Below are 60809 nucleotides of genomic sequence, written 5' to 3'. Positions count from 1 at the left end.
TAGCCCAATCCGCCGCTCGCTTTTGTTTTCCTGGGTCACACGCGATCGGCGCTTGTCAGCGGGACCCAGGCCCCCCCGAACCCCCTTGACCTTCATTCTTCATCTGGAATCCCAGCGGGCAATCAGGATGGCCGATGGCCGAGCGGCGGTGGACCCCAATGTGGACTCCAACTATTGAACGGGCAGAAGGAAAAAGAGCTCTGGATCTGTATATTTGTATATATATATATATATATATATATATATATATATATATATATATATATATATATATATATAGTGACATGGCTGTCCCCAGTACAGCGCTGCAGTAGATCGCAGTGCTGTACAATGTAAATTGACGGCGGTTTCGCCATCTAACAGTCTGCTGGTGGCGATTGCCGCTGGTAGACCGATGACGGAGCGGAGCACGATCCCCTGTAAAACCCTACCCCAGGACTTGACGTCTTTCGGTGTTAGGCAGTCCTGGGGCTGCCACCTTCCCCATGTCTATCAGCGTTAGGCGGTCGGGAAGGGGTTAAAAACTTTTGAAGGACAAGACATTTTAAAAAGATATTCATTACAAATGTTATTCTTAAGCAATGTCCAGTCCAATGAAATCCTATGGACATCTTTATTGAATGAATTCTGAAGTGAGAAGAATATGGGGGTTGCTTTTAAACAATACCAGTTGCCTGGCCTCCTGCTGAACTCTTTGGCTGCAGTTGTGCCTGAATCACACACCCGAAACAAGCATGTGGCTAATATGGCACCTGATCTGTATGCTTGTTCAGGGTCTATGACTAAAAGTATTAGAGGATCAGAGGACAGCCAGGTAATGTGCATTGATTAAAAGGAAATAAACATGGTAGCCTCCATTCAGGTTCCCAAAAAAGCTGTTTGAATGGAATGCTGATGGACCAGTTCATGATGAGACTGAGATGAAGCAACTGTAACATCACAATATGTCATACTGAGCAATTCATGTTTAGCATGCATTTTTTTCCTATCAATATTCAGTGGTATGTTATACATTATACAGGTATAAATACACCGAATTTTATAGACAGAAGACTACAATACCAGGATTGGTACAGTGTTGGGCACCACACTATATAGAAAGGACATTGACCTTCTAGAAAGGGTACAAAGACTGGCAGCTAAACTGATTAGAGGGATGGAAGATCTCACCAAGAAAGGTTGGACAGACATCACAGGCAATGCAAAAGCTTGATGAGCTTTTTGTCCCTAGGGTTGCACAATGGACAAGAGGATATTATCTGCATATTTAGCGAAAAATGTTTTGCCATCGATTTAGAAAGGAGCCCTTCACAGCGAGAGAGGTTAAAATCTGGAATATCTTACTTTAGGAAGTTTATGGCAAATTCTGTATCTGCATTTAAAGAGGGATTGGATGCTTTCCTTGCATTGAAGGAAGGGCATCCATGGCTATAATTACTAGGTAATTCCTAGAGAGTTGATCCAGGGATTTATCTGACTGCCATCTGGAGTCAGGAAGGATTTTTTTTTTGTTTTAAAGGCTAATTGGCCCAGGCCTTGTAAGGTTTTTCAACTTCCCCTGGATCAACTGGGATATGTGCAGGATATGTTTCTCTTTGTTTTTTATTCTGGTTGAACTTGATGGACAGATGTGTTTTTTCAACCAAACTAACTATGTTACTATGTAAGGTTTGGTGTTATTTGCCTTCTTAAAACAGAAGGAAACTTGCGATAATTCAGCTTTTAGTGAGACTATGTAAGGAAGAGCTAGATCTGATACCCACAAGAAACAAGCTCATTTCTGAGAAAGTGAAAGGAAAGAATGTATTTGCTGTGACAAAGTAAAGGACGGCTTGGAGGAAATGAACAGCCTTGTAAATGTAATTTCCACCCATCTTGTTGGCAGCTGGACAAATCTGTACTGCAGTCGTTCTTAACGTTTTCACCCTGGAGGAACCCTTCAAATAATTTTTGGATGTCAGGGAGCCCCTGTATTAGCAGAGGAGAAGAGATTTATTTTGCAGGTAGCACAGTCTTTAAAAGAAAGTGTGGCAAAATGTTTTTAAAAATTGTAACAGCCTCCATGTTTAGCCCACACTCTATGTTCCTGCTCTATAGTGCTCCCTGTTTTAGTACCCTGTGTCAGTGTTTCTTATTATAGTTCCCACAATTATAATTCACTCCAGGGGCATAACTAGAAATCATACAAACGTTGGATGCCCCCCCTCTACTCCCCCTCTCCCCTAAAAATAGAAATTGGTAGGCAGGTAGCCTGGTATACGTGCCCCCATTATAGTTATCCTGGTATAGGTGTATATTATAGTTATCCTGGTATAGGTGCCCCCAATATAGGTAGCCTGGTATAGGTGCCACCAGTATAAGTAGCCTTGTATAGGTGCCCCAGTATAGGTAGCCTGTTATAGGTGCCCGATTATAGCTTGCCTGGTATAGGTGCCCCAAATATAGGTAGCCTGGTATAGGTACCCTGGTATAGGTGCCCGCAGTATAGGTAGCCAGCTATAGGTGTCCGTAGTATAGATAGCCAGGTAAAGGTGCCCCCAGTATAGGTAGCCTGGTATAGGTGCTTCCTGTATAGATGGCCTGGTATAGGTGCCCCCAATATAGGTAGCCTGGTATAGGTGCCCCAGTATAGGTAGCAGCTATAGGTGCCCACAGTATAGGTAGCCTGCTATAGGCTGCCCAAACTTTCGCATCCCATTGTAGGTGCCCCCAGTATAGGTAGCCTGCTATAGGTGCCCCCAGTATAGGTAGCCAGCCAAAGGAGTGTTCATTTCTCAAGAGTTAGAAATTTCCCTTTAAGGGATCAAAATGGAGCTATGCCAATTTTTGTATATACTTGAATAGAAACCAAGACCTGGTGGGTCCTTTCACACTAACTGCTTTCCGTCACTTTGCACAAATAGGCTGCATCCCATTGCAGAAGCAGTGATAGTGGCGGGTCCCATCGTGACAACGCAAGAGAATCTGTGCATCGTGTGCGTTTCACCTGGAAGTGAGGCATACTTTCAACTGCAGCCGTAACGTGCGGTGCAACATTTTGGGACAGTTGCAATGTGATTGCAGTACAAACGTACCATCATGTAATATTTGAAATGTGGAAGGAGCCTTAGGCCAAAAATGGGCTCTTATATGATATATTCTATGCAACTCCCCTCCAAATTTCTATTGGGTGGTACAATTCCCTATTGTGTGGTAGGAGGTTACACCTGATGAAGGGCGGAGCCCGAAACATGTAGTGTGTATAGACATGCAATCAAAATTGAATGCAAGTTCCTGCCTGTGGAGTGCCTCCTTTTACTGTATCTAGGTACAATTCCCTCCCCAGCTTCTGGATCAGTCCATCATTATTGTGTGAATCAGGGGAGCCTGTCTATATAGCCATGATGATATGACATTCTATTGGGGGTTTTTTTGTTTGTGAATAATGATGTACTTTACTGTACAGCACTAGGCACTTACGCACCTGTATACTTACCCCTGACAAAGCCCCTGTTATTATGGGGTGAAACATGTTGGGGTGTGGTATGGCAATGGCCTCAATTCACTAAGCAGTTTAGACTAGTCTACTGATGGTTTTTAGTCTACTGATGATTTGGTCAGTTTCAAAGGGGAATTCACTATTACCAAATGTTTTAGACCTGTTTTTAGGTCTAAACTAAACCATTTAGTAATTAGGTGGGTAAAGCAGGGGAAATGATCAAAAGATGCAATTTACAAACCAGAAGCTATGACTGACATCCTTCTCCTCTGATGAGCTCTCCTCTGCATACAATTAAACTCCTGCATAATTAATCAAAAGGTTCCATCCTCACATCTAAAATACCTCACAGAATTACTTTACCGACAGTAATCAGCTGGTCTAATCTCTGTCAGAAAAAGTGGGCGTGGTTACTCCTTGTTTACCTTTGTGAATTGTGTAATTACTGAGTGTTAGACCAGGTCTAAAAACAGGTCTAAAACATTACACCAAACCATCAGTAGACTAAAAACCATCTGTAGACAAGTCTAAACTGCTTAGTGAATTGAGGCCAAGGTTGTAGCACATGTGACCATTATTCCTTTCTCAGTTACAAGGTCTATTTTAGTGTCAGAATCTGAATAGAAATGTATGTAGGCCAGAGCCGGATCATCCACAAAGCAAACCTAGGCAGTTGCCTAGGACCTGGAGAGAGTCTAGGGGTCTGGTGAATTATTATGCCTAAACCTTTTTCCCAGTCAGCTATATAAGCAATTGTCAAAACAGGCCAATCGTTTTTAACAACTGAAATATTAAAAGTTACGTTTTAGTCTCTTTTTTTCAGACAGTATACCGTAGTAATGTGTGGTATTGCAAATCAGATCGTGTGATTAATAAAGATAACAGGCAGCAAGCCCTTCTTTCTTTACAGGAATTAGCACAGTCAGACACCAGGCGATGTCACAGTGAATTCTGCTGACCCGCTCAGCCAGATGCAATAGAATGAGTAGCTGGGGTCAGAGACCATAACACAGATCTGTAGTTTTCAGAAAATAGATATAGCATCTCCTGGAAACAATCACACTTTGTCTATTTAACTTCAGCCTGGCATTTTTATACTTTTAAACTTTACTGAACCATTTCTTTACATTTAAATGACTGTATATTCCGGTGTATAAGACGACTGGGGGTATAAGATGATCCTTCAACTTTTCCAGTTAAAATATAGAGTTTGGGATATACTCGCCGGATAACATTACCCCTCTTCCAACGCACACCAAATAAAAATTTTAAAAAATCATACTGGCTCTGTGGATGGACAGATACTGGTGCTGTACTGTATGTGGTACCCAGTATATAACAGTATATAGGTGATTGAATATTTGGATTGGTTAACTCTCCCTCTCCCTAAGCGGATTGGTCAGCTCTCCCTGTCTCCCTGTTTATCAGAGCAGTATGGAAGAATAGATTGCGCTGTGCCCATAAAACACGCCTCTTTCCCCCGCTTGGCCCGCCCTTGTATCCTATTTACCTCCTTCTCTGCCTCTCAGAACTCGCACATGTGCACCACTTCAATACAGTCCTCAGCAGCGATATCTGAGAGGCGGTAACAGGATAGGGCATATTACCCGGCATCAATGACACCTGGCATATAAAACGACCCCTGACTTTTCAGAAGATTTTCAAGGGTTAAAAAGTAGTCTTATACGCCAGAATATACAGTAAATACCGGTAAACAGAAGTTGATATAACAACTTTATGAGTCCTTTGTCTGTGGAAACTACAATTTCCGCTGTTTGCAGTAAATACGGTAACTCATGCAGGAAGATGGGGATTTGGAGGTGATCTGTGCACCAAACAGAGTACTATTACTGTAGCTGCAAAGAAACTAGCTTACTTCCTGGCAATTCTGCAAACCTGCCATTGACTGCAAATCAAAATGGATAGTTATGTATTAAATTTCACCAGAACTTATAGTTATATGAAGACTACCATATATTTTTTTTTCTTTTAAACAATACCAGTTGCCTGACTTTACTGCTGATCCTCTGTCTCTAATACTTTTTGGCCAAGCATACAGATCAGTAGGAATGGCAATGCTTTGGAGAACTCATGGGAAAACGTTTGGCCAACTGATAGATTTGTAAGGTTCTGATTTGCTGTGATGACTTCCTGGTTTAACACATGATCATGACCAGCAAATCAGAACCTTACAAATCTATCAGCTGATCACATGCTTCTCCGTGAGTTCTACTATGCACTGCCATCCCTACATATCAGATGTTTCTGACTGAAGTCTAACTGGATTAGCCACCTGCTTATTTCGGTTGTATCGTCCAGACACTACTGCAGCCAAAGATCAGCAGGGCTGTCAGGCAACTGGTATTGCACAAAAGGAAATAAATATGGCAGCCTCCATATACCTCTCAGATCAGGTGTCCATTAATAACATTACATCAAAAATAACCTGTTTAGCTTGATATGTTGTACCACATTTTTAAAACTCTTAGAGAGAATGATACCACAAAAGGTAAAGTAAAACCAAACAGATACAGTACAATAATTGGTTATTTTATTTACAATATATAAAGATGTACAGTGAAAAACACACCCAAATCATTATGCATTTCCACAGAATGAACAGAATATTGTCATTGCTGCCTAAAGATCAGCTTTAACATTTCAGTAGTGAGTTGCCTTCAGGTGGTTTTCCCCCAAAAAATGTTGGCACCAAATCAGTCAGAGTGTGTGCGTGTGTCATAGTGTGTCAGTATTTGCATGTGTGTGTTCTAGTGTGTGTCAGTGTGTGTGTGTGTATGTTTGTCATAGCGTGTGTGTGTGTGTTCTAGTGTGTGTGTATGTTTGTCATAACGTGTGTGTGTGTGTATGTGTGCGTAGTGTGTGTGTTTGTCATAGCGTGTGTGTGTGTGTATGTGTGCGGTGTGTGTGTGTGTGTGTATGTTTGTCATAGCGTGTGTGTGTGTGTGTGTTGTGTGTGTGTGTGTTGTGTGTTGTGTGTGTGTGTGTGTATGTGTTGTGTGTGTGTGTTGTGTGTGTCAGTGTGTGTGTATGTTTGTCATAGCGTGTGTGTGTGTGTTCTAGTGTGTGTCAGTGTGTGTGTGTGTTTGTCATAGCGTGTGTGTTGTGTGTTGTTGTGTTGTGTGTGTTGTGTGTGTGTGGTGTGTGTAGTGTGTGTAGTGTGTGTGTGTGTGTGTGTGTGTGTGTGTGTTGTGTGTTGTGTGTTGTGTGTGTGTGTGTGTGTGTGTGTGTGCATGCTACATCGTTTTTGGTGGGATTGAAAGACTGTCCTGAATAGGCATTTACAGTAAAGTCCCCATCAGGGGTGTTGCTAGTCGCAAAGATCGGTGGCACATGCCCCTGATCTATTCTGGGGTGCCCCGTATGTCCCCCAGGCAGTCAGCTGTGGTTCTTCCAATGGCGGGCATGCTGGGAGCTGTGGTGCATCAATCCGGGGTATGCTAGATGCTGTGGTGCCATGCTCAGTGCTGTGATGCCTTTATGGGGGCATGCAGTGAGCTGGGGTTTTTCTATGGGGGCATGCTGATGAGAGGCCCGTAGGAGCATGGGAAGGTCAGATATTGCTATGGGGGAACTGCTAGATAACCTGGCCAGCAGAAAGCCAGACCAGCCAGCACAGAAACCAGGTAACTCTGTCTATGTTTAAATGGCACTGCCTATTTATGTAATTTGCTGCATTTTAGTTTTTTTTTTGTATTAAGGGAGAGGGGGGCTTCATCCAACATTTTGCTGGGCAGGCCTACTTAGACCACTGTTAAGTTCATGTAAATTTGGTTCCACCCATGACCCCACCCACATTCTGATGCGTGGCCACACCCATTTTCCAGCTGGAGTGCCCAAAAGTGCCCCGGATCTCTAAGGATCCTAGCAACGCGCCTGGTCCCCATTATCCAAAACTTAGGCATCTGGAAGTCTCAGCTAACCGGCATGACTGAGGGGGATAACAGGGGCAGAACTGGCTGCAGGGCATTGCAGGGCAAAAACTACTTAAGAACAGCTGCGCTCCACATGTATGACCCTAGACCAGTGATCTGCAAACTTGGCTCTCCAGCTGTTAAGGAACTACAAGTCCCACAATGCATTTGCCTTTATGAATCATGACTGTAGCTGTAAGACTCCCACAATGCATTGTAGGACTTGTAGTTCCTTAACAACTGGAGGGCCATGTTTGCAGATCCCTGGCCTAGATGTACTGTGCATGTGCGAGTACGGCCATGCCTGAACAGAAGCAGGAAGTGGCTTGTGGATGGGCAGCTTGGTGCACAAGCATGGCCGTACTTGCGCATGCTCAGTACAGCAGTGCTCAAACATGGAGGGGAGCCCGGTCATGAAAATGTATCATACAAAGCTCTTGTCATAATCCTGCATGGAAGCCTAGCATGGATCAGAGAGACTCGACTATACACAGGCTTCCCTCAAGTATCTAACTTTTTTGTGGTGTTGCAGATTTGCTTTAAAGAGGAGCTGTTAGGTATAAGGTCTCAGAGAAAATAAACACATATATCAGTAGCTAAATATTGGCTGTACTTACATTACATATGCATTTCACTGTCCACATTTGTACTTCACAGAATTTGTATATAGTATATGCAGAGATTGATGCTCCTGACAGCTCATGGCAGGTTCCATGTTTGTCTGTCTCCTATGAAGCCAAATGTGTCGTCATGTCCTCCCTGCTTCCTGATTACAGAAAAGCTTGTACTGAATAACACTACTGTGCAGTGAATATTAATTAGCCATGTGGCTAGGAACAATAGCAGACTCCTGCAGTGTACTCTGCCCGGAGATTTATCAGTGCTGTGCACTGGACTGAGTTACATGCTATTGTAACTTGACCCTGTAACTTCTCATTAGCAGCCGACGGGAGGGCACCAGAATGCTTTGCAGTATGGTATGCGGCTTTCAGCTTCTTAAGAGCTTGGGTCTAACAGCTTTGCTGATAAGCACACATCAAATGAAAGAGAGATTTTTATCTTCAGTATTGCCTTTTTGGCTTCCTTCTAAACTGTTTAACACAGGAGAATAGAGGTTTAAATTAGCTTTTGCAGCCTGACAGTTACTCTTTAAAACAGTTGCTTGCTAATTGAAAGTTGGCCAACAGATTTGATTTGCTCACCGCAGCTTCCTCTTCCCTAATGACAGAGATTTGCATGTGTACCACATTTTCTGCTCGACCCCGATTATGACTAAACAATGGAGAATGTATTGTCTGCATTCCTGGTTTTCATCTATACCATGGCAAAAAAATCAGTGCTGAAATGCATTGACTTTAGAGAAGATACATTTGAACAACTATCTAATTATTATTGTTTTTTTTTATGGTAACTGCACTGGCATACTGCATCTTGGTTTATGGTTGGTTTATGGTGTTAATGGTCCATAGCGTCTTCAGGGCCATCTACTTTACCGATTCTGGGCACCATTCATGCTTTTAAGGTTTTTGTGGCCCCAAGCAGCACATCATTTGTGCTCTCCTTCCCCTCTCGCCAGAGGCTCCTTTCCCCATTATAATAGGAAGCCAAAGGTGCTCAATCCCCCAAAAATAGGTAGTCCTCTAGTATAGGTAGGTAGCCAAAGGTGTACCTCCCCCCAGCATAGGTAGCCAAGGTGTCCCCCCAGTATAGATAGTCACCAACAGGATAGGTAGCTCCCCCCATATAGGGCACTGGAGTTGGTGGGGAGGGGGGGTGGTGTAGCATCCTTCTATTTCCCCATCCCCAACACTCACACACCTGCAGAACAGCAGTGACTCGTAAAGAGGAGAGGAGTGCTGTGGGTGAGGCCCCAAGCTTGGTTTGCCTGGACCTAGCTGCACCCCTGCTGGGCACTAGAACTATGGTAAAGGTAAGATGGTAAAAGTTTGGTCAATCAAAGCTGCTCCACTGGTAATTATTGGAAGGGTTGGGACATGATGGTCATCTTGAAAAATATGATTGTCAGAGTGGTGACAGGGGAGAAGGCAATTGAAAAAGAGAGGCGAGTTTGGGCTTAGTGGGAGCTTTTTTAGAGAGGTAAGTATCGTGTTTTAAACCTAATAATTCTCAGGGTCTTTCTTTCTAAAACCCAATCATATCATAAAAGGTTGTTTCACAAGCATTGAGCTTTTATGGTAGGTAATAAGTTTCCTTCTTCTTTCTTGGCTCCCGGGCAGTTCAGCTGCTGCTGAGTCAAATGGCAGAATGCTTTGTGCTTTTTCCTCCATAGCGTCACAGTTCATGAATGTAGACATTTCATTTATATTTACAGCTATATACAGATATTTTCCTGAGAAAAGTCCAGATAGTGACAACTATCCACAGAGAGGCCTTCATGGAGTGTGGTGAGCTGTTTACTCATTTTGGAGAGCTGAAAAATAATAAAACAATAAAAGTAAGCTTAAATTGGGAAAGCAAAAAGTCATTTAAGTTCCCTGGTGTCTAGTGCCCCCCCTTATACAGTTCCCTGGTGTCTAGTGGGCCCCTCCCTCCAATATACAATTCCCTTGGGTCTGGTTGTTCTCCCTTCCTCCCCTTTAAAGTTCTTTAGTGTTTAGTGCCTCCTCCCCTATATAGCTCCCTGGTGTCTAGTGGTTTTCCCTCCCCTATACAGTTCCCTGGTGTTTAGTGCTTCTCCCTCCTTCCCTTTACAGTTCCTTGGTGTCTAGTAGTTCTCCGTCCCTCCCCTTAACAGTTCCCTGGTGTCTAGTGGCCCTCTACCTTCCCCTATATACAGGAGTTCCTTAATATCTAGTGCCCAACCACCCTCCCCTATATAATTCCCTAGTATCTAGTGCCCCATAGACTTAGTGCTAAGGTGCTCACAGGCCAAATATAATGCAAAGTATGGAAACCACTTGCGGGTTAAATTTGCTGGCACTGCGGGGCAGATTTGGCCCGTGGGCCAGAGTTTGATATATATGGCTGCAGTGCTCATTTACCATGTAGCAAACACACGGCTTTTACAGAGATGTATTCAAAGTGGGATTGAAAACCCCACAGTAAAATTTCTGTACTCATACATGGTGCACACAAGATAATTTTAAAACATACCCCATGTTTACATTTTTTTAATTTTTAACCTGAAAGCTGTCCAACTATTCATTGCAGCCAGCAATACAAATACAATTTGTGCAATGTTGTATAACCATGTCGGTCACCCCTTGCTTACATTGTATGTGTCCCTATGTATTGTCCAGCGCTGCGTAATATGTTGACGCTTTATAAATACAATAAATGATAATAATAGTAAAGTAGTGGGATGCAGTGAATATAGACTGTGGGAGGAGGGCTGCAATCAAGATAAAAGAAGAATAAAATAAAATAAAATAGAAGAAGACATAAGAATTGCAAAAGAGGAAGAAAGACAAGCAAAGAAGAATGAAGAAAAACAAAGTACAGAAAAGAAGAAAAAAGTACACAGCTAAAAACAGCACACAGAAGAATACTGATGAAAAATAAGGGTGTTTTTTAAAAAAATACATTTTACTAATGCTTTATATTGTGTTTTTACTTAATTAGAATGTAACATTTCACAATGAAGATGTTTTCCCACCCTTTTTGAATTCCTGCTGATGTCATGGACCACGCTGGCTGGTATTGTTGATAAGGTGGAGCCACACACCTACAGGCTCAAAGTTGATTAGGGAATAGTATGTTTGGGATATGGGCCATGCGTTTTTATTTTTTTAAATATATTAAAAGAAAATAAATAAAGCAACTTTTTAAGGCCTTGTACCAGAAAAGGATTAAGGTGCAATGGGACCCTAGGCAAGATAGCACTATTTGCTCACTGCTGATGGTCATCTGGCTTTTTCAGTTAGATTTGGTGAGGGCTAGCATCCACCAGGTCCCTAGACTCCCTCCAGGCCCTAGGCAACTGCCTAGAATTGCCTTCTGGATGATCCGCCTCTGCCTAATGCCCACTATATGGGTTTCTGTGTGCAATTTAAAGGGCAACTGAAGGGATATGGAAGCTGCCACATTTATTTCCTTTTAAACAATACTAGTTGCCTGGTAGCCCTGCTGATCTATTTTGCTGCAGTAGTGTCTGAATCACACCAGAACCAAGCATGCAGCTAATCTTGACAGATCTGACAATAGTGTCAGAAATACCTGATCTGCTGCATGCTAGTTCAGGGGCTGTGGCTAAAAGTATTAGTGGCAGAGGATCAGCAAGACAGCCAGGCAACTGGTATCATTTAAAAAAAAAAATAACTATGGCAGCCTCCATATCCCATTGCTTCAGTTGTCCTTTAAAGAACTTCAGCAGTGCATAGCTAGCCTTGTCTGACATTTTCCCTTATCCTTATGGTGCCCAAACATGGTACCAATTTTTTCATCCAATCTTACCATTTCTATGTAGAATAAGGGTAAATTAAGTGAATATACTGAAAGGATAATTTAGGAAGTTCCCTTATATTACATAGAAATGGTAGGATTGGATGAAAAAAATTGTACCATGTATAGGCACCATTAGTGCAGCAGCCCATTCTTGGAAGGTAATGCTGCACAGATATTTGCAGGAGTGCAACTTCTGGTACACAACTCAATGCAGCAGTTCCCTGGTCTGCACTGTTTCTCATCTGCACCTTGGGCAAGCTGCATATGAATTGCATGGAATGTGCATGCGAGCTGAGATTATTTGCATCTCATTGACCATATTTTATTGGTAATGGGAACAGATAGGGGTTTCTTTTAGCACTTAATATTTAAAGGATACCCGAACTGACATGTGACATGATGAGATAGACATGGGTATGTACAGTGCATAGCACACAAATAACTATGCTGTGTTCCTTTTTTTCTTTCTCTGCCTGAAATAGTTAAATATCAGGTATGTAAGTGGCTGATTCAGTCCTGACTCAAACAGGAAGTGACTACAGTGTGACCCTTACTGATACTTTCAGGCAGAGAAAGAAAAAAAGGAACACAGCATAGTTATTTGTGTACTAGGCACTGTACATACACATGTCTATCTCATTATGTCACATTTCAGTTCGGGTATCCTTTAATACCATGTATTAAAGCAGACCTGAAGTGAAAATAAACTTATGATGAGCTCTACCTGTCTCTCACTGTTTCTTGGTTGTTTAAGGTTTTACTGCAGGAATGTTCAAAGGGTCATTAGCTTTGCTCCGTTTTATAGCTTAAAGCGGAAATGAATGTAGTTTTAAAACAAACAGTTTCACTTACCTGTGGCCTCTGCAGGCCCCAGCAGCTGTCCTGTGCCCAGGCCGGTCCTCCAGGATCCTTTGTTCCCTGCCGCCATTTAGTTTCTCGACTTGTTGTAAGTCGAGGGGCCACTGCACCTGAGCAGCCCTTTCAAGCATATCCTTTTTACGCGTTGTCGTTGCAATAGTGCGGACCGAAATGCAAAGAAGGATATGCGTGGCCAGAGCCGCGAAGGCACAGTGGCCCGGCGGCAAAACTGATAGTAGCTGGCGGCGGGAGAACGGAGGATCGTGGAGGACCTGGGCGGGACAGCACGGCTGCTGGGGGCTTGCAGAAGCCCCAGGTAAGTGAAACTGTTTGTTTTAAAACTATATTAAGTTCCACTTTAAATACAGAGTATTGTTTGTAAACAGCAAATATGATATCATGATGCAACGTTACAAAAAATAATGCTATATAACTGCAAATAAAAATATGTGACCTTTTTCTGCGCTACTAATGTTCTATAAATTATCTGTACTACACATACAATTCATTATATCAGTTATTTTTCAGTTCATTGTCACTTTAAACTAAAGAAGAAAAAAAAATACATTAATAATAAAAACAATAAAAGCAGGAGTATTGAAAAAAAACCCATCATTTTGTCATTTGAGCTATTTAAAAGGACACCCATGATGTTATTATCATTATTAGTATGATTATTTTGGTCTCAAATTTATTATTATTATTATCATTATTATTGTCATACTAATTTACTATTAATTTATTTTATAATATTTATCATTAAATGATTTTATTATTTGTACAATTGTTTTAGATACTAAATGAATCATTATTATTTATTTTATAATAAATGGATAATTAAGGATTTTTTATCTATTAATTTTTTCTACATAGCAAGAAGTTTTAAATCAGGATGATACCATTTATTGGCTAACTAAAAATGAATAAAAATAAGCAAGCTTTCGGCCTTGCAGCCTTCGTCGGGCTTATATCCTGTTAGTTTGCAAGCTGGTGGTACAGACAGCTTTATACATGCAACATCAAAAGGGAAAACAGATATTTTTCCAGCATAAATACATGTCATTAAGATGCCTTAATTCAAACAGACCATCTACATGGGTTTAAGAGGTTGTTAGCTAAGATAAGGATCCTTGTTTACTCCCTGCTCACAGACCTGGGATTAGGATTGACCCAGAGGTATTGTAAATTCTTAGTTCACAAGTTCAGCTATAATGGCTGAGAAAGTTCAAATATCATCAGTCTCATACCAATATAGAAAGTTGTTGTCCTTATTAAAACCGTTCTGCACAGCTTTGAACCAATTTATAAATTTTGTTTCTGCTATTAATCGATCATTTGACGTTTTGAAGCCACCCTTCAGGGCAGTGACACGAAGATCATCCATGCTGTGTCCGTTGGACCGAAAGTGTGTAGCAACTGGGAGTCCAGATTTGGTATCATTAATAGTGTGCCTGTGTCCATTCATTCGTTTGCGCAGAGTTTAGTTAGCAAATAAATGGTATCATCCTGATTTAAAACTTCTTGCTTTTACTGATGGCTAACACGGTACAATACCCTACTGCTACTACTTTTTTTACATAGAATCACAGAATCAACAGATATTTCTGCAGCCTGCAGAGTTCTGAGGAGAGAACAGAATTGCAGCAGTGACTTTTCCCGCCCTACATGTTAAAAACGTGGCATTGGGCGGAAAATCACAGAGGTCACATGACTGTCTCCTACGGGAACATAGCTGTAAAGAGGAGGGGTAAACCTTTAGCCTGCAGTTACTATGTACCATTTTTATGATGGGGTTTTGGCTGAGATGAGAATAGACATTTGTGCACTGATCTAAAATAAACTTGTGAGATAATGAATTGTACATGTAGTACTACTAAGAAATTGAATATTAGTAGCAAAGAAAAGAGTCTCAAATTGTTTTCCAGTACAGGAAGAGTTAAGAAACTTCAGGTGTTATCTATGGAAAAAGAGCTTCTCTGATCTCTGTGACTCAACATGGGTCCGCTACAGTGTTTTCTGAAGCACTTAAAGTGTACCAGAGATGACATGTGACATGATGAAATAGACATGTGTATATACAGTGGGAAGCATACAGGCTGTTACATGCTGTGCTCCTTTTCTTTTTTTCCTGCCTGAAAGAGTTTATAATGAGCCATGGAACTGACAATTTTTCTTCAGTCAGGACTCAGTCGGCTCACTGATATAAAGCTATAAAACACTTTCCTAAGCAGATACAGTGGCTTGCAAAAGTATTAGGCCCCCTTGAAGTTTTCCACATTTTGTCACATTACTGCCACAAACATGAATCAATTTTATTGGAATTCCACATGAAACACCAATACAAAGTGGTGTACATGTGAGAATTGGAATGAAAATCATACATCATTCCAAACATTTTTTACAAATAAATAACTGCAAAGTGGGGTGTGCGTAATTATTCAGCCCCCTGAGTCAATACTTTGTAGAACCACCTTTTGTTGCAATTACAGCTGCCAGTCTTTTAGGGTATGTCTCTACCAGCTTTGCACATCTAGAGACTGAATTCCTTGCCCATTCTTCTTTGCAAAACAGCTCCAGCTCAGTCAGATTAGATGGACAGTGTTTGTGAACAGCAGTTTTCAGATCTTGCCACAGATTCTCGATTGGATTTAGATCTGGACTTTGACTGGGCCATTCTAACACATGGATATGTTTTGTTTTAAACCATTCCATTGTTGCCCTGGCTTTATGTTTAGAGTCGTTGTCCTGCTGGAAGGTGAACCTCCGCCCCAGTCTCAAGTCTTTTGCAGACTCCAAGAGGTTTTCTTCCAAGATTGCCCTGTATTTGGCTCCATCCAACTCTGACCAGCTTCCCTGTCCCTGCTGAAGAGAAGCACCCCCAGTGCATGATGCTGCCACCACCATATTTGGCAGTGGGGATGGTGTGTTCAGAGTGATGTGCAGTGTTAGTTTTCTGCCACACATAACGTTTTGCATTTTGGCCAAAAAGTTCCATTTTGGTCTCATCTGACCAGAGAGCCTTCTTCCACATGTTTGCTGTGTCCCCCACATGGCTTGTGACAAACTGTAAACGGGACTTCTTATGCTTTTCTGTTAACAATGGCTTTCATCTTGCCACTCTTCCATAAAGGCCAACTTTGTGCAGTGTACAACTAATAGTTGTCCTATGGACAGAGTCTCCCACCTGAGCTGTAGATCTCTGCAGCTCGTCCAGAGTCACCATGGGCCTCTTGATTGCATTTCTGATCAGCGCTCTCCTTGTTTGGCCTGTGAGTTTAGGTGGACGGCCTTGTCTTGGTAGGTTTACAGTTGTGCCATACTCCTTCCATTTCTGAATGATCGCTTGAACAGTGCTCCGTGGGATGTTCAAGGCTTTGGAAATCTTTTTGTAGCCTAAGCCTGCTTTAAATTTATCAAGAACGTTATCCCTGACCTGTCTGGTGTGTTGTTTGGACTTCACAGTGTTGTTGCTACCAATATTCTCTTAGACAACCTCTGAGCCCATCAAACAGCAGCTGTATTTGTACTGACATTAGATTACACACATGTGCACTCTATTTAGTCATTAGCACTCATCAGGCAATATCTATGGGCAACTGACTGCACTCATACCAAAAGGGGCTGAATAATTATGCACACACCACATTGCAGTTATTTATTTGTAAAAAATGTTTGGAATCATGTATGATTTTCATTCCACTCCTCACGTGTACACCACTTTGTATTGGTCTTTCATGTGAAATTCCAATAAAATTGATTCATGTTTGTGGCAGTAATATGACAAAATGTGGAAAACTTCAAGGGGGCCGAATACTTTTGCAAGCCACTGTATCTGGGCTTTTTACTGTGAGAGGAAAAGATAAAAAGGTCAATAGTTCTCACTCTGGGACTCTTGAGACACTGCAATTGAGCAGAGACTATAGAACATTAAATCTGCTTTACAAATGTTTATACATAAAATAAAACCCTGAGATATCTAAAACAACCTTTTTTGAGGAGTAGAAGGACAAATCCAATTGATTATCTCATTCGTTTATTTTTAACTCTGGTTCACTTTAAACAGCCAAGAAACAGTGAAATACAGCTTGAGATAAGGTTTTACAGTTGGAACGTTCAAATGATCATTATTTCTGCTTTGTTTTATAGCTTAAAGTACAGAGCGTGGTTTGTAAACTGAAAATATGACAGCATGATGCAATGTTATTAAAAAAAAGAGTTATATAACTGAAAATAAAATAAGAGACTTTTTTTTGCTACTAATGTTCTATTCATCATCCATACTACACATCCAGTTCCTTATATCGTAATTTTGTTTAGTGTATCTACACAGACACTCACAATCTGTGAGTCTGGGAAACACCATATAATTTATCTGAATCTAAATGAAACACAAGAAGCAGATCTAATCAGGATTCTCGCCTCCCGCAGCATATTGATGATAAGTCATGTTGCTGCCATGCAGCTTGATGTGGTTACACCGAACACTATCACACCGATCTCACAACACGTTACTACCACAAACAAATAAACACACTTACATCTTTCTGAAGTACATGTGCGTCCGCCTGTACACACCTACAAAGGAGGATAAAAAATAATCAGTACATCATAACAGAAAGGACACTTAAAGAGAAACTCCGACCAAGAATTGAACTTTATCCCAATCAGTAGCTGATACCCCCTTTTACATGAGAAATCTATTCCTTTTCACAAACAGACCATCAGGGGGCGCTGTATGGCTGATATTGTGGTGAACCCCCTCCCACAAAGAAATTCTGAGTACTACTCTTGGCAGTTTCTTGTCTGTGAACCTTGCTGCATTGTGGGAAATAGCTGTTTACAGCTGTTTCCAACTGCCAAAAAAGCATGCAGCAGCGACATCACCTGCCAACAGTAAAGATGTCACCATGTAATGAATGTCAGAATGTAAATCAGGGATTTTAAAGATTTTACAATGAGCAAACACTGACTAAATCATTTATACATAATTATTGTAAAAATGAAGCACTTTTTTATTACATTATTTTCAATGGAGTTCCTCTTTAATGGCAATTTCTGGGGCCCTTCAAATAAATCTTTTAGGAGGTCCCATACATTCAGCCTACTTCACACCGTACTCTTGTGGAGTCCCAGCAGTAGTTACACCACTGGGGGCACTGTTGTGTTTGCAGTAAAGGCATAAAGTGTTTTTTTTTTTTTTTTTTAAATCCAATGGATAGAAAAAAAATGATTTCACAGTGGTCAGTTGCATAACACACATGTTATAACGAGTGTGAACTGCAATGGAGATTGGACATAGACTATAATACAAAGCCTGCATGCAGCAAGTGAGGATAACATAAGCAGCTATTGTTATCAGTACTGTGAGGAGCCCCATAGAACTGTATGGGCTGTGAGTTGACATACAGAATTATTCTGCAACGCAACTGCCCACAGTGAACAGGGCCTAAAAAAATAAATTAAAACAACTGATCTTATTACAAGCTGGAAGTTAATGATGTGATCACAGATGCTAACTGAAGATCCTCGGGGTTGATTCACTATCACTATACAGTAGCTCCCCTTACTGCACGCTTAGCGTGCCTTATCAGAGCTAACATGCCTTATCAGAGTTATTGTGCCTTTTCAGATTTAACGTGCCATATCAGAGTAGCATAGCGAGTGCTACAAAATTATGTCTGCTAATTGGCAATGACGAGAGCTCCACTCGTCCTGCCCTGAGCCCCTGTGGGTCCAATCACTTTAAAGGACATTATCGCTGCACTTTGATTGGCCCAATAGGCTGCCTGTCGCTTGACAGGAAACTTGACAGGCAGCCTATTGGGCCAATCAAAGTGCAGCGATAATGTCCTTTAAAGTGATTGGACCCACAGGGGCTCAGGGCAGGACGAGTGGAGCTCTCCTCATTGCCAATTAGCAGGCATAAGTCCGTAGCACATGCTGTGTTACTCTGATAAGGTATGTTGACTCTGATAAGGCATGTTAATTTTGATAAGGTGTGCTAACTCTGATAAGGCATGTTAACTCTGATAAGGCACACTATTTGTATAGTGAATCAATCCCATTGTGTTGAGTTGTGACATGTTGCATTGCAGCAGCTTTTTTTAATGGGACACAACACAAAGCAACTCAACGTAACTCAACACAACGCATCTAAGGCTGGATTCACAGTGGTCAGTTGCATAACGTATGTATTAAAATGTGTGTGAACTGCAATTGAGACGGGACATAGACTTTAATGTAAAGCCTGCATGCAGCGAGTTAGAATAAAGTGATCTATTACTGTGAACAGGCCCATAGATTTGTATGGGCAGTAAGTTGACAAGCAGAATTTTTCTGCAACGCAACTGAGCATTGTGAACCTAGCCTAAGTTTGAATCCAGTCTCAGGCCAGGTTCACAGTGCTCAGTTCCATGGCAGACTAATTCTGCGAGACAACTCACTGCCCATACAAATCTATGGGGTTGTTCATATTGCAGCGTTGTAACCCATCGCATTATTCTAACTTGCTGCATGCAGGCTTTGTAGTAAAGTCTAAGCCCAGTAAAGTTCACGCACATGTTAAGGCAAGCATTATGCAACTGACCACTGTACACCATTATGCAACTGACCACTGTACACCATTATGCAACTGACCACTGTACACCATTATGCAACTGACCACTGTACACCTAGCCTCAAATTCTATGAACAGCTCACACTTACGCTGCGATGCAAATTCTGTTGTCACACCGCAGAACATGCAGTGCATGCTGAAAGTGCAGTGACGCACACAATGTTAAGTGAGTGAGTGTGCACATTGGTTACTCATGCTATGCCAATGCAAATTATATTTTTGGTTGCATTATATTGAAGTCTTAGGGCCCTTGCGTTACAGCAGCGGTAAAAATAAATAAATCACACTGCAACAAAGTCCCAAAAAGTAGCATGCGGCACAACACATGGCTGATCAATTTTGGATGGCAATGTCCCCTCTATATATACTCACTTGCCCCTTAAAAGGTGCAAGCTCCACAAAGGGCCAATGGGCACAGTGATAAAAAAATCACATTATTTTCAGGCAAACTAGTTGCACTGCCATTGGTTGATATTAGTGCGTTATGACGCACGCTGATGCATAACGCACGGCAACTGTGCATTGGGTCACAATGCACCATTTTGTCGCCTCCCAATGCAGTAGATGAGGGCTGCAAATAGAGAAAAATATGCATTGCTATGGAAAAAAGTTGGATTGTGTTAGTGCATCAGTTTCAATGTGATTTAATGCAACATGATGCATTTTGGTGTGTAAAGGCCCTTAGTGCACTTACTTAGCTTTTCTCTACCAAACTGGAATGTTCCATTTATGTTGTGTATGGTCGCACTGCCGGTGAGCTGGACACAGGGTGAGCCGAATGACTGCTCACCCTGCTGCCACTCAAATCCATGGCGGCGTTAAACACTATTCCTCCTCCTAGTGATGTAATTCAGGGTCTGGTGATCGCCGCGGCGAAAAGTGGGAAGGAGTGAGGAGCACGCAGCGGCGAAGACTGGGGGAGGGCGGCTGCGGCGCGCGCAGCGCGCCGCGCCGAAAAATGGGCGTGGCCATGACATTGTATGGGCGGAGCTAACGTAATGATGTAACAGCGAGGCATAAGAAAGCAGTGTTTACGCCATGATGTGGACAAACGAGACTTTGTATCATGGGTGTGCAGAAACTGTGTGATGCTAATAGTATACCGTAACCACAAAGCAGCAAACATAGCCATCTATGACCATTAAATAATAAATGCAGTAACAGTTACCCCGGACACCAGAAAATAAACGCAATAGGCAACATGTCAGTATAAAATAAATGCAATGCGGGCAAACATGTCAGTACAAAATAAACGCAATGCGGGCAACATGTCAGTACAAAATAAACGCACTGCGGGCAAACATTTCACCAGAAAAGAAACGCACTGCGGCCAAACATTTCACCAGAAAAGAAACGCACTGCGGCCAAACATTTCACCAGAAAAGAAACGCACTGCGGGCAAACATTTCACCAGAAAAGAAACGCACTGCGGCCAAACATTTCACCAGAAAAGAAACGCAATGCGGGCAAACATTTCGCCAGAAAAGAAACGCACTGCGGGCAAACATTTCGCCAGAAAAGAAACAATGCGGGCAAACATTTCACCTGGAAAAGAAACAATGCGGGCAAACATTTCACCTGGAAAAGAAACAATGCGGGCAAACATTTCACCAGAAAAGAAACAATGCGGGCAAACATTTCACCTGGAAAAGAAACAATGCGGGCAAACATTTCACCTGGAAAAGAAACAATGCGGGCAAACATTTCACCTGGAAAAGAAACAATGCGGGCAAACATTTAACCTGGAAAAGAAACAATGCGGGCAAACATTTCACCTGGAAAAGAAAGCATTTACTCACCTGGCAGAAGTGTCCGGCCTCTGGCGCGCTGCTCCGTCCCAGGACCGTCTTCCTCCTCCTGCTCTTCTCTCCCGCGCTGACAGGGCTACGGCAAGATGGCGCCCGAAGCCCTGTACTAGTGACACAAATAGGTCTCCAGTACAGGGCTTCGGCAGCCATCTTGCCGTAGCCCTGCTCGCCTGCCGGTGTCGGAAACAGACACCGGAAGACGAGGCTGGAGCGGGGCTGCGGGCAATGAACTGGCACGGCGTCTATAGACGCCGCTGCCAGTTCATTGAGGAGAGAGTGGCCAGAGTCCCGAGGCCGGGACGTCCCGCTGCTGAAAGCGGGACGTTTCCCGGGACCTCATTAAGCCTGGGACAGCGGACCCCGAATCCGGGACGTGTCCCGGGCAATCCGGGACGTCTGGTCACTCTAGCTCTGACTGAAGTCAGACTGGATTAGCTGCATGCTTGTTTCAGGTGTGTCATTCAGCCACTTCTGCAGCCATAGAGAGCAACAAGGCTGCCAGGCAACTGGTATTGTTTAAAAGAAAAATCCATACCCCTCTCAGTTTAGGTTCCCTTTAAACAGCGGGGGGCGGGGCAGACTGCGACAGGAATCCAGTTGTTAGCCAATTCAATGCAGGCAGAAGACAGGGAGGGAGGAGAGCAGTAGCAGCAGGGCAGAGCAGGGCGGCGGTGGGCCGAGGACGGAACACTGATGTCACATACTCCCGCAGCTGGGACGTCCTGCATCTAAAAGTGGGACTTTTCCTGGGACCCAAGCCAGCCTGGGACAGGGGACCCCGAATCTGGGACCCGTCCCAGGTAATCTGGGACGTATGGTCACTCTAGTTTATTGCAACTCCAGGCAAAGTTTTGACTCAAGTTCTAGATGAAACAGAGGTGGAATGAAGATATATACAAACAACAGTTTTACAAACAATGAAGGGAAGTTAGGAACAAAGAGAGGGGAAGGAAGGGCAATTTAAAAGCTAATGGGAACCTGAATAACAAACAAACAGATACTTACCTAAGGAGAGGGAAGGCACTGGGCCTTCTCGTTTCTCTCACGGATCGCTCGTTCCAGCACGGTCACCCCCGGCCCCCGTAGCAGTACGGTACTGCTCTTTGCCACCGAAGTAGGATTCGGAAGTCTTTGGGAGCCCAGGTGATCCCGAAGACTGGCGGCTCTGCACACCACCTGCGCTAGCATGCTCTCTCGCACATTCACACATGTGCATGTACAGAGCCGCCTGTTTTACCAGTACATGTTTTTTTCTGTCCTATGCCTTGACAAAGGGGCCCCGAAACGATTGTCGGCCATTTGGTCAGATCTTTATTGCATGTGTGTGTAATGGGACAATAAACTTGCTGCTTTGTTCCTGAAGACTGTTGTGCGGATTCCTCCTTTCTGATACTGTTTTTGGGAGCACTCAGGCCCCTGAAGACTTCTGAAGCCTCCTCCGGTGGGGGATTCAAACAAGGTGACATCGCTGGAACGCGGGGACTGTGATAGGAGCGGCAAGGCTCTATAGGACCCAGAGCCTTCCTTCTTCTTAGGTAAGTATCTGTTTGGTTGTTTTTTTTTCATGTTCCCATTAGCTCCCTTCCTCTCTCTTTGACAGTTATTATCTCACTATCTGTACATTGTACTAAGCATGCTGTTTAGTTTCTAACTACTCATATACCCTTCATTGTTTGTAAAACTGTTGTTTGTATTAACAGTACATCTTCCACCTCTGTTTCCCCCTTGGTCCTGCTGTATGCACTGGCCCTATAGAAACCCATCATAATAATATTTCCATACACACATACCATGTTTTATATATGTAATGTATATTACATATTTACTTACGATAGGTTTGGGATACGAGGAAATACAGCCCTATTAGGAGGATAACAGCGAATCCCGATATGGGAGCCCAGATTACAGGGCTACAGGCCGGACCTGTAAAAAAATAAAAATATTTAGCATATCTGGAGCATCGCCTGGGGATCTAAAACATAATTATGGTTCTGTATATGGAAAGACAACTGTAAGTCCAAGCCACAGGGTCCACCACTTACCTGGTTGTGGCCGCTTGGACGTTTTCGGTTTCTTGCATGTGCATGGTGGTTTTGTTGTTGGTGGCGGGACAGTTGTAGGAAGAGTTTCAACTGCATAGAAGTAAAATATATAAATTATATCGAAGTGATAAAAACATAATTGTGACGAACAATGATATTGAATTAATATACTGTTTGCAGCTTCAACTTATTTCAGTGGTGTACAGTCGCAGGGCTGGATTTACCATAAGGCACTGTAGGCACGTGCCTACAGGCATCTGATGATGGAAAGGCGGCTCACTCCACTCCCCAAACGCCTCCTCCCTCCTCCCCTATGCAGAGTCCTGAACAGTGTGTAAATGAGAGGTTACACACCCTGCTCTTGGCACTCCACTGATGAGATCTCCCTGCGGTCAGGGGCACCCCTAACTACTTAATAGTGAAGGTACTTCTGGCTACCTAATGCTAAACGCCACCTGTAGCTATTTATGACAGGCAGGGAAAGTAGGGGGAGGTAAAAACTGGTTCATGGAGGGCAAAGTCTAGTGTGCCAGGACATCTGTGCCTATAGGCTCCTGTAATGTAAATCCGGGTACAGTGGGTAGGTCTCTTACTTTGCACTGCTTAACTCCCAGGTTCGATTCTCAACCAGGAGCAAGTCTACATGGGGTTTGTATGGTATGTTCTCCCCATGTTTGCACAGATTTACTCCAGCTCCCTTCTCCCACAAAAACATACTGGTAGGTTGTTTGTCTTCCCCTAAATTGCCTCTAGACTGAGGTAGGGACATTAGACTGTGATTATGGTAGGGACATTACACTGTGAACGGAAATGCATACCTGCAAATGTGCTGTAAGTGGAAAAAATCATTAATAATACTTAAAAGAGGAACTTTAACCAAGGATTGATGAAGACCAGCTACTGAAGGGGGGGGGGGGCAGTCTGCATGGCTGATATTTTGGTGAAACCCCTCCCACAGTGTGATGTCATGACCAAGGTCCTGACAGTTTTCTGTCTGTGACCCTTGTTGCATTTTAGGAAATGACGGTTTTTGCCACTGCTAAGCAAGCAGTATCTCCCTCTATGTGTAGACCTCTCAGTAAACAAATATTCTATACAGATCACCTGGCAGGACTAAAGATGTCACCACCAGTGATACATTTCAGAATGTAAATCAGGGAAAGGAAAGATCTTAGAATGGCCAAACATTGACTAAAGAATCTTAAAATGAATATTGTAAAAAGTTAAGCATTTTTCTTCATTATGTTGTTTTCACTACAGTTCCTCTTTAAAGGCCTCCTTAAGCCAGCAGTGATGATCAAAACATTCTCCTAACTAGCAAAACTCTTTTTTTTTTTTTTAATTATCACTAAAAGCCAACACTGCTTTCAGAACTTCATCTGCTCTGAATCTGGACAGCTGGTGGTGATTAAACCGTACACAATTGCAGCTTAGGTTGCCTGAAATGATCACTTGAGATCATTTCAAGAGTATTTGTGGTCAGGAACAAATCCATGCCTAAGTTTCCAGATCTACTTACATAGTACATTTATTTTTAGGGGCTTTACTAACGTATCAGAGCATGACTCCCCCTTTTTTTAAATAAATGGTGTAAGTGGCAGAGTTGTTGCTAAACTATTAGATGCATGGTGTGCTTGTTCCATTTCATCAAAAGCAGGGACGGATCTAGACCAATTTTCGCCTGGGGCAAGGTCATGTTTTGCCTAAAGGTCAGGTTTTGGCGCCTAAACTGCGACCTTTAGGCGCCAAAAGGTCAGGTTTTGGTGCCTAAAGGTCAGGTTTTGGTGCCTAAACTGCCATTCCCCATCCAAATTTTGCTGCCTTTTTAACAATTCAACAAACTGCGCCTGGGGCAAGAGACCCGTCTGCCCCCCCCCCCCCCTAGATCCGTCCCTGATCAAAAGTAATGTGCAATACTGAACTATGTTCTTGCGTTCTATGTGGCACATGGGTTAGATTAGGGATCTGTTCTAACGGCATAGGTTAGACTAGGGTCCAGTTTTAAGAAGGAAACCATAATGTACTTTAGACACGTTCGTTTTTCCTTGTCTGAAACAGTCATTCTTGATCATTTCAGCGGGAAGTCTATAGTTTGTGCAGTGCCTCAATGTCATGAGAGACCTGCCTGTACAGATCATTTTACCCAAGGTCACTTGTTTCCCAGGAGAGCAAGGAAGGATCAAAGGAAGTTCCAGCTGTGCTACGCCACTGGAACATACCCCCTCTTCTCTCCATAGAGCAGAACACACAGCTCAGCTGGGAGCCAAGTAGTGTGTCTGTACACCAATCATTGCAAAATTGCTGATCAGCCATATATGGAGTTGGTCGCCTTATCTGCTAGATTACAGTGTTCAGCTCAAAATTAGAACTAGCGGTACTTATCCGTTAGCCGGGCGCATCCTCTAGGTGGCGACAAAACTCCACCAGAGTTACATCTTTCCCTACTATCCATGGCGGCCTGGAGGGGGAATAGTAATTATCGCCACCTAGAGGATGCGCCCGGCTAACGGATAAGTACCGAACTAGCTTTAGAAATCTGCCCCTTTCAGAGTATTGAGAGCAGTTTGCTGTTCTGTACCAAGAGCATTATTGCTACTCCAGATTTTTTTAACTGATGAAGATGAGTAACCACCAGGAGACAACTCACAGACATTTGTTAAAGAGGAGCTGTCAGGCATACTATCTCAGAAAAAAACAACAACACATATATAAGTAGATAAATACTTGCTCTACTTACATAACATATGTATTGCACTGCCCACGTTTTGATTTTAGTGATTTTTCTACAGTAAAAAAAGAGAAAAGCACTCTTAACATTTCCCATTTTAACTGTGGCTATTTTGAAGCCAATCCTGATGTAATTTCCTCCCTTAGTCTCCTCTGCCTGATTTGCCTGCCCTTCACCATAGAAAGTGCATTGTCTCAGCATGAGAAATATTGGCCAATCAGAGAGGAACAGAGGTGTGGGAGGGGAAAATAGGAGGGAAAGAGGCTTCAGCCAATCAGGCTGCATTAGTTAAGTCTGGGGGAAGTAGAGCACTGCCCATGCCCTACAACTTCCTTTGTGTGTACCAAATAAGAGTCAGGCAAACTGGGGAATGATCATTTAACAAGAAAAGTAATAGTGATTTTAACTTTTGGATTGCCTGGTTAGCATCCTTATTACTTGTTTACCAGATAAAAATAAAGAATTGATTTTTGATTTTATGCCCGACAGTTACACTTTAAAAGCAGACTAGGGATAATTCTAGTGACTCCACTTGTAACCCAGCCGGAGTTGACAATAACTATAACTTACCAACTCTTAGCTTTGTTCCATTTCCATATATGTACATCGGGGTCTTCTCCACTATGCAGAAATAGGTTCCACTGTCCGAAAACTGAAGATCTTTTATCATCAGGGTAATAGAAGCTGGGAAAGTGTTTGTCTTCATTGAGAATTTACTCTGGTTGTCATCATAAAACTTTAAGTCACCCTTGGCCCCTGTAGTACACACAATGAATTCCAGCTTCCCATCTTCCTCCTTCCGCTTGCACCAGCAGGGCCGTAGCCTGTCTAAGGTCTCTCCCTTCACATTGCAAGTTATGTTCATTTCTTTTGACACCAGCTGAGTTACAGAACCCGGAGTCTGGGTTAAGATCACATTATATGAAGGGTTACCTGTAAGAAAGAGAAAGGAATGCTATAACAGGATTACCTATAGAAAGAAGCAGTGGTGTATCTACACAACATAGAGCCCCCTAGAAAAACATTATATGGGCTCCCCAATGTTCACACCTTTTCCCTTGTCTACCCTGGTGACCCTCACAGCCTGGAGGACCATCTTCAAAAAGGGACATAAAATAAGTGTGGCCATCATAATCTTCACACCCATAACAAGTGTAGCCACAAGAAAATAGGGATGCTCATTCGGATTCTGCGGAAATGCAATTTCCGCATTTCCGATCGGAAATTGCGGAAATTTCTGCCGACTTTAACATCGATTTCCTCAAAAACTATAAGGTCTTTTTGAAAACTTTATTTTTCATCTTGTTCACAAGATTCTGTTTAATAAACCCTGACAATTTGGTGTTTCTAGGTCTTATGGAGGCTTTGCTATTAACCGCTAAAGTCGGCAGATTTTTACTGTAGTGTAAAATGCAGAAAATCTGCTTTATCCGATATGCGGTAATTTTAAGCCAATCGGAAGACTCGGAATAAATAAATCAAAGAATGGGGATTAAGGTGGAAATTTCCGCATTCTCTGATTGGCTTATTCATTCTGAGTCTTCTGATTGGCTTAAAATTACCGCATATCGGATAATGCGGATTTTCTGCTTTTTACATTACAGTAAAAATCAACCAACTTTAGCGGTTAATAGCAAAGCCTCCATAAGTCCTAGAAACACCAAATATTCAGGGTTTGTTAAACACAATCTTGTGAACAAGATGGAAAAAAAGTATTAAAAAATACCTTATAGTTTTTGAGAAAATTGATGTTAAAGTCGGCGGAAATTTCCACGATTTTCGGCGGAAATCCACATCGGAATGCGGAAATTGGTAGCGGAAAGTGGAATCGGTAGCAGTAGCGATAATTGGCAATGGCAGAATGCGGATTTTCCGCGAAATCGGAAATTGGCATTTCCGACCATCCCTACAAGAAAACCTGATCTGAAAGAAGGACTCCTTTATTGGATGAAGGGAAGGTTAGTAGTTGGAGCTCCCTCACAGCTTTGGCCCCCCCTGTGGTTGCAGGCTCTGTTCCCCTGTAGTTATGCCCCTGGAGAGAAGGTAATATACATGTTTTTTTCTGTTTTCTACTTTCTTTTTATAAAAGTTTTTCAGTTTTCCACAGAATATAAAACAAAACACAACATTGCTTTACTTCGATAGCATGATGACACAATTAGGGATGCTCGTTCGGATTCTGCAGAGATGAAAGCAATCGGATTTATGCAGAAAAACCGAATAACTGCAACTACGTCATTTTAGCCCAATTACAGAAGCATTGGACCAATCAGAGACTGCAGAGTAAACTCGGAAGTATTTGGCCAATCAGGGAATGAAAAAAAAATGACCAAAAAGAGACTCATCGGAAATCGCATTTCTGCAGAAATACTGCATCACACAACTTGGCTATTATAGCTCAACCACAGAACTCAGATGCATTGGACTAGTCACAGAATGCAGAGTCAACTTGGAAGTATTTGGACAAATAGAGAAAATATATAGAGTACAGGCACTACAGTCTTCCCCAACGGCACAGGTCTTGAGTATGTGGATCACAAGACTAAAAAAACGGGTTTATGTGTGGCTCAGATTGCATGCTCTAACTATCCTCACACAAGCAAGTATTGTTCCATGAAGAGAGAAAGCAACAGCAGTTGGCACATGCAATCTATAGAAAACTTTATTGTTCCGGCCACATATCAAAAATAGGTTTAAAAACAGATACATAGATCTTTTCCTACCCGTTTCCTGCGCAGAGCCTCAGAAGACGCTTAGGAGAGCGAAACAGCTGTCAGGCAGCTCACCGCTCCCACCTCACCCCACAGCTCAGCAGGAAACGGGTAGGAAAAGATCTATGTACCTCTGTTATTAAACCTATTTTTGATATGTGGCCGGAACAATAAAGTTTTCTATAGATTGCATGTGCCAACTGCTGTTGCTTTCTCTCTTCCTTGAAAGTATTTGGCCAATCAGTGAACACACAAAATGACTACAAAAAGACTCATCGGAAATCGGAGATGGAAAGCGGAAATCCATAGAATCAATAATCGGCATTGGCAGAAATCGACATTTCCGACCATCCCTACACAATATTCCAAACTCCAGAAGACAAGAATACTGCAGGAGTGGACCCAACACCTGGGTACTAGCTGCAGGCCAGACAGTCAGGAGCATTACATTGTGTGACAATCTACTACTAACTACCGTTTAGCATAAACTATACAGACCAGGGGTCCCATATGTCTCCATTACTAAGGGGTCTACTAAAATGAGCAGAGGTAGGTTTGAAGGCAACAGTATTTTAAGTGGCTTGAAGTCATCATTTTACAAGTATTTGCATAACACATATCATGCAGTTTGCGTAACACCTGCTAAACTTTATGAACTCGACCTGTGCACATAAAATATAATGGGGTTTTGTAACACTCGCCATTCTCCCTCAACGTAAATCAAGTGAACCTGAGCAATGTAAACAGAACATATGATGATGAAGTACCTGATTAATGGTTATCTCCAATCAAAACTGCACGACAAAGGTTGTTTAGTACCAGGGATATGACTGGAGAAATATACTGTATATGAAAATTAGTTACTAAATGTGCCATTTCTAGCCCTACTGGTGGTCCTTACAGGACAACTGAAATGAGAGGAATGTGGAGGCTGCCATATTTATTTCCTTTTGAAAAATGCAAGTTGCTTGGCAGTCCTGCTAATCCTCTACTCTAATACTTTTAGTCATAGACCCTCAACAAGTATGCAGAACAGGTCCTCTGACTGGATTAGATACATGCTTGTTTCAGGTGTGTAATTCAGACACTACTGATGCATAAAAGATCAACAGGACTACCAGGCAACCATATGCCTCTCACTTCAGGTGTCCTTTAACGATTATCTGCCGCCGGACGTGAAGCTCACGTCCGGGCGGCCGCTCTGCTGCGGTGCTGCGCTCTCACGTGTGATCGCGGGCGCGCCCCCGTGCCATCCCCCGGTAGCCCTAGGATCAGTGAACGGGAACATGGTTCCCAATCACCGATCCGTCTCCCCAGCAGAAAAACCGAAGCACTCTTACAAGCGGCTTCAGTTTTTCTGCCCGGAAAAATTTCCGCACCCCCCTTGTACTTCCGCTTAGCGAGAAGCACAAGGAGGGGAAAAACATTCAAGGTGGCCACCTTGTGGCCAAATAGTAAAACTACATCTACATATTTTTTACATTACAATTTACACATATAATAACATTAAAAATTAACTGTTTATTTCCCACACCAAAATATTACCCAAATACAATTTTTAATGGAAAAAAAAATTTACATAAAAAAAAAAGACATAAATAGTTACCTAAGGGTCTTAACTTTTTAAATATGCATTTGAAGGGGGTATACTACAAACATTTTTTAAATTATAAGCTTGTAAATAGTGATGGACGCAAAACGGAAAAAATGCACCTTTATTTCCAAATAAAATATTGGCGCCATACATTGTGATAGGGACAAAATTTAAATGGTGTCATAACCAAGACAAACGTGCAGATACATTACATAATTTTAATTATGGTAGCGTGGATTATTTTAAAGCTATAATGGCCGAAAACTGAGAAATTATGAATTTTTTTTCTTATTAATCCTGTTAAAATGCATTTATAAAAAAAAAAATTCTTAGCAAAATGTACCACCCAAAGAAAGCCTAATTAGTGGCGGAAAAAACAAGATATAGACCAATAAATTGTGATAAGTAGTAATAAAGTTATTAGCGAATGAATGGGAGGTGAAAATTGCTCTGATGCATAAGGTGAAAAATCCCCATGGGCTGAAATGGTTAATTGTGATGGATGTTTTCTTTGATCAATAAGGATGCTCCGGACCTCACTCTAAGTTCTCTCGGGAACTAAAGGAAATTTAGACATGCATTTTTAACTTTAAGTCATCTAAGTAGTATTTCTTCATATGCTCTGTTTATATTATTTGGGTTACTTCAATGTTGTATTTAGTGTAAATATCACAAAGTGCTGACAACTATGTGTTATAAATCCTTTCTTGAGTGCTTTTGTGCCTTTACACACCTCAGGTCAACACCAGAAGTTCTAACTTCTCTCTTCTAACTTATGAGTTTGTATGTTGTTCCACATCCCAAAAGCATACTAGCAGGGGCATAACTATATGGAATCAGCCCCTGCGACCCTAGGGGGGCCCAGAGCTGTGGGGGGCTTCAACTACTAACCTTTGCTTCCTCTGATACGGGGTACCAAACTCTAAATCTGGTGTTTTTGTGTCCACACTCGTTATGGATATAAAGATAATGATGGTCACACTTGTTTTATGACCCTTGTAAGAAGGTCACCAAGGAGAGGCAAAGGAAGAGGTGTGGACATTGAGGAGGCCCCATGAATTGTAGTTACATCACGGCATACTGGTAGGTTAATTGGTTTCTCCCCCAAGACATTGTCTCTAGACTATAGAAGGGAACAACTGAATATGACTGGGATGCACAGATAACCAAAGTAACTTACTTAAAGTGAATCTCCAGACTAAAAATCTACTCAGCAGCACTGAAAAGGCTTGGTGTTTCTTTAACAGTTTCACAGCATCAGAACTGTGTTTTTCTTACCCAAGCCTCATTTTTAGCTGAACAGAAGAAAACTGCCCTGGCATTTTTTCCCCTGATGCTGTGCAGCTGATGCTGTGCAAAGCATGATGGGATTTCTGATGTTGTTCTCCTTCTGCGGTTTTGGCACAAATTTGTTTTTTTACATTTTGAATTTGAGATTTGAAGCCTAGTGCGTGCAGCTGGAAGGGGTGATCAGGACACAGGACAGTTGGAACTGTGTCTCATGCTCCCTGTCACCTCCTTTCAACCTAAAAAGATGGCTGCCCCCATGAAAAAGATGGCTGCCCCAATGACATCACAAACATTAGCCTGTTCTTTTAAAACAGGGTGGGTAAGAGATTATATTACCTATCTATTTTAATTAACATAACTAATATAACTTAATGACAGTATGTTTGTTTAGGCTGAAGTTCCCCTTTAAAATGATGCACATGGGCAGTGCTCTTCTTAGCTGCCTACTTTGAGTCTGACAGGAGAAAATCACTTTACAAATTTCAGCTCATTTTATTTTATGTCTCCATGAAATAGTAATAAAGTATTGGGGGTTCTCAAATTTTTCTTAGAAAGGATATGTAACCATCTGGCTAATATTGCGTAGGTCCCCAATGTACTGCCAAAACATCTCTGACCCATCAAGGAATGTACTCTACAATACCTCATAAGGGCCCTTATTTATTTCACGTTTCTCCTAGGAGATAATTTTTCATTGTCTGCGTAAAATAATTTTTCCGCACTCAGCATTTGTAAACGTACCAAAAAGTAGGTGAAAGTTTTCTGTCAAAATTAATTATTTTGCTTGCTGGTGCCTTAAAGTGAACCAGAGACGAAGCATCCTGATGTATTTTACCATATACATCAGTGGGAACATTAGAGAAAACACATACCCTGCACTCTGTTTCATTATTTACTGTTCAGATTGCTTCTTATCAGCCCAGATAAAATCCCTGACTGAGCATTCAGTCTGGCTTTGCTATAATGACTCAGCTATAATGATTCCTGAGCAGAGCCACAAGGGGGCAGGCTTGGGCTTGAGAAGACAGCACAGAAGACAGACTCAGCTATAAAGATTCCTGAACAAAGTCAGACTGAATGCTCAGTCGGGGATTTTATCAGGGCTGTAAGAAGCAATCTGAACAGTAAATAATGAAACAGAGAACAGGGTAGGTGTTTTCTATAATGTTCCCTGATATATATGGTAAAATACATGAAAAGGGAACTCTCTGGTTCCCTTTAAAAGGCATTTTATTTTTAAGGTGTGAAAATATCACCTAGGAGAGCACCCATCTGACATGCATAAAATGCAGTTCATGAGTTTAAGAGAACTCTTTCTAGGGTAACAAAGGATACAATTGCTACTTTCATATGCCGTTAACTGTGCTCTGTGTGATATCGTAGGTAGGTCCTCTTTCTGTGCCACAAATGGTGTCTTCTATGTTGACAGATATAAATCAATGTGGGTCATAAGAGGCTTTGTTCCCAAACATAAAACAAAAAAAAGACTAAAAACGTGTTGCCAGAGTGTGAAGTATAAAGACATAAAACAGCTGCAAAAGAATAGAAAAAAATGCTGACTGTAAAAACACAAAAAATCCTATGAAGGAGAATTAAGTGCAGACTTTTTCATTTTTTATAACTGTGCCGCCATGTAACAATTGGCGGGGAAGATGTCTGCCACTAGAGACTGGCTTAAAAGGGATTTTATTGATAAAGTGTGAAAATATCCGCTAGAAGAAAACTTAGAAGAAAAAGTGAATTGAATAAGGGCCAAGGGCCTATAAGCAATGAACCTTTTCTCCTGAGTTTTCTACTAGGAGATACATTTTTAGCTTCTCTTTAAAAAAACTTTTCAGCACTTTGCAATTAAAAAAAGTACCAAAAAAGTAGATGAAAATGTACTACCAATTTTATTTGGAGTATTTTCTTGCTTTCTGGGGCTTTCTGGAGACACTGTAACATCAAAAAGTTCCCCTGGGGGGTACTCATTTTGGGAGGGGGAAGCCTCAGGGTCCCAATGAGGCTTCCCACGCCGTCCTCTGTCACACGGGGGGTCTCGCTGCAGCCCTCCGAACAGCGGCCTGACTGACCTGACAGTCTGTTCAATATTTACCTTTCCAGGCTCCAGCGGGGGAGCTGTTGCGGCTTTCGGCTCCGAAGTAGACTGAAATACCCGATCTCAGTCGGGTCCACTCTACTACGCAGGCGCCAGAGACTTGTGCCTGCGCAGTAGAGCAGACCCGACAGCGAACGGGTATTTCCGCCTATTTCGGAGCCAAGAGCCGCCACAGCGCCTGTGCAGGAGCCGGGAAGGTAAATATTTACATCGACGCTGTTCGGAGGAGGACTGCAGCGAGACCCCCGAGGGACGGAGGACGGCGTGGGGAGCCTCATTGGGACCCTGAGGCTTCCCCCTCCCGAGGTTATTAGTAGCAGAAGATATTTAAATGAACTAGATGGCGCTGCCTGACGTAATTCAATTATTCCACAATCCTCCCACCTGCAGCTACTTTAATCCAGTGATGAGCCCCCTGACCCACTGGTAAATTCAAGCACTATATATTCAAACTAAAAGAGCGCTGGTGAATATGTTCTAATAACTTTATTTCTATGTATATACACACATTGCATTTAAAAAAGTTTACCTAAAACAATATAAATTCTTCAACCACTACCCCACATACAAACCACACCACACATACATACGTGGGAGCTATGCGATGTTCTAAAAAATGTATATATGCAAAAAAAATTATATACAGATATATATAAAAGTACGTGCATGCACGTGTGTGCCAGGTTTTTTGTAAAGAGCTTGTGGGTAAAAATCAATGGTTGATTCCACTATCACTTTTCCAATTGTATACGAACAAACTGTGCATATGGAAAGAGACAACCAGCCAAGAGCTTACGATATGGGGATCCCTGTCCCTTAAGGTTGTGAACATCTGTTCCTCAGTATTACTCCATATTACTCACTCCTTCCAGATGATGGTGCAGTCTATCGTCCTGGCCTCACGCCTCCGCTGATATGCGGATTGTAGCCGCAACTGTGCGTCCAGCGGTACCAGCGCAATACCTCGCGGACAAGCGATGTTCCTCCGTACGTTCTTCCGGGTGTGACGTCACTCACCCGGCTTCTTACAATTCTCGCGATGGTTCGGCTTGCCCTGGAATCTTTTCCACTGAGAGAGGAAGTATACACGCTGTGCGTTCCACTTTGGTTTTTCCGGACACTATAGCGTGAATGTGTTTACTCCTGTGTGTTACTGTAAACACATTCACGCTATAGTGTCCGGAAAAACCAAAGTGGAACGCACAGCGTGTATACTTCCTCTCTCAGTGGAAAAGATTCCAGGGCAAGCCGAACCATCGCGAGAATTGTAAGAAGCCGGGTGAGTGACGTCACACCCGGAAGAACGTACGGAGGAACATCGCTTGTCCGCGAGGTATTGCGCTGGTACCGCTGGACGCACAGTTGCGGCTACAATCCGCATATCAGCGGAGGCGTGAGGCCAGGACGATAGACTGCACCATCATCTGGAAGGAGTGAGTAATATGGAGTAATACTGAGGAACAGATGTTCACAACCTTAAGGGACAGGGATCCCCATATCGTAAGCTCTTGGCTGGTTGTCTCTTTCCATATGCACAGTTTGTTCGTATACAATTGGAAAAGTGATAGTGGAATCAACCATTGATTTTTACCCACAAGCTCTTTACAAAAAACCTGGCACACACGTGCATGCACGTACTTTTATATATATCTGTATATAATTTTTTTTGCATATATACATTTTTTAGAACATCGCATAGCTCCCACATATGTATGTGTGGTGTGGTTTGTATGTGGGGTAGTGGTTGAAGAATTTATATTGTTTTAGGTAAACTTTTTTAAATGCAATGTGTGTATATACATAGAAATAAAGTTATTAGAACATATTCACCAGCGCTCTTTTAGTTTGAATATATAGTAGCAGAAGATGTTTAAGTCCAGTAGGCTGCAAGGTGGGTCATCCTTCACAGAGCGGACTACAATCAGACGATTGGACTAAATCTGTGCACTGTCTTGGCCATCTGAGGTGCAAAATCGCAGCTGACACCAGCGGCAGAAAGACTAACCAGTATGTATGTTTTTCTTTCATTTTTGTATTTACAGTAAAACCCCGTTATCCAGAATTCAGTTAACCAGAAGTCTCAAGCAGCCAGAAACAAAAGCCCTGGTCATGCAGGATGCATAAATCTACTTTTACACCTCTTTATACAGTAATAGACCTCTGTTACATTATGTTAAGAGTGTCTTTTGTCTTCATTTGTTTTTAATTAAATTTCAACGTTAAGGCCTCTTGCACACTACATGCGATTCCAATTTTTTATACAATCCGATTTTTGATTCCGATTAATAAAAGTACTGCATGCTGCTACGTTTTTTAATCAGAATGAAAAATTGGATCATATAAAAAAATCGGAATCACATCTAGAGTGCAAGAGGCCTTTTAGAGAGTTTATGGTAATTATACAGTGTGTGGTACAGTAATGTTTTAACTAGGCCTATTTTTAACATTGATTCTCAAGCAACCAGAAACCACACTTATCCGGCATCTGCCGAGCCCCATTGGTACCAGATGATGGGGGTTTTACTGTATAACCTGCGCCATTTACACGTGTGTACTGCAACCTGCGCCATTTACACATGTGCGCACTGCAACCTGCGCCATTTACACATGTGTGTACTGCAACCTGCGCCAGTTACACATGTGTGCACTGCAACCTGCGCCAGTTACATGTGTGTGCACTGCAACCTGCACCATTTACAGTACACATGTGTGCACTGCAACCTGAGCCAGTTACACGTGTACGCACTGCAACCTGCACCATTTACAGTACACATGTGCGCACTGCAACCTGCGCCATTTAAACGTATGTGCACTGCAACCTGCGCCAGTTACACATGTGTGCACTGCAACCTGCGCCAGTTACATGTGTGTGCACTGCAACCTGCGCCATTTACACATGTGCCCACTGCAACCTGCGCCATTTACAGTACACATGTGTGCACTGCAACCTGCGCCAGTTACACATGTGCGCACTGCAACCTGAGCCAGTTACACGTATGTGCACTGCAACTTGCGCCAGTTACACATGTGCGCACTGCAACCTGCACCAGTTACACATGTGCGCACTGCAACCGTACATCCTGGTTCCCAAACAAAATTTAAAAGAGATTCACCTTTTAGTTCGGGATGGAAAAAAATACACATTGGGATCTAGAGGTCGTGATCTACAGAATTACATTGCAAAGCATGAAGTAACTTGGATTTTCAAGTTAGGTTCTTGGCATAGTCCATTATAAAGGGATACTAATATTGCACCACAGACACACTGCACCTCCATCTGATCCCAGTACAGCCGCACACCATATTATCAGATAAGTTACTCACCAGCATTTGCTTGGACTTTTTAAACATTGCTTTGTACACTTTTGCTTGGTTGCATGCTGATTGTATCTACTTATTAAACTGCATAGTGCCGGAGACCTGCTTCTTCATTGTGATAATAATATTTTCACTGATGGATTTTTTATTTTATTTTATGTAACTAGTCTAGCACTACAGTTCCTGTCCTGGTTTTATCCAATATCATTTTTTAAATAGGTTGGGCTTATTGCATTTATTGGCTTCACAATAAAGTTATAATTCCTGCTAGAGAGTGTGTTATGCAACTTTTGTTTCTTTTTAAGCCTAGCTTAATGATTAGTTGCATTGCAGAATAATTCTCAATGTCAACTCACTGCCCTTATAACTCTATGGCTGGATTCACAGTGGTCATTTGCATAACTCACGTGTTAAAATGTGTGTGAACTTCAATGGAGACTGGACATAAACTTTAATGCAAAGCCTGCATGCAGCAAGTTAGAATAACGCGATCAGTTACTGTGAACAGGCCCATAGAACTGTATGGGCAGTAAGTTGACATGCTGATTTTTCTGAAACGCAACTGAGCACTGTGAACCAAGCCTATGGGGCTGTTCATAGAACTGCGTTGTTACTGATAGCGTTATTCTATCTCGCTGCAGGCGGGCTTTGTATTAGGCTAGGTTCACAGTGGTCAGTTGCATAATGCACACGTTAAAATGTGTGTAAACTGCAGTGAAGAAAATTAAACACGTCTAGGTCCTATAAATTAATAAAGGTCATATACTTCACTAGGTCTGAGACCTATCGCCAATAATAACAAAAAACTAAAGAAAGGGAAGAAAACATATATCTAGAAAAATGAAAAAAGTTACTTTTATTTACCAATATCCACAAGCTGTAAGCTATAAGCTAAAAATTATTAAAAAGACCACAACCTTTTGCACATGTAGGGTTAGCATGAAAAAAGGGTAAAAGTCCCAAGACGCATTTATGGTAACACAACGTTGGATAAACTGGCCAGTTATCTAGTCCTTTTATGGATCCTTCAGAATTTCAAGTTTTGAAGCCATAGAGCAATTAGCAACCAGATGTGTAGCAAAAAGGCAAGAAGTATGAACCTGAAACATCAAATTTCTCCTTCAAAGTGGTGATGAACTGCAGTGAAGACTTGACATAGCCTTTAATGCAAAGCCTGCAGGCAGCGAGTTACTTGCAATCCATTACTGTGAACAGGACATTCAGAATTATTCTACAACGCAACTGCCCACTGTGAACAGGGCCTTAAAGTCTATGTCCAGTCTCCATTACAGTTCACCGACATTATAACGCATGGGTATGCAACTGACCACTGTGACTCCAGCCTCAAATTTGCTAATTAAATTGATGAAGCTAAAAAAAAGTTAAATTGTTATACTGTATTTTATTTGGCTCTAATCAAACCCTTTATGAGAGGCGTAGGCAAAATAAAGGCGCTAAGAAATTTGTGTGTCCGATATAGCCGGATACTTCTGTTTTCAGGCCACCCAGTGAAGGCCAAAACTTATTTTTGAATATTATAATTTTAAAGGGACCCTTAAGTGAAAAACAAATTGCCTAGTTACTTACATGGGGCTTCTTCCAGCCCCTGAAGTCCTCCTGCTCCCTCGCCAAGTACACTGTTACTAAGTCAACCCTATGCGGTGCTGAAAGACAGATATTACCATTTACAGGTACGTGTGTTTATTTGCAAAATTACCATGATCATCATATAAGCGATACATTTTACATGGCCCCTAAATTTCTGCTTGGGGCTCGGTTGGTTAGTGCCAATAGCAGCGCTAAAATTGTCTGCTAATACTGCAGGCGCCCAAATTTCCATATGAGAGTCATCAACTCTTATGCTAATGTCCTCAAATACCTACAGTCATCTACTTTTAGGATCTGTTTTGAAAAATCAGATGATGTTTCATTAAAAAATATAGAACATTTAAACTGATAAGAACTGAGTAAAAAATGTTATATATATTGCGTTAAACAATATTTCAAGACTGCAATGTGCATTTTATTGAATACTAGACTTAGCCATCTATTTAGGGGGACAACCCCAGCGATTAATACTAAAGCACAAAGGTAAAAAGAACAAATTAACTGAATTTATTGACGGCGGGTTTACCTAAGTGTATTTTGGTTACTTTGTTGCGATGTGATTGTTTGATGCTCGGGAAAGTGAGAGCGGGGAGATCGATGTTAGTCACCGGTGTGGGCAGAACTAGTACTGGGGGATCTGTTTGTTTCTGACTCCTACATGGATGGAATCCCTGACTCCTCCATCATCAGCCACTATGATTCACTATGAATTCTCTGTCGTGTTTCCTAGGAAGACTAATGGGGGCTTACACGCACTGCTTCACATTAAAGGCCAAAAAGGTTATGTGAAGAGGCTTCCCAAAAGTGACACTCTGTTAAAAGGAAAAGACCCCATGCACTTTAATATTTTGCAGGTGAAAATTGAAAAATTACAATATTGTGCAAAAGTCCATTTATTTCAGTATTCAACTTAAAATGTGAAACTAAAGCTGCCCATACACGGCACAATCAAATAGATTCTTCTCCCATTTATTTGACCAAAACAATTGAATAGAGAAGAAATCGAAAATAAGCTTTTTTATTGATAAAAAACAATTGAACATTCATTTTTTTTAAAAATAAAAATCTGATTGGATGTGTTGGAAAAATCAGGTTGATTGCTTTGAAAATTGAATAGTGCAAGGTAGGGTTAATAAAATAATCTAATAGATCAAAATCTTAGATTTTTCATTTTTTTTCAAAATGTAATATGTGTATGGCCACCTTAGTATATGAAATAGACTCATCACCTGCAAAGCGACATATTTCAAGCCTTTAGTTGTTATAATCTTGATGCTTATGGCTTACAGCTTATGAAGACCCCAAAATCAAAATCTCAGACCATTAGAATATTGTGAAAAATGTCAATATTCTAGGCTCAAAGGGTCAGACTATAACCAGCTAATTAATCAAAAACACCTGCAAAGAGTTCCTATTTCATATATTAGTTTCACCTTTCAATTGAATTACTGATATAAATGGACTTTTGCATGATATTGTAATGTTTCGAGTTTCACCTGTATATTGCTATAATCACTGCTAATAATGAACATGTATTTTTGCTTTTTTAACACATGTGATATCAGCCCTGATTTAGTAAATTCTCCTCCAATGTTCTCTCACAGGAGATATTTAAAACGTTATCAATAAAACACCTTTTCCTTCCCCAGCAACTTAAAACGCAAAGTAAGCTGTGTCAGATTATCTTAAAGCTCAGGCGTCGGACTCCAGGCCGGGAGGGCCAGATCCATGCCAGTGTTTAGGATGGACTGGAAAAGAGAGGATCGTGTTCTACCTGATGGACCACACCATTCCTGATTCAGACCCATCAATTAATTTGAGCGGTGTCAAAAATGGGTGAGGACCTCAGCCCTTGTAGGACCGGTTTGACATCCCTGGGTTAAAGGGAGCCTAAAGCAAGAGGTATATGGAACCTGACATATTTATTTCCTTTTAAACAATACCAGTTTTCTGGAAGTCCTGCTGATCTCTTTGGCTGAGGGAATTTCTGAACCACACACCTAAAAGAAGCATGCAGCTAATCTTGTAAGATTGTAAGATTTTTGTTAGAAACATCTGATCTGCATATGCTTGTTCAGGATCTATGGCTAAAAGTAATAGAGGCAGAAGATAAGCTGGACAGCTAGCAAATGGTATTGTTTAAAAGGAAATAAATATGGCTACCTTCTTAACCCTTTAACTGCAATTTCCTTTTAATGTAAACCTGAGGTGAAATAAAAAAACAAAAACAGATACATACCTAGGTAGAGGTTAGTCCAGAGGTGTTCCATGTCCTCCTCGATCCCACCTATGCCATGCAAGGACCCTTTGTACATATCCGACAAGAGCTTGCTGGATATGTTCTCATGGCTGCGCTCCACGCCATGTACCAGCCCGCGTACGGCTCCATGCTACTGCCGTTGTGAGGGGACTGCGGCCACAAAGTAGAAGAGGGGCCCACCCAGTGGCAGTTGGATTGAGGAGGCTTCCTTCTCCTTAAAGAGAACCCGAGGTGTGTTTAAAGAATGTTATCTGCATACAGAGGCTGGATCTGCCTATACAGCCCAGCCTCTGTTGCTATCCCAAACCCCACTAAGGTCCCCCTGCACTCTGCAATCCCTCATAAATCACAGCCGTGCTGTGAGGCTGTGTTTACATCTGTAGTGTCAGTCTCAGCTGCTCCCCTGCCTCCTGCATAGCTCCGGTCCCTGCCCCCGTCCCTTCCCTCCAATCAGCAGGGAGGGAAGGGATGCAGGCGGGGACTGGAGTTCTGCAGGAGGCGGGGAGAGCAGCAGACTGACACTATAGAGATAAACACAGCCAGCTCTGACAAGCTGTTTGTCAGCAGCGTGGCTGTGATTTATGAGGAATTGCAGAGTGCAGGGGGACCTTAGGGGGGTTTGGGATAGCAACAGAGGCTGGGCTGTATAGGCAGATCCAGCCTCTGTATGCAGATAACATTCTTCACACCCACCTCGGGTTCTCTTTAGGTAAGTATCTGTTTTTTTGTTATTTCAACTTAAGTTTGTTTTAAGTTTAATGTTACATTTCTTACCGGTGTGTTAGAACATTTTCACCTACTGGCGGCTGATCGGGTATGTTGTAGAAGATAAGAGGAGAAAACATCTCCTTTCAGAAAACTCAGAGAAAAGTTATACTGTATTGAATAAGGACCTGATATTTAACAAGGCTCTAAGTCCAGAGCACATATGTGATCCAGCAATTCTGAGCTGGATTTTTTAAATCATTTCAGTTGTTTGGTGGTATGCAGACTATAGTAAAGATTTCAAGAAAGTTATTGAAACTAACAAGTGGAAGCAGATCCTATTTTTAACAGTAGGATCTATGTCCTGTGTTTAGCGGAGTTGTAGAGAATGGACCCAATGGCTAAATTTTCTACAGAAGTGGAAACCGAGCTTTACTCATAGTCCATTATTCAATTTACATTCTCTCCAATGTTTTCTCACATTTTCACACGTAATCAGTGGAATGCCTCATAAGACACCAGCAACCAAGGAAATGCTTTGACAGTACCTCTTCACCTATATTTTTATTTTTTTTATTTTACCTTTTCAATTACAGAGTGCTAAAAAGTTAAACAGAGGTTAAAAATGATCTCCTGGGAGAAAACTTTGGACAAAAAGTGATTTGAATAAGGGTCATTGGACCCTTTTTCTCCTAAGTTTTCTCCTCGGTGATATTTCACATCTGATCAATAAAATGCCCTTTAAGCCGCATCTGGCGTTGCTTTTTCACCTACATTTTGGTAGTACTGAAAAGTTATTTTAAACAGAAGATGAAAATTATCTCCTGGGAGAAAACTTAGGAGAAAAATGAGTCTTTCTCCTATTCTAGCACTTAGCTTTAGGCTCTCCAGTGCTCTCCAGACTTGGAAACCCAATTGCAAAATGCAAGAGATTCCGACATTGTGTTATTTAGTGTTTTTCCTTTCAAATTTTTCAAATGTTCACCGTTGCTAACCAGTGCTTAATTCCTGGCTGGCAATTGGCAACTAAATAGCACACACGTTCTAATTGCTCTACTAGTGCAATATACAATAATCCCCAATCTAGCCAGTCTTGGAAACTGATCACGTGACATTCATAACCCCCATGTGGTTCCAGCACCTCTCCTCCCCTCACCACCCAGATATAAAATATTACTATATATGGTAATCTATGCATCTAACATATACACACGTCATGAAATAATATACAAATTACAGGTGGTGTGTGGGTATATTCCTAAGGCTAAGCACGTCATAATACATCATGATGGGAAGAATACACCTTCCATTGTACTTCTTAGAGGGAAACTGAAGTGAGAGGGATATTGAGGCTGCCATATTTATTTCCTTTTAAACAATGCACATTGCCTGGCTGTTCTGCTGATCCTCTTCCTCTAATACTTTTAGCCAAAGACCCTGAACTCGAGTCTTGTGATTGGTCTAAAATTTCCGTGGTATTCCGATTAGCGTGGCAAAATACTGCATTCTCTGATTGGTTAGTTTTTTGCTGTGTTAAATATTTTAGAGCAAAAAATAAATAAATAATAATAATTTTGAGTTTCGTGCCACTTTAGGCATAATAGATTTAAATATTGGGGTTCCCATAAGCTGTAAGCCATAATCATCAAAATGATTACAAATAAAGGCTTGAAATATCTCACTATGCATGTAATGAGTCTATTTTATATATTTCCCTAAAGACTGCACCACTCAGTCCAATAATGAATAATCAACAAACTTTATTCAGTATACAAAGATATATATAAAAAACACTAAAAGCAATAGATCAAAGGGCACATGATAATCAAAATAAATGTACTAAGTAATTCATGTAATCACAATGCCTGCAAAGAACCTCCTAAATAGATACATGAATAATAGATATAAATAAAGGTCAAAGTAATAACAATCAAAAACCCCCTGACAGGCTCTTAGCCAAGGATGTGCAAAAAACTAAATGAACAAATAAGGTGCATAGTGCTGAGATGAGGATGAGGGAAAGAGGTTTCACCCATCCAATAGAAGTAGATAAGACAAATAGTGTACGTGAACTAAAAAAGGTAAACAGGCGTTAAAGTGCTTAGTAGTGCAGGAACAAGAAGGTAAAGGCTTACCAGGAGGGAGGACAAGCAGGCAAGGGAATGAGGTGCCCCACGGACGCCGTCGCGATTCGCTGCCTAGATGCGCAGCTTCTAGCCCAGTCGAAGCTGCGCATCTAGGCAGCGAATCGCGACGGCGTCCGTGGGGCACCTCATTCCCTTGCCTGCTTGTCCTCCCTCCTGGTAAGCCTTTACCTTCTTGTTCCTGCACTACCAAGCACTTTACCGCCTGTTTACCTTTTTTAGTTCACGTACACTATTTGTCTTATCTACTTCTATTGGATGGGTGAAACCTCTTTCCCTCATCCTCATCTCAGCACTATGCACCTTATTTGTTCATTTAGTTTTTTGCACATCCTTGGCTAAGAGCCTGTCAGGGGGTTTTTGATTGTTATTACTTTGACCTTTATTTATATCTATTATTCATGTATCTATTTAGGAGGTTCTTTGCAGGCATTGTGATTACATGAATTACTTAGTACATTTATTTTGATTATCATGTGCCCTTTGATCTATTGCTTTTAGTGTTTTTTATATATATCTTTGTATACTGAATAAAGTTTGTTGATTATTCATTATTGGACTGAGTGGTGCGGTCTTTAGGGAACTACTTTTCTCCTGATTGTCTATCGTATTTTTGGTTCCTTTCTGCACGCTCTGGTATTTACCCATATTTATGGTTGAGTGGATGGTGCTTGCCCGTTTTTGTTGATTTCTATTTTATATATTAGCTTCACCTTTTAAGTTGAATTACTGACATAAATGGACTTTTTGCACAATATTCTACATTTTCGAGTTTCACCTGTAATTCTCCTTGTAAGGAATGTTTGTGTTTTTACAGTCAGCATTTTCTATTCCTTCGCAGCTGTTTTATATCTTTATGTTTTTTGATGTTTGTAAACAAAGCCTCTTATGACCCACTTTGATTTTTATCTGTTAACACAGAAGACGCCACCACTGTTGGCACAGAAAGAGGACCTACCTACGATATCACACAGAGCACAGTTAACGATATATATGAAAGTAGCGATCTATTGCGTTGCTACCCTAGAAAGAGTTATCTTAAACCCAACAAGTGCTTCAATATTCTATGCATGTCAGATGGGTGCTTTCTAAGGCACTGGTGTGAATAGAATAAAACCTGGGCCCATATTCAATTACATTTTTCTCCCAAGTTTTCTCCAAGGTGATATTTTCTCACCTTAACAATAAAATGATTTTTAGGCTAGGTTCACGGTGCTCAGTTACATTGCAGTAACATTCTGCTTGTCAACTTACTGCCCATACTATTGTATGAACTTGTTCACAATAATTGATCACGTTATTCTAACTCGCTGCATGCAGGCTTTGCACTAAAGTTTATGTCCATTCTCCATTTCAGTTCACACTCATTTTAACTCGTGCGTTAAGGAACTGATCACTGTGATTCCAACCTTAGGCTAGATTCACAGTGGTCAGTTGCATAACACACACGTGATAATGAGTTATAATGACTGTGAACTGCAATGGAGACTAATCAAAGACTTTAATACAAAACCTTCATGCAGCAAGTTATAGAATAATGCGATTAGTTACAACTCAGTACTGTGAACAGCCCCATAGAATTGTATGGGCAGTAAGGTGACATACAGAATTAATGCAACTGAGCACCGTGGGCCTGAAGTTACAACAAAACAAAAAATTCTCAGAATGATTTTGACTGTACTTTTTTACCCACTTTTTCAATTGCAGAGTATTGAAAAGTTATTTTAAACAGCTATGAAACATTATCTCCTAGGAGAAAACATAGGAGAAAAAGTGAATGGACATGTATAAGGCAAGAAGATTTTGCTGAGAGATGAATAATAAGGCATTGCCTAGAAAGCCAAAAGGAGAACCTGTCAGTGTTTTCTTCACTTAATGGCTGGGTCACTTCTACATCAAGGGTCTACAAGCAGCTCTCAGTACGAACAGGGCCGGCCCGCTCATGAGGCGAGGTGAAACATTTGCCTCAGGCGGCAAACTTCAAAGGGCGGCACCCGCCCGGGGGGGCCGGCCGCCGAGCCGGAGGGGTAGCGGGCAGGTCGGGGGTATTGTGCCTAGCGGTGGGGAGAGGGGGTCGGACCCCCCCTCCCTCGCCTGGGTCCCCCGATCTGCGCTCCCCTCCAGCCTGTAATTAGTAAGCTGCTGCCAGATCGTAAGAGGCACGGGCGGGGAGGACTCACCTTTTCCGTGTTCCAGCGAGCGCTCCACTGACGTCACTTCCTGCATCGCCGCCCACTGTATTGTAAGTGGACGGCGATGCAGGAAGTGACGTCAATGGAGCGCACGATGGAACGCGGAAAAGGTGAGTCCTCCCCGCCCGTGCCTCTTACGATCTGGCAGCAGCTTACTAATTACAGGCTGGAGGGGAGCGCAGATCGGGGGACCCAGGCGAGGGAGGGGGGGGTCCGACCCCCCTCCCCACCGCTAGGCACAATACCCCCGACCTGCCTGCAGCAGCTCTGCCAAATTTGCCTCAGGCGGCAAAAAGTGACGGGCCGGCCCTGAGTACGAAGTATTCAAAAGTTAGCAAGGCTTGCCCTTTAACCACTTATTCCACCACTACAGTATATCTACGTCCTCTGTGAATCCATCTAAGCCACGAGGATGTAGATATAAGCCGTGTCGCTGAGGCATAGCTGTGCATGATTGGGCTTGCTCTTGGGCAAAACCTCCTGCACTATCTACTGCAGCACTAATTGGTGAATTGGAATATATGTTTCCTGAGCCAATAAGATTGATTTTTTACCAGTAAAAATACTTTTATTTTCTCAGTTCATAGTGAAAAATACACACAGTAGCATTATTTCAGAATCAAATATCTTCACCATAAATTGTGACAGGAACGTAATCTAAGTTTTGTGATAGAAAGTAGAAATAGCCAAACAAAATTTGTGTTTTTATCTTTTATAGCACTTTTTATTTTTAAACTGGAATTGGTAAAACTGAGAAATAATTAGTTTTTTTCTATTTTTTTCCTCTTTTTCCTATTAAAATGCATAGAAAACAACATTGTTCGAGGGAAAAAATTCCATACAATGAAAGCCTAGTTAGAAAAAAACAATATAAATTTCATTTAGGTGTCATAAGTAGGGATAATGTTATTGCTGATTAAATAGGGACATAGCTAAAATGTCAAAACTGCTCTGGTCCATAAGGGGGAAACAAGGTCTGGATGCAAAGTGGTTAAAGGAGAACTCTCATGAAAAATTATAAAATGCAAATTACATACATATAAATGTACATTTCTCCAAGAGTAAAATACACTATGAATTATTTTTTTTCCTATGTCGCTGTCACTAACAGTAGGTAGTTAAAATCTGACAGGTTCTGGTCTAGTCCATCTCCTCATGGTGGATTCTCAGTTATTTCTTTATTTTCAAAATCATTGTGTTCCTATACAAACTGTTTGCACTGTATGAGGGGAGGTGGGGGGTCTATAGTACAGGTTCTGCCAGTAAGGATTTATCATGTGGAGAACCAGGGGCATAACTACAGGGGAGCAGTCGCTATGACTGCAGAGGGGGCCCAGAGCTGTGGGAGAGCCCCAACCACTACTTTCCCACCCTCCAATACTCCAGATCAAGTGTTTTGTGGCTTCACTCGTTATGGGTGTGAAGATCACGATGGCCGCACTTGTTTTATGGCCCTTGTGAGATGGGCCCCCTCGGCTGTGAGGGTCACCAAGGGGAGGCAGGAGGATGATTGTGAACATTACAGGGGCCCCATCAAAGTTTTTCCTGGGGGGCCCCATGATTTGTAGCTAGGCCACTGTGGAGAACAATAGTGCTTGGGCAAGGTCTTCTAGCCTGTCCAGCTGTTGTCCTACAGTGACTGCACACAGCTGTCGGGGGCCTACAGACATACAGTATAAGGTGAAAATACATACACCAGGGGACTGCCATCTCATATGTGCATAGATTATAAGATAGTCCCCTTTTTAATATCAAAGAAACCTTTCAACACCTACATGCCAATTGCCACACGTAAAAACTAAACAGAAAATTTTGTAAAGAGAGTGAGGTAAAGAGAAGCATATCGGGGCCAAAATTAAATATCCCCAGGAACAAGGACAACTGATCTATTCCTCTGTTGTTGGCGTCACTGTATGAAGTATACTACTGGGTTTTATGCCCTATGCTGTGAACCTATGGTACGTGACACCCTGGGGGGGGGGAGGGGACCTTTAAAAAATAGATAGCATAAAACTTTTTGCTATGATTCAAAAATATCAACAAAATTAAGTTTTAATATATCCTACATTTTAAATAAAACAACGACTAGAAAGTAGCATTCATATTTAAAATGCACAGGGGCGGCTTTGGGATGCATTTTAACAAAGTTGGGGCTATGAGTTATATAGGAGGTGTGATCCAAAAAGTCCATAGCCTCATAGAGAGAGAAAAGACTCACAAGGATCACGAGACATCTTTGCTTAAGATTGTCTCCCTTAAAGTGCTATGAAACTCTGCACTGATTGCTTCTTTGCTCTAAAAGATTATTTACAGCTTTAAAGTGTACCTGATGCGGGGACACTAGCATAATCTATACGTACCAGGTGTTTCTTCCAGTCCCATGAGGTCCCTGGACTCCCTCCCTGTCCTCTTTGGCAGCTGAATTTAATTGGAAAAGCTCCTGGTATTCTGGCCAGTCATGGCCAGTCGTTGGCTTCTGCGTATCCACGGCCAGGCTGCGCACGCAACCCCGCTACGCTCCCGTGCCCCGGAGTGTTCTGCGTCCAGATTCGGAATGCTCCCAGGCTGTCCTCTCTGGTGGCTCTGTTCATTTGGAAAAGCTCCTGGTATTCTTGCCAGCCACGTTCTTCTGTGCATGTGCGGACATGCGCAGAAGACCTCAGCCGGACAGAATACCAGGGGCTTTTCCAAATGAACGGAGCCACCACAGAGGTCAGCACAGGAGGTCCTGGACCTCATGGGGCTGGAGGAAGCCCCAGGTAAGTATAAATCATGCCATTATCACCATCTCACGGTCACTTTACACTCATTACCAACAAAAATTGGAAGCCCTTTTAGGTCTCTTTTCCATGAGCAGCTGAAGGCTGTAAAGTCACCCCCTATCAACTGCTTCCATTCAAGATAGTGCTTGGCACAGGCGGTGGACAGATGGCAGTTGCCATCCTCAGATGCAATATGAGACGTTTTCTGGCCACCGGGTAACACTGCAGCGTGTCAAACATGGCATGCATATTGTTACCAATCGCTGCCATTCGGCTGCATGTCATTTCAGTCAAAAGGCGCTTGTGGCCAGCAGCCGGGACTCTGAACTGCCTGACAAGTGTGCAGTTTGGTCTTTCATACAAAAGAGGCCTTAGGTATTAATATCAGCAGGCAGACAAGTGAAATCACTAACCAGTGGATAAATAATCATCATTCACCCCGATGGGCTCATTGCATTTTCTGTAATGTGTTTTATCATACCATGTATTTGGTCTGAGGAAGCACACATAGCACACATCATTATTTTGACACATATGGGCAGAGACGGATCTAGGGGGGGGGGCGAGCGGGTCCCTTGCCCCAGGCGCAGTTTGTTGAATTCTTAAAAAGGTGCCAAAACTGGATGGGGAATGGCAGTTTAGGCGCCAAAACCTGACCTTGCCCCAGGCGCAATTTGGTCTAGATCCGTCCCTGCATATGGGTGCCTCAGGATTGCAGCAGACAACTCTGGATGTGCAATCTGTTAAAAGCTTCTGAATGAATAGCGTTTTCCTGCATGATAAATGATCGTACTGCCGATACAAAGCTGCCTTTAGGAACTGCTACTGCTCTGTTACACAGACAAGCAATAAAAAACACCTGGAAGGCTCAGATCCCACATGAGTGGAGAACGGACATTTGTTCTCTGTTCTCTGTTCCACAGTGAATGGCTCTAGCAGCTGGTCACACTTGTCACGCTGCATTGGATCCACAGGATCCTATATGGTAAGTTGGCTGCACTTCTGTGCTGTCCGTGATAATCTCAGGCAGGCAGATGCATTCCCCATATAGCCAATGGGGGTAACATCTGCTACAGGCTACAGCCCGACCACTGGCACCCGCTGGCCACATGTGTTCTGGCACAAGGGGGAACACGGCCTAAGGGCTTTTTAATAATATTTAATGGGCTAGCTTTTTTTGCACGCAGTTCTAAATCTGCATCCACGGCCACACACAGAACACTACATATACAAAAAATTCACTTCCTGCCCTGAAAAAAATGCTGCATGCAGGCAGGTGTTTTTATGTGTAAACTAGATCTAGTTTACTTTATACTAGCCCGTGTTGCATGAAGCTTAAACGACACAAATGGCATGTCCATTGCCACGCAGATACCGCGCCATTTAAAAAGAACTGCAATGCTAAAAATGCATGCACAAGTGTACCGTGGGCTGGCGTTTGCAGCACATAATGCACTGATGCATGCGCTTTTAGCAAGTAGCGTATGCGTTGCCACACCAATGAAATTGCAAAGCATCCACGCAGAGAGTGGCTGGATAGTGTACTGGTTAAGGGCTCTGCCTCTGACACAGGAGACCTGGGTTCAAATCTCAGCTCTTCCTTCTCAGTAAGTCAGAACCTATTCAGTGAGGAAACCTTGAGCAAGAGTCTCTAGTGCACGCTAGTGTCTGCCCCGCAAGTGCTTTGAGTCCGCCAGGAGAAAAGCGCTATACAAATATAGGGATGATTATTATTATTAATAACAGTCATGCTGTGCATCACATTAAAATTCAATGCAGCACACAGGCTGGAGCTAACATGGGCTGCCAGTGTTAATGCGTTTTTGCACTGCATTAAGAGCAAACTATGCAGTGCACATAGTTTGCATGGTGTGATTGAGCTCTAAATGCTATGTGTGTGTGTGTTGTGGGGGGGGGGGGGGGGGAGGGTTGGGGGGATGTGCGCAGGTCTGCTTACAGGTCTTACAGTTCATTGCTTTTGAACCCATTTTTTCAAGCAACTGCACCTGCAATGTTTGTACTTAACACCTGCTTTTGCCGCCACCATGCTATAACAGACGGTTGCAAGAAAGCTGTTAAGTTACATGAAAATGCCGCGGTGTAAATAGTTGGGTGTGACTATTGAGTTTAGTCTATGTTCAAGGATTAGATTCCTATTGTCCGATTCCACCATTTGTTATCAGAACAGGAGGTTTTCATGAGCCTTTGGGATAGACTCTGCTTTACGCAATGTCACTCATCCTGAATAGATTTTTGGAATGCCAATTTCTGTCTTAAATCTCCTCTCCCACATCACTCTGTAGAAATGCAATGTGCCTGTTTAATTAGCTGAACTGCCTGCACACACCTGTATAGACGGTGAATGGATGGTAGTTTGCGCCAGTACCCAGTTTACCAGCTTCTCATTATAAGGGATTGTCATATTCCCTGCCATGTTGGAGACAGGGCCGGCGCTGCCACAGAGGCAAAGGGGTCAATTGCCCCGGGGCCCAAACCTCCGCAGGGGCCCCTGTGCCACTGGCCCTGCTGCTGCTCTCAGTCGCCATGCTCCCCAGGCTCTGCAAGTGTAACCCAAGCACTAATAACCGAGCAGTGGCTGCACATTCCGTGCACTCTGAGACACACTGTCTCCCTTCTTCTCTATGACCTGGCACATTATGTGTAAACACGCGCAGGGTCATATAGAAGGAGAGAGACAGCATGCCTCAGAGTGCACGGAATGTGCAGCCGCTGACGCTGCCCGCTAGGACAGTGCTGCGGTTATACTTGCAGGGCCCTGGGGAGCAGTGGGGTAATGGGGGGGGGGTTAAGCAGGGGGCCCCCCATGCTTCAGTTTGCCCCAGGGCACCTTCAACCAGACTTGGTTGGAGAAGGCTTCTAGAGTTTCATGCTGTGCTACAAGAGAGTGTTCAAGATGGCTTCCACATTACAGGAAACTGGCAGGGACCTCCAACATGTTACAGAAGACTGTAACAGATGCCATGCGGAACGCTCAACATGTTAAGTAGAAACCGGGCAAAAAAAAATGTACCTGCACTTAGTAAAGGGTTAAGATGAAATGGGGCCCTAGGCAAGATAGCACCTACCACCTAAGTAAGGTTTAGCATACACCAGTCCCCTAGACTCTCTCCAGAGAGAAACTGCCTAGGTTTGTCTTGTAGATGATCCGGCTCTGCCTGCACTGATATAGTAACACTGCGACGAACCACGGCCCGATTCATCCAGCAAATCTCGCCTGGTTCTTGTATGTCGCGGGTACTCAAGTTTCTGCTGGACTCTCCTGTTAATATGTAGTGGTAGATTCCATTAATTATGAAAAAGGTGGGGGGGGGGGGGGGGATTGCGCATCCCTAAAAACATGCTGCAATTGACTGGTTAATCGTTCAGGCATGCACCACCTATTTTAGGCTGAAAATGCATGCCCTGCATCCAAAACAAATGCTACATTTATTATGCTATGGAGGAACTTTGGCTTCCACTATAGTTTGCATGCAAAGTATAATATACTGGACACTTGCGCCACGGTGAGGCAGACCTCCAGGCAAGTGGCCTAACCTAAATTAAAAACAACATATGTATAGCCTTGGGAGCAGCCAAGCAAAAATGTGTAACTTACATTTTAATGGACATTCAGATGCAAATCATATGCATAACTACTATTACTTACCATGCAAACGGGAAACTCAGGGATACGGGCTGGGAGCAGCTAACCCGGTAGTTACATACTAGCAAAATTATGAAAAAGGGGGGGTTTGCGCATCCCTAAAAACATGCTGCAATTGACTGGTTAATCGCTCAGGCATGCTCCACCTGCCTGATTTGCATCTGAATTTAATACGTAGTGTGCAGATAGCTTATTAGAGGTGCTGCACATGTGAGCTGTTGGTCATTTCAGATGCAGCCTTTGTGGTATGCGCTGGCCCTCTCCTCGCTGTAGATTCCATTAAAACTATAGTGCTAAGTATCCCTGCGTCTGCATAAATTATTTTAGAAGTTTGGTTGAATAGACTATTTACCAATTGAATTTTACAGTTATGGGAATAATGACAAATACAACCATGTCCAAGGAACAGATGCTTCAGAAATTGTCAGAATGATCTTGGCTGACCCCTAAGCTAAACACAAATTACAGTGTTTTTTTTGACTGTTCAGTTCTGAAATGTTGATCTCAAACTGAAATAAAAAACCTGCTTCCAATTAACAACATAACCGTCCTTTTAACCTCCTGTGCATTGGAGTTAAACCAGGCCGACCCATCTAAACATTTTATAGGCAATATCTATAAAATGTTAATAGAGCATTATGCGCTGAAAGCCACGGACATGTCCGCTGAAAAGTGGGCCAGTGCTGGGGTCCACCTAGACACTGAGGACTGGGGAGGCCAGATCATTTTCATTTGGTATGGGTCAGATGGAAGGATAGGTAGGAATATGCAGACAAGTAGTCTTTTTGACCTTGCATCGAGTACCTTTGGTGGTTTGGAAATACGGGGACATAGTTCATGTTATTCACCTAAATGTTTTATATGCATAAATGCTCAGTGTATTTTGACCGTCAAGTGTTGCTCTGCTAGGCACTAATGTATACATGGCTATCTTTTATTGTACTTCAGTGTGAAAATGTATGTACCGGTAATGCATTTGTGTAACCCTTCAATGTAAATTTTATTGTTTGTTTGTTTTTTTGATGATGACTGCTCAAAAAACTTTTCTTGTTTAATACAAAAAACGATATAACCGTCCTTGAAAACGTCACAGTTTAAAGATAATTTTGTTTTGATTTCTCACAATGAACAGGATAGTATGCAGCATCCTCATTACCTACAACATTATAGTTTTTGCATTGGTTTTGTTGTTTTACCAGCTGAGCGGTCATATGTGCGATTCAGGCCTCAGCCTAAAACAAGAAAGCTCAGTAGCCAGTCCTGGTTAGTAAGGATTAGTTAGGACTGCAGTGACAACGTGCAGCTCTAAAAGGATAATGCTGAATTGTTTAATTACACATAGAATTTGTTTGGTTTCATTTTGCTTCACATGAAGTTGTGTTATCGTGAATGAAGACAAAGTCATTCTTTTTCTGAATTTGATAGACAGAAAGAGGAAAATACTCTTCCCAAAGCTAGTTATTGAATTTTATTTTCATTCATCTTAGTTAAGCAGAATACGCATTTGAAAAGCATATTGTCTGGTGGCCTAACATAACATATATTGCTTGTCACTTACGTTCAACATTCAGTTGCATTATACGAATGGGTTTCCTGGATATGATAATTGAGAGGAGCTCAAGGCCTACACGGTTAATAGATTTTTAATGAATGGCACATATATATAATTTTTCTTTCCTTTCTGTAAATTTTGAGCAAACATAAAACTGAACATTAATAACATTGAGTACAGTATATTAATCACATCAGTTAGGGGTTATACTTAAGGTTATGTTAAGATGTAAGCTGTAAATCTACTTTATGTTTATATGACCCGAATGGCAACAAAAATTGATCTTGAAATCCAGACGTATTTAAGTTACAAAAAATACTATCCTGTTTTACTTATTGTAACTGTCACCTCGTTAGTAGATTTATTCTATTTATTGTAGCTGGTTATTGCATGAAGTGTTAGCATATTGTCTTCAATGCAAAAGAGTTTGATAAGCTAAAAATGTTACAATGGCCTTGCTTTTACGCTTGTGCTCACGCAATCCTAGACTTTTGGCTTTAGGGCTCTTTCACATCAGACAACGCGAACAGGAGCCGTTCTCCTGCACACGTTGTCTGCCTGCGGCGTGTCGTCGGGTATCTGCGGTGCGACGCAATCACCAGCGGTAGCTGGTAATTAAACCCGACGGAAACCGCCGGCTCGCGGGTGCGTTGGAGGAAAAACTGCGCCCGGGTGCGTCGGAACCGCAACGCATCGAAACGCAGCGTCGAGTGTGAAAGGTAAAATGAAAGTCTATGGACTTTCATCTTACCTTGGTTAACGCAAACGGCTTCCGTTTGCGTTAGCGCAGAAAGTCTGCCCTAATGTGAAAGAGCCCTTAATACCTTGATGGCTTACACAGGAAATGTCACTGAAACGAGTATTTGTGGCATGTTTATCAATCTTGAAATCCCATTGAAAAATTCACCATGTAAGCAGTAAACAGAAAAACGTATTAGTAATAGGAGACTATTCTCCCGCTTATCCTAATTCTTGATTACAGAGGCACCGAAAGCACCGCAAACTCAGTGTGACAAGTGTGTATCTCTCTGTACAGCCAGTGCAAGAATAACAATTCTCCGCTAAAATATATTTGAAAAATGTCTGCAGAATACGCTTTTTAGCTGCTCACCAAGCCACATGTTGCCAAGTATTTTTTTAGGTTATGCTTAAATGTAATTGCACGGCATTCCACCATCACACTGTGAATGGACAGCCTTAGGTTCTGTGTGATGTTGCTGTATGGGCTGATGGATTTAGGCCAAGCAAGCAACACCGACAACAAATGAGGTGAATCTATCACTCGTTAGAAGGGCCTAATGACAGCACCAAAATCCAGCCTAACACAATCATAATGTAATGAGATACCGCAAAAATGTGATTGCACGAGTGACAATGGAATTGCGCAAAACTGCGCAGGGTAATTTGGGCCCACTATGCGTTGCCATAGGCCGTAATGTGAACTATGGCTATACCGGCGCTCCGACGGTAATTTGGCCACTGTCAAAAGATGGAGCCCAAATTACTTTAAAAACAGAGTAATTCAGCTGTCAGCAATAGGGAATGAATTACGTCTTACCACGAGTCCATGGCGGATTGGAGTTGGAATAGCAATTTATGCCGCTGGGACTTTTGCAGGAGCAGCGTGAGCCATTCTTTGTCTTCGCCCTGGGCCTAAACTTATCGTCACCATTTTTGCGTTTATGCGAGCGTCAATATTTTCCAAACACTATCACAGGTGTAGCAATGTGTCTATTAACTTCCCATATTCACAACACATCAGGAACCACTTTAAAGAGTACATGGAACCATTGCCATCAGTCCCTGTCTGTTACGAGCTTACGGTCGGTCTAACAAAGAGCACTTAAACAAATGACCCCAGCATTTCATGCAATTGTGCAACAAGTACACTTGAAGCTCATGTTAATCAAAAGACAAAAACATTAAAGTATCATGCTAAGCTGTAAACCAATAAGCACTTATCTACCATACTCTATAGTTCTGAGAATGTAATAAACTTTTTCCTCATCTGTTTACTTGTAATGCCACCTGTACTTTATGATGTGAACTGTTACAAATCAAAAAAAGTAATAGCTAGAATAACTAGAAAAACCCAATATCTTAAGACATTTTTTTATAGTAAATAATGGTTCCACAGACATATCAGTAAAAAGAGAGAGTCTATTCAAGTAAAGATAATCAAAAGTATTTTTCTCCTTCGGTAGGGTGTCTGTGTTGCAGCAAGTGTCCCAGATTTGGTTTGCCACCATCCCACCTGCTTACCTGTGACACAGAAGGAGATGAGAAGAAAGCACCAGCAGATGACACAGAGTTGACCCAGTCTCGGCTGCTTCATCTTCGCTGAACAGTTAGATGGATGTAAGGTGCCTCCAGCTGACTCTCTATAAACCAAATACAATATCCGCCTACAGGCATCCAGCACATGTCCTGAGGAGGAGCCAATCAGAGTGTCAGCCTACTAACAGAGTGCTAAGGATCAGCTCTGTGACACTCCAGATAGATGTCACCTCAGCTTGTCACCCACAAGCTCCACCAATAAAAAAAAATCTCCCTGCTTTCTGTGTCTGTTCTGCCTCAGCAGAGATGATATTGTATTGCCACACTGTTATGTCTCTTTACAGCATGTATTTTGTACAACTTGTTAACTTTCAGCACTGCCACCCTGTGGTATTTTTCTGTAATGCTCTTTTTCCATTATGTACATTTTTCCTCTCCTACTTTCTGTTGGCAGTTGCTTGGGCAATGGGCAGGGTATTCTGGCGAAATCATAATTTTCTTTTGCCTTGAGGGCTCTTTTACACTACATGTGATTCAGAGTTTGATGCAATTCGATTCCAATTTTTGATGCGATTAAAAAACGTCCTGCATGCTGTGTATTTCATCTTGTGCTGCTTGCATGCACTGAAAATTGCAAATCAGAATCGATAATGAGAATTGCGATTTTTAGTGTCAAAGGAGCCTCAGTGTGGGTTTGAGAGTGCGTTTAGGTCTGCAGCTCTGCTCAGAAATTTCTGTGCTATTCAATTCTGGGGTTTCGATCTGTTCAAGAATAGAGTCTTGTCTTCTTGTTCTGAGAAAACACCACAAGAATGTGCAGAATCTTCCGATGCCATTTTGTGCAAGTGACTTACAGTATAGGGGTACTGTCTCTTTAAGAAAATGGTGTTGTGGCTTAAAGTGAATATGAACTGAGTAAAATGATTTAAAATAAATATATGATTTACTGATTTACCAGAAAATTAATATTACATACTTACCTCACCATCAGTTCCTCTCACCAGCTCACCCTTTCCTTCTAACAATGATTCCTCCCAGTTCTGACAATGTTTTGTCAGAACTGAAATATATCAGTTCCTGTCAGTTATATATCAGTTAAAATGGAGGACAGAGAATTCCATTGATCACAGTGGACAAACAGGATGCAAAAGAGGAGAACTATATCGATGAGTAGACTCTACAGAAGGTAAGTATGACTTGTGTATGTTTATTTCGACTTTACTTTTTAGTTCAGGTTTGCTTTAAGCAGGCAGGATGCACAGTTTGTAATTGTGGGACCAAATTTATCCTCATCTACCAGGCTCAATAATAGCAGCCCATGTTTGCCGAAACATTTGTGTTTCCAGTGATATCTTGCATAGAATATCTTAATAAATCAAATACAATGTAACAATGTTGTGCTTCTCCGTAATGCCAATAAAATACATAGAAATTGTAAAGCCCCATTCATTGTTCAAATGTTGTACTGTCCTGAAAATAAAACACCTACTAAACCCCAGCCCCCAGATTCTCAACAGGTGGCACGTGTAGCCCTGTGGGTACTTGGGCTGGGGTAAAGAGGTGCTTGAACTTTTCTAATCTATTATAATGAGTTTTTGTTTTTAAAATATTCTAAATGATACATAAATGAGCCTGAATAAGTATTTTAATTCATTAAAACCATAAAGGAATGTTTTAAAAGATTGTACATGCAAACATTAAGTACTTCTATCAATTATGTATGTGTTAAGGGGTACTTGAAATGTTGTTGTTCACAATATGGAGTAATCGTAGGATGTACGCGATTCCTATATTGACCATTGCCAAGGTCTGCATGGGGCAGTATCATTAGTTAGTGGGTCATATGTATCAATTTGTAATATATACTCACAAAGGCGGGTTGCTGGATGCTGCAACCACCATATAAGCCTGCAGGAAAATGACCGTCCCCATCGGTATTCCAGCGAATCCGGAAACTGGATGCTCGCTCTCTTTGGAATCTTACAGTTTATAAAAGCTATAAAGATAATACCTCCTATAGGGGTCTAGGCTAAGTAAACGCACTATGTTGGAGGCGCCTGGTGTATACACATATGTTGTCTTATTATAGAATATTCATAACATTCTTAACATTTATAGTTTTCATTATTCTAATTTGCTTACTATACTTTAGTGAATATATGGGGTACTCTGCAATCCGTCTCTCGTAAAAGGGGTACATGCTGTAATAATACTGAAAAACACTGTACTAGACCGTCCCTGGGGGAAAAAAACATTTGAAATTCCACAGACACTAGAACATACTTGTTTTATTATTTTTTTTAGATATTGGGTAGCAATTTTTTTTAGAATTTTTTTACATATTTAGTAGCAAATACCTTGAACTTTTTTGCCGTCAAGTCAAATTTAGAGAGTAAAAATTTAAGTATTTTTCAGAACAAGCGTACAGTGCAGCTGTCACTACGGTCTGTACGCTCGACTCTCTAGCAGGTGAGTTTTTATCAGATGTGGTGACACTAATTTATGCTTTAAAACACATTTACTAAAGAACTCATGTGCATATTGTTTTTGTAATCCAGGGTTTCTTTTCTCTAGCCAATCAGTGAGGTTCTTCATTTTATTGTATATTCTCTGGGTCCAATCCAGTTGACCTTTTCTTCTAAGATTTCTCCTAGGTGAATTTTCACAACTTATCAATAACATACCCTTAAAGCCACCAGCAAACAACAAAGTACTCAGACTAATTTTGACACTACTTTTTCACTTACTTTTTGTACTTTTTCAATTGCAAAGCGCTGGAAGGTTATTTAAAACGGATTATAAAAAATTATCTCCTAGGAGAAAACTTAGGACAAAAAATGAATTGCATTTGGGCTTTATCCATATAAAAGAAATAAAGGTTCATGTAGCTAAAGTAGAAGAATCTTCTGTAGCAATGCCTTTAAATCTACTTTTGAAGACCAAGGAGAAAATCTGTGATCATTGTGGGAACATGCGGAGTGCTCCAGGCGATTTGATTCCCAAAGTGATTCAGATGAAATTTGTTTTAGTACATTCATGAAGAAATACAGTATATACAGTAAGAATGTTTAAGATTATGCATCTAGCTGAAAATCTTTTTGCTAGCATGTCTGAATATTGTCAGGTAAGTATGTAGGTATACACTTATATTTGCTAACTGTAACAAAACAAAATAATAATTGTAGTTCAACTTAAAAGAAAAATGAAACATCAAAGATCACCTTATATACTTTCAAAGTGCCATTTATCACATAAGAATCATTTAATGCTTAAATTATTAAAATGAACACAAATATACAGTGGGTTGCAAAAGTATTCGGCCCCCTTGAAGTTTTCCACATTTTGTCACATTATTGCCAGAAACATGAATCAATTTTATTGGAATTCCACATGAAAGACCAACACAAAGTGGTGTACACATGAGAAGTGAAACGAAAATCATACATGATTCCAAACATTTTTTACAAATAAATAACTGCAAAGTGGGGTGTGCATAATTATTCGGCCCCCTTTGGTCTGAGTGCAGTCAGTTACCTATAGACATTGCCTGATGAGTGTTAATGACTAAATAGAGTGCACCTGTGTGTAATCTAATGTCAGTACAAATACAGCTGCTCTGTGAGGGCCACAGCGGTTGTCTAAGAGAATATTGGGAGCAACAACACCGTGAAGTCCAAAGAACACACAAGACAGGTCAGGGATCAAGTTATTGAGAAATTTAAAGCAGGCTTAGGCTACAAAAAGATTTCCAATGCCTTGAACATCCCACGGAGCACTGTTCAAGCGATGATTCAGAAATGGAAGGAGTATGGCACAACTGTAAACCTACCAAGACAAGGCCGTCCACCTAAACTCACAGGCCAAACAAGGAGAGCGCTGATCAGAAATGCAGTCAAGAGGCCCATGGTGACTCTGGACAAGCTGCAGAGATCTACAGCTCAATTGGGAGACTCTGTCCACAGGACAACTATTAGTCATGCACTGTACAAAGTTGGCCTTTATGGAAGAGTGGCAAGAAGAAAGGCATTGTTAATAACATTATTAACAGAAAGCATAAGAAGTCCCGTTTGCAGTTTGCCACAAGCCATGTGGGGGACACAGCAACCGTGTGGAAGAAGGTGCTCTGGTCAGATGAGACCAAAATGGAACTTTTTGGCCAAAATGCAAAACACTATGTGTGGCAGAAAACTAACACTGCACATGACTCTGAACACACCATCCCCATTGTCAAATATGGTGGTGGCAGAATCATGCTCGGGGGGTGCATCTCTTCAGCAGGGACAGGGAAGCTGGTCAGAGTTGATGGGAAGATGGATGGAGCTAAATACAGGGCAAACTTGGAAGAATACCTCTTGGAAACTGCAAAAGACTTGAGACTGGGGCGGAGGTTCACCTTCCAGCAGGACAATGACCCTAAACATAAAGCCAGGGCAACAATGGAATGGTTTAAAACAAAACATATCCATGTGTTAGAATGGCCCAGTCAAAGTCCAGATCTCAATCCAATCGAGAATCTGTGGCAAGATCTGAAAACTGCTTTTCACAAACGCTGTCCATCTAATTTGACTGAGCTGGATCTGTTTTGCAAAGAAGAATGGGCAAGGATTTCAGTCTCTAGATGTGCAAAGCTGGTAGAGACATACCCTAAAAGACTGGCAGCTGTAATTGCAGCAAAAGGTGGTTCTACAAAGTATTGACTCAGGGGGCCGAATAATTACGCACACCCCACTTTGCAGTTATTTATTTGTAAAAAATGTTTGGAATGATG

General features: G+C 41.8%; 1 protein-coding gene across 1 annotated transcript; it reads right to left on the bottom strand.

Moving 5' to 3' along the window:
- Positions 1 to 6055: 6055 nt before the first annotated feature.
- Positions 6056 to 56140, bottom strand: CD8B (CD8 subunit beta). The gene is made up of 6 exons (XM_068275260.1): positions 56027 to 56140; positions 26437 to 26799; positions 23139 to 23228; positions 22927 to 23019; positions 17211 to 17247; positions 6056 to 9841 (listed from the first exon to the last, which is right to left on the bottom strand). Exons 1-6 carry the CDS (start codon positions 56097 to 56099, stop codon positions 9829 to 9831), a joined length of 669 nt encoding a protein of 222 aa, XP_068131361.1. The 5' UTR covers positions 56100 to 56140; the 3' UTR covers positions 6056 to 9828.
- Between the last annotated feature and the right edge of the window lie 4669 nt (positions 56141 to 60809).

Source organism: Hyperolius riggenbachi, chromosome 1 (assembly GCF_040937935.1).
Source record: "Hyperolius riggenbachi isolate aHypRig1 chromosome 1, aHypRig1.pri, whole genome shotgun sequence".
NCBI classification, from domain to species: Eukaryota; Metazoa; Chordata; class Amphibia; order Anura; family Hyperoliidae; genus Hyperolius; species Hyperolius riggenbachi.
This window is presented reverse-complemented; position numbering and strand designations above follow the sequence as displayed.

Bases quoted from the DNA above. Each gene is read 5' to 3' on its own strand.
- CD8B (XM_068275260.1), bottom strand. From the start codon at position 56,099: ATGAAGCAGCCGAGACTGGGTCAACTCTGTGTCATCTGCTGGTGCTTT. The intron at 26,800-56,026 runs GTAAGCAGGTGG...TCTTTCTTACAG, and splicing joins CATCTCCTTCTGTGTCACAG to GTAACCCTTCATATAATGTG. The intron at 23,229-26,436 runs GTAAGTTATAGT...ACTTCTATGCAG, and splicing joins TGGAACAAAGCTAAGAGTTG to TTGAAACTCTTCCTACAACT.